Source organism: Pelodiscus sinensis, chromosome 31 (assembly GCF_052426305.1).
Source record: "Pelodiscus sinensis isolate ZL-2025 chromosome 31, ASM5242630v1, whole genome shotgun sequence".
NCBI lineage: Eukaryota > Metazoa > Chordata > Testudines > Trionychidae > Pelodiscus > Pelodiscus sinensis.
In genome coordinates this window covers 15,535,707-15,607,264 of record NC_143082.1, presented here as the reverse complement: position 1 = coordinate 15,607,264, position 71,558 = coordinate 15,535,707, and the positions used below count along the sequence as shown (strand labels likewise).

General features: G+C 48.7%; 1 protein-coding gene across 1 annotated transcript; it reads left to right on the top strand.

Moving 5' to 3' along the window:
- The first annotated feature begins 34,784 nt into the window (after nt 1-34,784).
- On the top strand, nt 34,785-41,602 carry LOC102444628 (homeobox protein Hox-B1a-like). Its single transcript, XM_006129803.5, has 2 exons — nt 34,785-35,405; nt 38,162-41,602. Exons 1-2 carry the CDS (start codon nt 34,913-34,915, stop codon nt 38,521-38,523), a joined length of 855 nt encoding a protein of 284 aa, XP_006129865.2. The 5' UTR covers nt 34,785-34,912; the 3' UTR covers nt 38,524-41,602.
- The last annotated feature ends 29,956 nt before the right edge of the window (nt 41,603-71,558 follow it).

Below are 71,558 nucleotides of genomic sequence, written 5' to 3'. Positions count from 1 at the left end.
GAGTTTCAGCTGAAACACGTAGGAGGCCTTTTCCGTCCACACTGAGAGGCATGGGAGCACATAGGAACCCCCGAACAGCTGCTCTCCTTCTGCCCTTATTGTTCCCACACAATGGGGAGCCAATGCACGTAAGAACATGAGAACGGCCAGACGGGGTCAGACCCAAGGTCCATCCGGCCCAGGGTCCTGGCTGCCCACAGTGGCCAACGCCAGGTGCCCCAGAGGGAGTGAACAGAGCAGGGAATTATCAGGTGATCCCTCCCCAGTCGCCCATTCCCAGTCTGTGACAAACAGAGGCCTGGGACACCCTCGTAGAATCATAGAATCCCAGGGCTGGAAGAGACCTCAGGAGTCATCAAGTCCAGCCCCCTGCCCAAGGCAGGGCCAACCCCAACTCAATCAGCCCAGCCAGGGCTTTGTCAAGTCGAGACTTAAACACCTCTAGGGATGGAGACTCCACCCCCTCCCTAGGGAACCCAGCTCAGGGCTTCCCCACCCGCCTGGGGAAACAGTTTTTCCTAATCTCCAACCTGGACCTCCCCCACTGCAACTTGAGACCATTGCTCCTTGTTCTGCCACCTCTCTCCAGCCTCTTTGGAACCTCCCTTCAAGAAGTTGAAGGCTGCTCCCAAATCCCCCCTCACTCTTCCCTTCTGCAGACTAAACAGACCCAAATCCCTCAGTCTCTCCTCATAGGTCATGTGCTCCAGCCCCCGAATCATTTTGGTTGCCCTCTGCTGGACCATCTCCAATGCATCCACATCCTTTCTGTAGTGGGGGTCCCAGAACTGGACACAATACTTCAGACGTGGCCTCACCAGAGCCGTATAAAGGGGAATAATCACTTCTCTAGATCTGCTGGCAATGCTCCTCTTAATGCAACCTAATATGCCATTAGCCTTCTTGGCTACAAGGGCCCACTGTTGACTCCTATCTAGCTTCTCATCCATTGTAACCCCCAGGTCCTTTTCTGCAGAACTGCTACTTAGCCATTCGGTCCCCAGCCTGTCACAATGCTTGGGATTCTTCCGTCTCAAGTGTAGGACTCTGCACTTGTCCTTGTTGAACCTCATCAGATTTCTTTTGGCCCAATTCTCTAATCTGTCCAGGTCACTCTGGACCCATCCCTGCCCTCCAGAATATCTTCCTCTCCCCCTAGCTTAGTATCATCTGTGAACTTGCTGAGGGTGCAATCCATCCCCTCATCCAGGTCATTAATAAAGATGGTGAACAAAACTAGTCCAAGAACCGATCCTTGGGACACCCTGCTAGAAACCGACTGCCAACCTGACATTGAGCCCCTCAGTCTAGCCAGCTTTCTATCCATCTTACAGTCTATTTATCCAATCCATACTCCCTTAACTTGCTGGCAAGAATATTGTGGGAGACCATATAAAAATCTTTGCTAAAGTCAAGGTATATCACATCCACTGACTTTCCCATATCCACAGAGCCAGTTATCTCATCATAGAAGCTAATCAGGTTGGTCAGGCACGACTTGCCCTTCGTGAATCCATGTGGACTATTCCTGATCACTTTCCCCTCTTCCAAGTGCTTCAAAATGGATTCCCTGAGGATCCCCTCCATGATTTTTCCAGGGACTGCGGCAAGGCTGACTGGTCTGTAGTTCCCTGGATTGTCCTTCCCTTTTTTAAAGATGGGCATTTGCCTTTTTCCAATCATCCGGGATCTCTCCCAATCTCCATGACTTTTCAAAGATAAAGGCCAAAGGCTCCGCAATGACATTTAGCAACTCCCTCAGTACCCTCGGATGCGTGAAATCCAGGCCCATGGATTTGTGTATGTTTAGCTTTTCTAAATAGTTCCTAACTTGTTCTTTCCCCTCAAGGACTGTCCACCTCCTTCCCATACTGCGTTGCCCAGTGCATTTGTCTGGGAGTTGACCTTGTCCGTGAAGACAGAGGCAAAGAAAGCATTGAGTACTTCAGCTTTTCCCACATCATCTGTCACTAGGTTACCTCCCTCTCTACCCATCCTGGCTAATAGTCATTGATGGACCTAACCTGCATGAATTTAAGGGATGAAAGGAGGACTTTACACTCCCTTGTTGTACCGGATGGCACGTGAGAAGAACCACAAGCCAGACATGTGGGTTTTTTTTTTAAAAGATCAATTTATTATTTATTTCTTCAAATTCGTAAAATACAATAAAGCACTATGAGAATGTGACTCTCTCTCAGAAGTTCTCAGGTATCTTATAGTTCCATTGCTAAGCCGTTCATAAAGGGTTAACCGCTGGCTCCTAGATTTCTCTCCCCTTCGCTATAGTGCCCAGATGGTTTATAATTTGACTTGACAACATTTTATTGTTGGTTTTCCAGCCTTCAGACAGATAATGCTGAGGTTTATTTTTAAGCCTTTTTTTGTCCCGCTTTTAAACCGTCCCAGTGGCAGGATATTGTGTGGAGGGGTTAGAAAATGATGGCAGGTATCAGGCAATACTGAATGGTCGCTCAGATGCCGAGATTCACAAAGTTAAAGCTTTATGCTCACTATCACGCAAAGGCTATATCTACACTGGTGGGTTGTTGCGCCAGAAATATGCAAATGAGGCTAAGCATGGAATATTGCTGAGCCTCATTTGCATACCTAATGAGCTGCCATTTTTGCGGAAGAGGCTCTTGCGCCAGAAGGAGTGTCTACATTGCCCCTTCTTGCGCAAGAAAAACCCTCTTGTGCAATGTCGCTACGCTGATTATTTTCAGGAATAATCTCTCGCTGGGCCTCAACCAGGGGCTATTCCAGTTGGGGCTCCCCTGACTCACCCTGCCTTTCCCCAGCACTGCTCTGTCCATGGCACCCTGGCTAGTAGGCCAGCTAGGTCCTTCTCCCTCCAAGGCTGGAGTGAGAGTGAGCTCAGCCTGGCCAGCCATCTCTTTTATACCGCCCTCCTGGGCTCTGATTGGCTGCTGCAAGGCTTCTCATGATTGGCTGCCGCAAGGCCTCTCATGATTGGCTGCCGCAAGGCCTCTCATGATTGGCTGCCGCAAGGCCTCTCATGATTGGCCCCTTGCTACAGCCCTCTCCCAGGGCTGTTTTAACCCTTTTTACACCTGGAGCGGGATGATCATCCTGCTACACATGTACACTAACTATTTCTATTGCACACCCTCCTTTTTTTACAGTGCATAATAGGCACCCTTTTCAAACGTAGAAGCCCACTCCAGTGAGGCCTGGTCTGTATGGAAAGCGTAGGTCGACTTAGCTCCATTGCTCAGGACGGAGAAAAATGTCAGGCAGCTAGTTTGGCAGAAGAATTTTGATAACAGGGCACTTTTCAATCTGGCAGAGAAAGGTTTAACACAAGCCAATGGCTAGAAGTTGAAGCGAGGCAAAATTCAGCCTGGAAATAGAATGTACACTTTTATCAATGAGAGTAATTCATCTCATGGTCTTCTCTGGCTTTGTCATCTATGAAAAAATCTAATTCAGTAACAAAACATACATGCAGTCATACACACGCACACCTTTTAAAGGGTCCCTCCTTATAGCAACCTTCTTCAGATGGTTCACAGCTGCTTTGTGTTATTTTTCTGTTGTATCTATTGATACATGCAGGGCCTATGCAGTGCAAAAACATTCAAATTGCTGTATTATGTGAGCACAAACCCATTCACTCATATCCTAGACTTCCCAGATCCCTCCCAAAATGTGATCTCTCTAGCCCTTCATTCATGGTGCCATGTGGAAAAACTTGACTGTTGGGACACGTCTACACAGCAGGATTAAAGCCAAACTGAGCTATGCAACTTCAGCTACGTCAATTGCGTCGCTTAGGTTGAAATAGCTCATTTTGGTGTTTGGCGCTGTCTACACAGCAGGAAATTTGAGGAAGAGCACTTTTCCTTTGACTTCCCTTCCTCCTCGTAAAATGAGGGTTCCAGGAGTCGGAGTAAGGAGTCCTCCAACTTGACCTTATGTTGAAATAACTGCTTGTAGTGTAGACGCTCACTCTGTTAATCTGAAATAACACTGCTGTGTAGACTTGACCTTTAGTGTGCACCAAACTTGACTGTCCAGGGGACAAAGGACTGTGTGAGGCTTTTGGCCAACTCCCAGAGCACAGGGGTGGCCCTTGAGCCTAGGCAGACTAGGCGGTCGCCTAGGGTGCCACCGGCCTGGGGCTCCCAATGATGTTGTCACGGGGCACCCGGGTGCCCGATGATTACGTCACGGCCATTGACAGCCTTGCAGGCGGGGGCGCTGATCGCGCGTTCTGCCTAGGGTGTCAGCTGCCGCAGCCGGCTTTCGGCCACTCCTGCCAGAGCACAAGTGAAGTGTCTACACTACAAAGAAACAGGATTCGAACCCTGGGTCCCGGGCATGACTTAAGCTCAGACCCTCCACCCTTCGGGGTGGTTGAGACCCTGGTTCTGAGCCCTGGTTAGCACAATTTATGTGTGGATGGAAGTGGGGAGTAGGTGTGCGTCAGAGTTTGAGCTCTGGAGGGGTTATATTACAATATAGACACACCCTAAGAATCAGAGGCTGGCTAAACCCCCAAAGCATGAGGTTCAACATTCCTTCCCAAACATTCATTATAATTTATTCCGATAACACCAAAAAGGAGGCTGCAACACAACACGTCTCTGTTGGTAACCCGCCCCTATTTTGCGTAAGGTTTCGCAGCAAGCTGAACACAATCTGCTGTTGCCGCCCTTTAATCGTGCAGAAAAGGAACGAAACAGCCGCGTTATTTAAAACCGGGAAAGGCCCAGAGCCAAAGAGAAAGGCCGGAGGCAGCCACGGCCCCCGGTGTGAGCGCTGTCCAAATCTTTCATTATATCAGCAAAATTAAAACGCATGGCGCACACATCTAAAATTGGCTGGCTTAATAACAGAAGTAAAAAGTTGTTAATCAGACACGTGACCCTATAAAATAAAGGGAATAATTGGAAAAGATATCTAATTTATCTATTGAATGCCTCCAACTCGCTCTTTATCACTTAGATGGACAGAATATAATTGGTACAGTGAAAGCCATCAATCTTCAGAACCGGGCTTCCTGTACAGGGTACAACTATTACTGTCATATTATGACACCATAATATCAAGATCAATGACATTTTAAATGCACTCCAGTTATGGGCAATTGGTGACAATAAAAACAGTGACAAATTGATGAAACAAGCACCAAATGATCTGGTGTCTAAAATAAACCATAAATAATCTTCTTAAAAATATATTCACCGAATTCCCAGTCACTGAGGGTAGAGGGGATCTGACTTCCCCTGATGATCAGTTTCCTCCAAGTGTATTTTCAAGTGCTGAATTATCCAATGGACTGCAATTTTCTTGAAGGGGGAATATTCTGATTTGATTTAAGGGTCGTTCCCATGCCATTTAATAATGCTCCCATTAGCATAATTGTGGCCATCAGAAGGAATAGTATCATTTACAAATGAAAGCCTCCAAGTTATTCTCTGGCTGAAAAATCAACACAAGTGGATGGTGCACATAATGCATTTCAGAAAAAAATGTAACACCAGGGCAGCATTTTTCCCGACTGTATTATGTCCCTTAAATAGTAATAATGATTCTTAGCTGTGGTATGGCACCGTTCAGCTGCAGATCTCAAAACACTTTGCCAAGAAGGATGGTGTCATGATGGTAATTTTTACTAGAGGGGAAAGCGAGGCAAGAGAGATGACTTGACTTGCCCAGGGTCACTGAGTAGGCAAGTGGTAGAGCCGGGAATAGAACTTAAGCCCCCTGGGTCCCAGTTTTCTGCCCAAATCATTGGCCCCAAAAGGCTAGCATTTTTCAAAACCACCTACAGGAACCTGATAGTCACAGCTTTGAGGCATTCAGTCCAAGTGATGTGTGCAGGAGGAAGCATTGTCTAGCAGTTAGAGTAGGTGACTGACTCATGAATTCTGGGTTCTGCCCTGGTCTCGCTCTAGAGCAAATCAATTCCCCACTCTAGGTCTCCCCAGCTGTATCTTTAGAAGAGATCAAGAGCTTCTTCCTCACAATTACCCACCCTCTCTTTTCATGAGCAATGGGGAAAAGATTGACCTTGCAGCTCACCCCAAAGGCTAGCAAACAGAGACCAGCATGGGTTCATTTCTAGCCATGAGCTCTTAGAATCTGAACCCCTTTGGAACACTGGAGCAGTTTGGCTGTTTGCATTAGCAGCGGGGAGAGGAGAGAAAACCATTCGTTAAAGATGGCACTTAAGCCCCACACCCTTTCTGAACTTCCGCGAATTACTAATATTTTACATTCTTCAAGGCCATTTACAGACTGCCTTATTGAACTGGGCTCGGAATAGCTCCCTCTGAAGCACTTCCGAGACCCCCTCTTATTCCATCTTCTTGATAAATATGAAATGGGAGTGAAAGTTGGGCTGTTCCTTTATGATCCTGGAGTCATTTTCTCCGAGGTGCTAATAGATTTTCTTTGGTACACATATCATGGCAGTATAAAAAGTAGGGATGCTGAATCAAATTTCAGTTGACAGTAACCAAAATTTACAGATGGGCAAAGTAGGAAAATTGTGGTTTGAGAACTTATTAGAGGTTAATTTAAGGCTAAAATCATAGAATCCTAGAATCCTAGGGCAGGAAGAGAACTCAGGAGTCATCGAGTCCAGCCCCCTGCCCAAAGCAGGACCAACCCCAACTCAATCAGCCCAGCCAGGGCTGTGTCAAGCCGGGACTTAAACACCTCTACGGATGGAGATTCCACCCCCTCCCTAGGGAACCCAGCCCAGCGCTTCCCCACCCTCCTAGGGAAAGAGTTTTTCCTAAGATCCAACCTAGACCTCTCCCACCACAACTTGAGCCCATTGCTCCTTGTTCTGCCCCCACTGGGAACAGCCTCCTCCAGCCTCTTTGGAACCCCCCTGCAGGGAGTTGCAGGCTGCTCTCAAATCCCCCCTCCCTCTTCTCTTCTGCAGACTAAATAAGCCCAAATCCCTCAGCCTCTCCTCATAGGTCACGCGCTCCAGCCCCCTCATCAGTTTGGTTGCCTCCGCTGGACTCTCTCCAATGCATCCACATCCTTTCTGTAGTGGGGGCCCCAGAACTAGCCGCAATACTCCATGTTGACATATGAGGTTGGCCGTTTGTGTTTTTAATGTTATAAAACTTTTACTTTGTGCATCTCAACATGTATTGTTAGCAAATATTTATTGTGGGGCTTCCCATAATTTCCTATGTCTCTGACAATTTAAAATAATACAAATGTGTAAAAGCATAAAACCTATGATTTTTCACAATAGAAAAAATGCTTAAAAATAAACATGGATATTATCCATAAAATCTTTCCAGGCCTATTAATTTAACAGTAAATTTTTCTTTCTTTCTTTCTTTCTTTCTTTCTTTCTTTCAATTCACAGGGGATGCCTCACAACAAAGATTCTGCACTTTCTTTCTCTCCAGTATGCTCAGATGTTCTTCATTATGGGTCAAAGTCTTAAAGTCATGCCTAAGCCATTCAGGAAAAAACTTGGACTCACTTTCCATTTCCAGCAGGAATGGGTTATGAGACACGGGGACCTTAAACCTGTCACTGGTCCAGGATTAAATGCTGGTTATCCTGGGCCTGGAGCCAGTGCTATGTTGTGGGAGGATTCCACATGTTGGGGAAGGCAGGAAACATTTCCCTGACAGGTTGGGGGTGGGAGGTATTAAAAATGGCAGCTGTTTTAGACTGCTCAGAGGTTTGGAATTTTCCAAGTAGCTCCATTGGAGAGGGATTAGCGGGGAGAACACAAGAGAGCAAAGCCGTTAGGCCTGATCCTACAATCGCTAGAACTGTCTGAATTGACTGAGAGGGGGTGGCTGTGTTAGTCTGTAACTTTAAAACCAGTTAGCTGTCCTGTGGCACCTTGGGGCATAGCTACAGTGGGGAGCTATTTCGAAATACCAAGGCGAGCATCCACACGACCAAGCCCGTTATTTCAAAATCATAACTCCTGCTTGTGAAGAGGAATAAGCTTATTTGGAAATAGTTATTTTGGGAGTTATTGTTTCAAAATAAAAGATTAGCCTTAGAGACTAACAAAATATATATATGGCACCATGAGCTTTCGTGGGCAAAACCCACGGCCTCCGATCAGCTGGAAGGCCATCTGAAGAAGTGGGTTTTGCCTGTGAAAGCTCATGATATTGTATCTCTCTGTCTATATATACTGTTAATCTCTAAGGGTATGTCTACACTACCCTCCTATTTCGAAGTAGGAGGGTAATGTAGGCATACCGCACTTGCAAATGAAGCCCGGGATTTGAATTTCCCGGGCTTCATTTGCATAAACCGGGAGCCGCCATTTTTAAATCCCGGCTAGTTCGAACCCCGTGCCGCGCGGCTACACGCGGCACGGAGTAATTAGTTCGGATTAGGCTTCCTAATCTGAACTAGCTGTACTCCTCGTGGAATTGATTGATTGATTCCTGCACCTTCCCACCCCAGACCTTTCCCCTAAGTTAATGCACTGAGTTACCCCAGGCCCTGTCTATAATATGTTTTTTGCTGCTACCATGAGGCTCCCCAAAGTGCAGATCCTGGGGTGGCCGCCCCGAACTGTCCTATGAGCCAAAGCGTAACAGCAGCTGCTTTAAAATGCAAGCACAGTCCGCCCTGTAGGGCTAACCCAAGCCAAGCGGCTTAGAAATCTTGTCCTTTCTGAATTTCAGGCAGGCCAGTGATATCAACGCCTTCTTTGCTAGGATTTTAATGCCCTGCCCTCAGCATTCAAGCCAGGATGGGACAAGGGCTTCAGCTGGAGTTCGCTTCCTGGGTGGGTAGGAAGCAATCAACGTCTTTTGTCCACGGATGTCCCATGGGGGGGAGGGGTCTGTAGACCTTCTTTAGCTGGGGAGAAGAGGGCAGGTCCGTGGCAAAGGAACATTTCACACTTAATAGTGTTTTCCTGACTGTGGGGTTTGACAATTGTAGCAAACACTTTTATAGTGAAGGCACAAACACGTGAAAATTATCTTATAATATGGGACACAGATATTATACGTAAGAGTAATACACATGGCACCTCATAAGCATTTCATAAAGTCCAAACACGAATCACGTGCTTTAATGCCAATCCCTGTTTTAACCAAACTAGCACACAGGTGAGGCACAAGTACGTCTTCACTGCACGGCTCTTCTGGAATAGTTATTCCAAAAGAGCTTATTTCAAAATAGCACGTCTACACTGCAGGGAAGCCTCAAAAGGATTCCAAGGCAGGCTTCCCTAATGTAGACATGCTATCTCGATTTAGAGCCTCAGGAAGAATAACTTAGAATGGCCCTGGTATTTCAAAATAGACACAGTGGAGCATCTACGCAAGCCTTATTGGGAAATAGCTATTTCGGAAGAAGCATTATTCCTTGTAGAATGAGGTTTACAGATTTTGGAATAAGCCGTCCATCATTTCTAAATTTTTTCGAAATAACGGAATGGCTGTGTAGATGCTCGCATTGTTATTTTTAAATAACACTAGTGATCTTGAAATAACGGTGAGGTGTAGACGCATCCGCTGGCTGCTTTCCAGCTTGACACTTGTCAGTATCCAATTGACGACCCAAGATCGTGGCATGAGCTGGTACCTGCTCACCAGTGTCACACGTGACTCAGCCCCACTTTCCCATAATTTTGCCAGTCAACACTTGGGACTTGTCTCCACTTACCAGGCAATCAATGCTGCGGAGATCGATCTCCCAGGGTTTGATTTAGCAGGTCTAGTAAGGACCTGCTAAATCAACTGCTGATTGCACCAGTCGACTCTGGTAACCCAGTGGGAGGTAAGGAGTAAGAGGGTTTCTCCTGCAGTTGGGATGCTGCGATAAATTGAGCTAAGATATGTCGACTCCAGAATCTGGAGTTGCGTAACTTTCTCCTAAAGTGAAGACCTGCCATAAGCATACTGCACGGGGTATAGGGCTGGTGAAGGGTACTTCCTCCCAACACCTACTTAAGGGGCTTGTCTGCATGGGGACATCCAGGAAAAGTAATCTGAATTAACTAAAGGTGTGAAATTGAAGTGGGTAAATTCACCCCCATGAAGGCCCTCTGTAAACACCTTCATTCAGAAATAAAGTGACTTGAATTTCCTTTAATTCCCTTCCCAAGTGAATTAAATTAAACTAAGGCCACGTCTTCGCTATGCAGAAGGATTGACCTTCCAGAGTTCGATTTAGCGAGTCTAGTGAAGACTCCAGCTGAAAATCACACCTCCAGTGTAGACACACCAGAGTCCCAAACTGGTTCCCAGCCTTCTCCGAGGGTAGTACAGCCACAAGGCTGGCAGAACCACAGTTTGGGCCTAAGATAAGAGGCATTCATGGAGTGCTAGAAATGTCCCTTTCAAAAGGGGCAGTGGGTTCTGGTTGGCAGAGACCTTTTTGTCAGCTTGATTTGGATGGCATCTCTCTGGAAAGTCCTCGCTGACATCTGGGATGACCGCTGGGAATGTACAGCGCACAGCGAGAGAGAACACCCACTTAATTAAAACACAGGAGATATACTGCCAGGGGATGCAGACACTAACAACTTCCCGTGCCGCCGCATCTTATTTGAGGCATCTTTCATGCTCGTGATGATAGTAAACGGCTTTAATATTGAAATATGGCGCCATTTACTAAACACAACCCATCCCCGTACAAAAAAATAAAACAGCCCGGCGCTTGATGAAAGAGGCACAGGGTAAATACATTAATAGGCGGTAATTGAAAACTCATGGGCAATCTTTAAGCAATCACACTCTCGCAATGCATCTGTAGGTCTGGAAGCGTCTCCGACGCGGCATGACAGAAGGCGGCCTGGTGCGATTTTACAAATCGCGGGCCCGGTGGTTTACGGCGCGAGGTGTCCCACTGCAGCCACAGTGCTGCAGCTAAAGTCTTGTTAGGTGCCGAGATGCGCCCGTGCTTCTCCGGCCTTGCAGCCGCCACCAGGATCTGTCCTCACCGAACAAAGGGGGAAATTGTGCAGAGGATCACACCAATCTCAATGCACAAAGGAAGAGATTCATGGATTCCAAGGCCAGCAAGGAGGCCACGGAATAACTCCAAGAGGAGAGCCTTTCGAGAAGACGCGAATGCTTAAAGGGGCAAAGACGTTTGTCCGACGGACATGGCAGAGGGGCGTTGCTGGCACATGATGGCAGATATTGCATTAGTAGATACACATGTGAAAGAAACTGTGATCTTGTCACTAGGGTAGATGCATAGACAGAGCTGGCAACAGAGTTCGTTGCAGGGGATTTGTTGCCAGCTCCATCCATGTATTTACCTTCATGACACCATCACAAGACCTAACCACACCAGCTAGACCTGGGGTTCCCAACCTTTTCCGGTCCCTGTATCCCCTTGGCTTTTAGTAAACCTTCCTGAACCCCCTATTCAATATGAAAGGAAATAAATTCTAGACTCTAGAATCCACAACTTTTTTTACTAACACGACTACTTTGGGAATATTTCAGTTAGGATAATCTAGTTATTTACCAAATATTTCCTGTACCCCCTTGAAAAGCTTCTCATACCCCTTGGGGGTATGCGTACCCCAGGTTGGGAACCCCTGAGCTAGACGCTCTCTCTCTCTCTCAGCTTCCTACTGCAGTCTGCTCAGTGTTTTCTGTTATTCACCTCCCAGTAGAGACCCGCGCGGATATAACATTTGTATCCGCATCTGTATGAGCAAAAATGGGCTGCCGATATCCGCATCCACACCCGCGACTGCGGACACCCCCCGGATATAAAGTGGATATCTGCAGATATGCAGGGCTTGCCCTACAGAAGCAGCGAGTGAACTCCGAAATCACCAGCACCAATTTCCAGGAGTGATTGTTTTCACCTGGCTTTTGAAAGCCGGAGGGCAGATTCTGCACCTCATTCAGTCATTGGTATCAAAGTGAGCAGGGAAGGATTTCCACTGTTCTGCTTTGCCCAACGCTGTTCCTTGTAATCTGAAGCCTGCCTGAAGATTCCGTCACCGATCTGGAATTTTAAACCGCCGGTTCACTTCTCAAAGCCCTGGCCGTAAATTTCATCCCCCAATAAATTAGCACGTTCATAAATTGTTATGTGGAAGCAGGACATTTTTAGGTGTTATGGTCTCCGTGCTGCGTGCTCGTATTTCATTTGGAGGGAATAATTGATGGAAACAGGGAAAGAAACAGGTGAGAAATGTCAACCCACCTAGGGTCAAAGGGCAAGTGAAAGCTTACAAATTCAACTTTCACTGGCACATCCATCTCTGGAACAGAACACGATGGAGTATGAGGAAAAGAATGAGAGGAAAGATATTATATTCCTTGACAGGTCCTACAACTGACAGGTACCTTCCTCCCCCTTTCTTTTTCTGTTATAAATTCCGGGTTCCTGTGATTCCACTCGAACTCATCTGAGGAAGTGGGCTTTGCCCACAAAAGCGCATGACACTATGGGTGTGTCTAGACTACATGCCTCCGTCGACGGAGGCATGTAGATTAGCCAGATCGGCAGAGGGAAATGAAGACGCGATTAAAATAATCACGGCTTCATTTAAATTTAAATGTCTGCCCCGCTCTGCCGATCAGCTGTTTGTCGGCAGATCAGGGCAGTCTGGACGCGCCGCGTCGACAAAGAAGCCTTTCTTGATGGGCACAGGTAAACCTGGTTTCACGAGGCATACCTGTGCCGATCAAGAAAGGCTTCTTTGTCGGCGCGGCGCGTCCAGACTGCCCCGATCTGCCGACAAACAACTGATCGGCAGAGCGGGGCAGCCATTTAAATTTCAATGAAGCCGCGATTATTTTAATCGCGTCTTCATTTCCCTCTGCCGATCTGGCTAATCTACATGCCTCCGTCGACGGAGGCATGTAGTCTAGACACACCCTATCTGTATTTTTGTCAGGCTATGTCTAGACTGCATTGCTTTTCTGGGATACCAGAGGTGTCCCGGAAAAGCAATGCCTTGTCCAAGGGATGTGTTGGCTTTTCTGAAAAAAATTTCGGAAAAGTTATTTCGCCATTCCTGTAAACCTTGTTTTACGAGGCATAAGGGAGGTATCAAAAGAGCACTTTTTCCCAAAATTTGGTGCCGTGTAGATGCGCCCAATTTCAGAAAAGCCTCTTTCGAAAGTGAATCAGAAAAAGATATGCAATTTGCATACCGTGGACTGGGTACCGTTTCCCGATTTAACACTGCAGTCTAGAGGTAGCCTTTGTCTTGAAGGTGCCACAGGACGACTCATTTTTAAAGTTACAGACTGACACGGCCCCTCTCCCACTCCCCACCCCAAGACTTTCCTTTATAGGGCACGTTTTACCACACACAATTAACAAGCTACCCGACCCACTAGATTACGGGGTGCTCTGGGGTGGGGCTTTCTCGATCTCGTTTGCTGGAGCTGAGCCACTTTGGATTGAACATGCCAGAGTGCTACTGTGATCTAGTGAGCTGGACACTCTTTTGTGAGGTGGGACACCTCTTTCCCTCCCTGACAGAGAAAGGGGGTCTACTTTCTGGTTAAGAGCCCTATGGAGGCTCAAAGTTATGAGGTGTGTGGGGCGGGAGGGGCTTTCTCCATCTATCCAGTGTGTGCAGAGCTCCACACAGCTTTCCGATGGAGGCCCACAAGTGAGATGGGAGGTGGAGGGGCTATACCACCGTCTCCTGCTGTGACTCCGTCCGGGGTCTAGGCGTGAGATAGCTGCCGGGGCACCGTCCTGAGCCACACGGCTCCAAGGCAGAAATGTACGTGCGGGGGGAGGGGAGGGAGGGAGCTTTTGCAGCAAAATTGTCAGCGTCTTGTGAGCGGAGGGGCCTGCAGGGTTAGGTCTCAGCGCTTGGAAAATCGCACCTGCAGCTCCGCCACCCAGGCCAGCACGTTCGTCCCTGGACCATACTGCCCACCCAGACCGACCGCCACCATCAGTTGGGTTTGAACTAGTGACCTGGAACGGAAAGGTTTTATACACCACTAGCAGACTTGGGGGGGGCACCGTGCAGGCCTCCCGCTGGCACAGCCTGGGGTCGAGGGGGCTGCCCAGGGATATGGAGGGCAGTCTGGGATTTGAGGGGGGCCTGTCTGGGGCCAGGGATTGGGACGCATAGGCCTCCCCTGCCAGTGCTCTCCAGGGGTCTGGGGGATCCATGCAGGTCTCCCCTGCTGGTACTCCTGGGGCCCAAGGTGCGTGGGAGAGGGGGGGCGGGGCAGTTCAGGCCTCCCTGCTCACATTCCCTTGCTGGAGAGTGGGGGGGGGGATGTGCAGACTGGGCCACAGCGGCCTTGCAGTGTGGCCTAGTGGGTGCAGGCAGTGCTCGGGGGAGGGGCTCTGCTGGTGGTTCTGGGGGGAGGGTGGGGGTGGCCAGGGCTGGGCTGGCTGTCCCCAGTGGTGCTCCCGGGGGAGGCCACGGTGGTGGAGTGGGGCAGAGGGGTTTTAGCCAAGGATGCCACTTGCCAGGCAGCCAAGACAGCAGAGCCCCATCCCCACCTGCCCACTCCATCAGTGGTGCAGCTGCCCTCAGTGGTCACGATGCAGGATAGCTCTCCCTTGCGCTCGCTGCCCCCAGTGGTGAGTCTGAAGGTTGCGTCCCTCCTCTCTCTCCCCCCTCCCTTTCCATGGTATGGAAAACAATTGAATGCCAGGCACATCCCATTGTCCTAGCACAACAAAACCTTGACCTTGCTTAAAGTTAGGAGAAGAGGAAGCTGCCTGCTGATTTGGCAGTACTTGCGCTTACCATTTAGGAAGAGTTTTTGAACAAACAGACTCACAGACAGACATAAACCTCTAAATAGATAGATAGATAGAGAGAGAGATAGAGTGGGGATAGAGAGAGAGAGAGAGAGAGATAGTGTGGGGATAGATAGAGGGAGAGATAGAGAGATAGTATGGGGATAGAGAGAGAGATAGAGAAAGAGAGAGAGAGAGAGAGAGATAGACAGACTCACTCCGTGGCCAGTCAGTCCACAATGCATATTAAATTAGCAAAGGGATACTTAAATAAATCTCTATAACCAAGGAAAATGCTTTTTCCTTTATTTTGCATGTCCTGAATTTGCTTGGCGTGGAATGATGGCCTTCACTTTATTTAAAAGCACTCTTACATTTCATTTCTCGGTGGATTCTTTTTCCGTCTCTTGCCGTAACGTTTGACTAGCTATTGTAATAGGAAAACGTTGCCGTGTTGTTTCTTCCAGTAGACCATAGAATGCTGTGTGTATTATGAACATCCAAGAATTTCTGCACTGAGGATTTCTTGTGCTTTATTCGAATGGCTTAAAAAATAAATTATGGATAAGTCAGGGTCTCTTAGCTAGACATCTGTGTATACAAGGCCACCTCATCCTGGAAAGAAAAAGAGATATGCCTTGCTTTCTTCCCTTTCCTAATTTCCCTGTTTAAAGTCCTGATCTAGCAAAGCACTTAATTTTAAGCACACGAGCCGGGCCACTGACTTCAGCAGAGTGAATCCTGTCAAAATTAAACCCAAGTTTACGTTCTTTTTGATCAACATTTGTCAACACAAATATCCTCTCCTGACTGCTTCACATTATGTCTGGCGTTTATTTTGGCCTCCAGCCTACCTACCTTCCATATAACCATGTTATGATCTTAGCCGGGGGCTATCACAGGACCTCTGGATTCTCTCTCTGGTCTATCACCAAGGTGTTGCGTGACCCAGCCACCCTCGCTGCATTGTTATTTAGCCAGCTGTAAAATGGGCCGTAATTCTGCTTCATTCGGGGAGGCCAATGCTGAGGCCGGGCCGGATTAATTGCTCTTTGGAAAGGGCTTTGAAATCGCAACTCTCCCTCTGCTTAGTGTCATGGTTCCAGCTCCTGAAGCCTTTCCTCTCGGGACCAACTCAAGCACATTCAAATGGAAATTTGCCAGAGTAAGCAGTGAAGTAACCCTGGAGTCCGGCCCGAAGGAGGCACTTTACGATGATCACAACCGCTATTTAAAAGGAAGTGTGGCTGAGTAGCTTTCTCTTCCTCCTTCCCTTGCCCCCCAAGCAGGGAACTGAAAAAACTCTGGGTTCTATTCGCGGATGAGCGATATTTGGCAAGTCCTTTCCTTTCCTCTCAGCCTTCTCTCTTTAGACTGTCCGGGGCGCAGAAGGTCTATGCAGCCCCCAGCACACGTGGGCTCTGCTTTCAACAGAGACCCGTGGGCGCTACCTCTCTTCGCATTCATCTACTATCTGTTTGAGAGAGTGAGTCTGTCTGGGTTGAACCACATGTGAGTCTGTACATGCAGGTGGGATGTACCCACAAAAGCGTACGCCCGAATAAATACTTCTGGTATCCCAAAAGAGCCATTCCGCGTCTTTGAAGCAAGCCTGTTGTTTCAAAGTATAACGGGCACGCTATTCCGCTGGCCCTGTAAACCTAGTGCCACAAGGATTAAGGGGTGTTGCGGAATAGCGCTTTATTTCGAAATCTGGCGTTATGTGGACAGCGCCAAATGGCCAAACAAGCTATTTCAAAATGCACCTGAAATAAGTGAGGCAGTTTGCGTAGGTCGAATTGCGTAGCTTATTTCAAGTGAAGGGTGCAGTGGAGATGCACACTGTGTCTGTTCAAGGATACTACCTAAATGGGAAGAGCTAGGCAGGTTCCTTTGATCCTAACGTAAAGCAAGGGCCAGGGCTTGGCTGGGCCAGGACAGTGGGATGTGCCTGGAAGGGGATGGCTGCTCATAAAACCATGCAGAAAAGAGACGCAATCACCAGGCAGGCGAAAGGGGCTGGCTGGGGGTGCTTCCCGTCTAGGACTGCCCCACCCCGACCTTCCCACCCCACAGGCACCTGTTAGGGAGGGTGGGGCTGAAGTCCCCCCTTTTGTGCAGAAAAATTGCTGGCTGTCTCCATCAGGGAGCGAGGGGAAAGTGCCCTGTTTGCTGCATTCCTCACTCCGGCCAGGGGGCGCGGGGAGCAGATGAATGTGGACCTGCCCCAGCTGGGGGACATGCACCTCTCCCCCAGCTGAGTCCGCTGGAGCAGTAGCCGATATGGAGAGGTGCCTCTCACCTGGCCCCAAGCTGGTGCACTGAGCGAGCCAGGGCTGTCCTCTCTCCCCAGAGTGGTCTGCAGACTAAACTAAGGATGTTAAGTTGCGTGTAATTGACTAATCGAATAGCTGGTGCATTTTTGCATCGACTATTCAATTAGTCAGTAGGGTGGCACTGCCCCTTTGAAACGCCGCCATGGCATTTCAAAGGGGCAGCTCCACATGGAGTCGGAGTCCCCAGGTGACCCCAGGCTCTGTGCGGTGCTACCCCGCTCTTCTCCCCCCTTTTAGTTACCCCCCTCTTGCTGCCTCTATCTGGGCCTATGTCTACACTGCCGTTTGGGGTTGGGTTTTTTTTTTTTGGAAAAAGATACACAAATTGCACTTTGCAATTTCCATATTTTTTTCAGCATTTGGCCCATCTACACAGCCTGATAGAGGCAGCAAGGGGGGAGGGGGGGAGAAGTGACTAGTTGACTATCCTGTCAACTAGTCCTTTACATACCTAGACTAAAGTCCTACCCTCCCTACCCCACACCAGAGCAATGATTCAAATGAAGCTTGGACATTTTCCTTTTATTTTCCAGAAACAAACAAACAAACAAACAAACAAACCAAAAATGAATTGAGTTCAGGGCACAAGCAATGTTGGGTAAATCAAGTAATAACCATTTGAATTGAGTGTCTCAACATGCATGGCTTTCTACAGAGAGAATATCAGTTCCTACCAACCCTCAGGTGCTGTTTCTGTTGCTGTCCCCCTCATTTTTGGCCCTCCTAGGTTGCAGTGCTATGTACATTTCAGTGTGACCAGTGCCAAATGTTCACATCATGGCTTTAAAAATCACAATACAGTCACACACACACACGCACGCACTCTGGGGTCTTTTTGTTCCTGCTTTTGGAGCCTTTCAGGCATGGTTGTGTTGTATTTTTCAAGCTTTTCTCCGCAGCTAGCCATGTCTTTTTAAATACAAAATCAGTTTGCAAAAGGAATAGCCACGTGACTCCAGAAGTTGAGTCGGAGAGGAATAAAAACACCCACCCAACGTTTACAAGACTCACAACCAAGCCCAGAAGGTAGGCAACATCAATTTTATTATTTTAACACAGCATCCCATAGGGAAGGACGCTTATGCTTTCCCAACACGCATTCCTCGGAGCTGCTCTTGAACAATGCAGTGCAGAAGGAGAGGAACCCCCTTTCGCCCTCCCGCCCTGGTCCCCAGATCTCAGACATCTGATGGATCTGAGAGTATTTCATATTTTGTCATTCTAACTTTCAAGCCCAAAATAAATAAATAAAACAGGCAAATTGACGAAGTGCTCCAAAGGGAGGGCAGATTGCAATGGATAGCTGTTCGAAACACAAAGGGGATATTATGGCACTATGTAAAACGCATTACTGTGCGCCTTTCGGCCAGCCATACGCTCCATCTTCTTGTATAAATAATGGAAATTTATGGCAATTTCTTCCCCCTCCCCCCAGTGCGGTATTCTGTTGGAGGAGGCAGTCGTAAGGCCAAATCTTTGTATATCCTGAACGCAAGGAACAGATACAGAAGATGATTCACTCTGTATTGACCTTCCAATACAAGAGAACGGGGTTTTCCTTTGCAATGTGCCGAGTCATTAGCACTGGCTGTTTCTTCATCGGCATCCTTTCTATTTTCAATGGTCAAAGAAATGAATAAGAATTTTTTTTTTTTTAGTCCTGGACTTGGAAAATAACCCCTGATTCACCAAGGTCTGTTTCTGGACTTGTTCCCTCGGTGACTCTGTGACAAGCTGCCCCCCTCTAAAGCAAACAGAGACCCCATTTTCGAAAGCCTGGGAGAAGGCGTGCAATTCGGCGCCTGCTTTTGCCTCCCTCGTTCGCTGTGGAATTCTCCTCCTGTCTCGAAGAGCTTTTGAAAAGGACAATGCATTTGCCTCCACACCAGAAAAAAAAAAACCCACAGGCATTCCTAGGAGTGACTGCTGGGATGGGTTTCCAACGTTTAATAAATAATAACAACGATAATAAATGTCCCTGTGGAAACGGATCTAGGGGTCATAGCGGAGCACAAGCGAAATATGAGCCAACAGCGTGACGCTGTTGCAAAAAAAAGCAAGACGCAAGAAGTCTTTCTTCTGCTCTACTCTGTAGAGGCTGATTAGGCCTCAGCTGGAGTAGTGTGTCCAGTGCTGGCACCACATTTCAGGAAAGATATGGAGAAATTGGAGAAGGTCCAGAGAAGAGCAACAAAAATGGTTCAAGGTCTAGAGAACATGAGCTATGAGGGAAGGCTGAAGGAATTGGCCTTGTTTAGTTTGTAAAAGAGAAGACTGAGAGGGGACATGATAGAGGTTTTCAGCTACCTAAAAGGGTGTCAGAGGGAGGAGGGGGGGAAATTGTTCTCCTTGGCCTCTCGTGATAGGACAAGGAGCAATGGGCTTAAACTGCAGCAAGGGAGGTTTAGGTTGGACATTAGGAAAAACTTCATGTCAGGGTGGTTAGGCACTGGAATAAATTGCCTAGGAAGATTGTGAGATCTCCATCACCTGAGAAATGTAAGAGCAGGTTGGATGTCTGTCAGGGATGATCTTGATGGGGCTTGTTCCTGCCCTGAGGGTAAGGGACTGGACTTGATGACCTTTCGAGGTCCCTTCCAGTTCTATGACTATGATTCTAGGATTGCTCTCCATGACCACAGAAGGTAGGACAAGAAGCAACTGCAACAAAGAGCTTTAGATTAACTATTGGGAAAAACGATGAGGGTGGTTAAGCTCTGGAATAGACGACCAAGGGAGGCTGTAGGATCCCCATCATTGGTGATGTTAAAGAACAGGTTGGGCAAACACTGGTCAGGTATGGTCCAAGTTTACCTGGCACTCTCTCTCAATTGAGGGATGTGGACTTGATGATGTCTCAAGGGCCCTCCCAGTCATACATAGGAGTCAACAGTGGGACACTGTTGCAAAAAAAGCAAACATGATTCTGGGCTGCATGAACAGGAGTGTTGTGAGCAAGACACGAGACGTCGTTTTTCCGCTCTACTCTGCACTGATCAGGACTCAGTTCAGGGCACCACATTTCAAGACAGATGTGGACAAATTGGAAATGGTGCAGAGAAGAGCAATAAAAATGATGAAAGGTCTGGAGAACATGAGCTAGGAGGGAAGACTGAAAGAATTGGGCTCGTTTAGTTTGGAAAAGAGAAGACGGAGAGGGGACATGAGAGCAGTTTTCAAGTACCTAAAAGGACGTTACAAGGAGGAGGGAGTAAAATGGTTCTCCTGGACCTCTGAGGACAGGACAAGAAGCAATGGGCTTAAATTGCAGCAAGGGAGGTTTACGTTGGACATTAAGAAAATACTTCCTAACTGTCAGGGCAATTAAACACTGGAATAAATTGCCTAGGGAGGTTGTGGAATCTCCATCTCTGGAGATATTTAAGAGCAGATTGGACAGACACCTGTCAGGGATGATCTAGATGGTGCTTGGTCTTGCTGTGAGAGCAAGGGACTGGATTTGATGACCTCTCGAGGTCTCTTCCAGTTCTAGAGTTCTATGATTCTATGATTTCTATGATTATTCTGCAGGATTGATTTATTAGCAGGTTAGAGCAGGTTAGAACAGGTTGAGGTAAATGCTTGGGCAAATATTTCAAGTATTTTTATCTCATGCAATGTTATCCAAGTTGGAGGGTTGTTTTTTGTTTGTGTTTTTGTAATGTGGCCCAACAGATAAGGCAGTGGGTTAGGACCCAGAAGTCCCAGTTCCTGTCTAATACAACCTTGGACAAGCCGCCTTATTTATCCAAGGTGTCATTTCCTCACCTGTAAAATCAGGGTGGTGCTACTTATCTCTCCTTTGAGATCTACAGGCAAAGAACTCATTAAAAGGACCCTGTTATTGCTGCTGTTGTTTCTATTCTTGCACAAAATCTAGAATTTGGACTAGTGGGAAATTCTGAGATTAAAATTGGGTTTAGTCCCAAACTGGGACGAAAAATTTGTCAAGAAATGAAATATCCTGGAACGTTCCAGTCTGGTAAGGCTAAAATATGTCTTGCTCACTTCTACCATTTCCAGCATTATATTAATAGCGATATAGGCAGAAACATCAAAATGGTGATGTCAAAATGAAATGATCTGATAATTTTCCATCAAAAGGTTCATCAAAATTGATGCATTTCGGTTCACACTCCCCACCGCCCCCGCAGCGGGGCGCATTGGTGAATAGTGAAACCGTTGTAAACAAACAGCGCAAAACAAATCTGAGCTGTCTACACTGGCCCTTTTGCGCAAAAGCTTTGAGCAAAAGGACTTTTGCCCGCACGGGAGCAGCATAGAATTTCCGCAAGAAGCACTGATGTCTTACATGAGATCGTCAGTGTTCTTGCGGAAATTCAAGCGGCCGGTGTAGACAGCTGGCAAGTTTTTCCATAAAAGCAGTTGCTTTTGCGGAAAAACTTGCCAGTCTAGACACAGCCATTCAGTTTAAAAGTGGCTGATTTCAGTTTATATTAACTTCACTGGAAATCAGTTCAAGTGGAATTGCTTTTAAACCAGAACAGCAGCGTTCATACAAGAGTCTGCACTAATTTAACACAATCAGTTTTTACACTAGTGAGACTTTCTCATGTAGACAAGGCTGAAAGGAATTAGGTGCTGAACTCTCATGCAAAAGTACAGCCTAAATATTTTAGCCCGTAATTAAGATCTAGTTTCTCTGTCACTACTAACTCTTGGTTTTTTGTTTTTGTTTTTTAAGATGTAGCTCCACTGACACTGATTTCTGACAGATCTGGGGTAAATTTTCAAACTCACCTACATGACTTAGGAGCCTAAATCCTATTTTCAGAAGTGACTGAGGCATGAAGCCTAGGTTTTATTAATAATCAGTGAAATGTAGGTTGCTCCTAAATCACTTACGTGCTTAAAAAGTAGATCCTGAATTCCTTAGGCACTAGGGGCAAATTTTACAGAGGTGCCTAAGTTCCATTTTCAAAAGAGATATAGGCGCCTCAGTCATGTAGGGCCAGATTTGTAAAGGTACTTAAATGTGCAGCGAGGTACCTAACTAACTTTAATAAGTGCCTTAACTTTTTCTAAAGTTTTACTCCTGGCCTATTTACTCTGCAGAGTTTTGTCTGTATATGTTATGCAAGACTGGCTCTCAGTTCCACCCTCCCTACAAGTTACACACATCCTGGAAGGCCTTCAAAGAGGAGGAACAAAAGTTGATGAAAGGTCTGGCAAACAGAGCCTTGCTCAGAGAGAAGGTTGAACCAGAAAGAGGGGCATGTTCAGGCTGGAGCGGAGATAACAGAGCGGAGGCAAGATTGCTGACGGCAACCATGCGAAAGGTTGCTAAAAGAGGACAGCGGCCAATTATTCTCATTAGTAAATGGGAAGAGAGCAAGAAGCGGGGCTGATGAGGCAGCAGGGAAAAATTAAGCCCAACATTAGGAGAAAGTTTATCGCTATAAGAACAGTTAGGACCCTGGAACATGCTGCCAGGAGTGGCTGGGGGGGTTGTTTTTACTGAAGATGCTCGCGGCTGGAGACCCATTTGTTGAGGATGGCTTAGGAGTAATGAGGTGATGCTTGTCGTGATGGGAGAATCCAGTCGCTAAGGGGGCTTTTTCAACCCCCAAATGGCACCACGAGTTCCCCATTCATGACTAAGAACTCCTGGCACGACTTACCGCTACCGGGCAGACAGAGTGGCCTCTGGGAGAGGGGCACTGGCCTTGGGGATGGAGGTTTGATTCCTAGCCCTGCCGCTTGCATGAGCAACCAATTCCTGTCTGCCTTCCCTGAATTTAACCTAACCTCTTCAGAGCTGGGACTGCCTCTTTTTAGGTACCCGACGGTCTCTCTGTTCTGTTTGTGCATGAGCGAACATGCCGGCCAACATTGCCTCTAATCTTTTCCACCCGTGTGAGGAATAAATGTTACGTGCACCAAACATTGTGTGAATGTGCACCACCAGTAGAAGCATGAAACCTAGATGAGGACATTCTGCTAACCAGCTGGGGAGCATTTGAATTGCTCCTGAGTGGTTACACAAGTGCAGGGCTCTGCAGAGAAAACAGGCCAGGAGTAAAACTTTTTAGAGTGAAGGCATTTATTAAAGGTATTTAGGTACCTCGCTGCACCTTTAAGTACCTAGATACCTGTGACTCCAGGGTGTTAACGTGATGCATCTAAAAAAACCTCCTAGGCCGCGAGGCTATTTACCGATGTCTCGTACGGTGTGGCCCTGATTCATGACCTGGACTCCAGGCATTACTGCAGTACAAATCAATAATTGTAGATGGGCCTTGATCTCAGCAGGAGAGTCTAGCCGTTCCTATAAACTGGAACTCTCTGATCCCGCAACATCGCTGGCCCTATCCGACAATGGATGTTCCAGGATCGGAAAGTCCCAGTGCATTGTGGGGGGGGCAGGGCGGGAGCCTAACACGATGCAGAAGGGAACAGGAGCATGGCGCTATGGGGGCAGGGGTCAGAGCCTGGCACGTGGCCCATGTGGGCTGCAGAGTGTTGGGGAGGGAGAAAATCCAGCATGCGACCCAGCTGGGCAGCAGGGGGAGCCGGGAAGTCTGGTGGGGCACCAGGGCAGGGGGTGGGACCAGCAGCAGGGGGGCCAGAAATGAGCTCCTCAGTCTGGCAAATTCCCTCATCCGGAACCACACCGGTCCCGAGGGTGCCGGACCAGGGAGGTCCAGCCTGTACCTACCAAACAAGCGCCTATGACTTTCCCTGCTGAAGAACTGCAGCTTGTCATGCTGGGATCTATGGTTGTCCAGCATGGCAGGGACCAGGGCTGGGTTACCCAATGGGCAGAGTAAGCATGTGCTTAGGGCACCAGCAAAGCAGGGGCACCAAAAAAAATGAGATTTTTTTTGGAAAAAATTTGATATTTGATACTTCAAAAAAAAGCATCGAAGTCGTCACCGTGGGAAAAATCAGAACTCTGCAGAATGCTCTTTTTCTCAGCTGGAAAGAATAAAAAACCCGCAGAGAACAACGATGTGTCAGGACAGACTTGATTCACTTTCCCTATTGTGCATGGAAGCGGACGTGCTTCATCGAGTCAGCTTCGATGAATGTATCCAGAATTTTGCAATCAGAAAATCTAGAAGGACGCTATTTTAATTTCAGCAGACACGTCAGTTTTGTGTCATTTCGAAAAATAAAATTTAATTTTACCGTGTAATATTGTTTTTATTTTGAATTACATATGGGGGGGAGCACCATAATCTTTTCAGTGCTTATGGCCTCTAAGGGTATGTCTAGACTACATGCTTCTTCTGACAGAGGCATGTAAAATAGGCCACCCAACATAGTCAATGAAGCCTGGATTTAAATATCATTGAAATAAACTTGGCCGCCGCGCTGTACCGGCTCAGCTGATCGTCGGCACAGCGCGGCAGTCAAGACGTGGATCGGTCGACAAGGGAAGCCTTTGGTGACCACTCACAAGGCATAAGGAAGCGGTCGACAAAGGGTTTCCCTGTCGACCGATCTGCGTCTTGACTGCCGCGCTGTGCCGACCATCAGCTGAGCCGCCACAGTGCGACGGTCATTTTTATTTTAATGAAGACAGGGATATTTAAATCCCAGCTTCATTGATTATGGCAGGTAGTCTAGTTTACATGCCTCTGCTGGTGACAGAGGCATGTAGTCTAGACACACCTTAAAGGTCACAATTTGGCTCTGGTAGGGACAGAAATCAGACCCAGATGCAAGTCACAACGTTCAGATACAGATTCAAGCGTCTCCAAGGAGGGCTTCTGCAGTTTTGTTCCAGGCCGATCTCCGCGGAGAGAAAGTGCCAGGAAGGGTGGGGACTTTCTCGGACCAGTAGGGCCGGTCAAAATGTTTTCATTAAAACAGTTTTTTAATAAAAATAACCAGAGTCTTAACTAAATCCAATGTTTGCTTTCTGCAGGAAGCTTTGGATTTTTGTCCCCAAAATGAATGCCCTGAAGCTGAACTAATTCTTCTGAAAATCAAAATATTTCCATTTGAAAGTGCTTCATGGGAGTGGTCACCTTAGGAACCCATTTTCTTTCTGCTCCTGAATCACCATGACCAAGGACTCCCATGATGCACTGCTCCCCCTTTGCCAGAGGGGAGATGTAGCAGTCAGGGGAAAGGGAGATATAATCTGACAAGGAAGCCTGACCCCGAGGGAAAAACTGAGGCACCATTTCAGAACTGAACTATTTCAGTTTTCAGCCTAAATATTTCGGTATTTAATTTTCTGCTAAAAATGGAAACTTTCGGCAGAAAACTAAAAGGTGATCACTAGGTCTATCCAGAATACTCTGAGCTTAGACTTTCCTGATGGAGGCAGTGTTTCCTAGTAGGCAGAGTGCGCTGCTAGGGCTCAGAAAAGATGGATTCTGTTCTGGTCTCTGCCACTGGCCTAGTAGGTGACCTTGGGCAAGTCACTTCCCCTCTCCGTGACTCAGTTTCCCTGTCTGTGAAATGGGTTGTTCTTTTCAGCAGAAAGACTATTGTGTTACATAATCCTGGAGCCCAGAAATTACTGAGCAACTACCCTCAAACTTCCATTATAATTCACCTTGGGGCTGTGCTAATGTAACTCACACACCTGCTGGGGATGGGGCACTTCCCCACGTCCTGGCACTGAGAGCACTCACAGAGAGAGAGAATGAGTTTGCTACAGCCTTCGCTGGGAGCCAGCTGGCTTTTAGCTCAAGCATTAATGGGGGGAAGCCTTTTTGGGGGTCGGGGGCCTCTGACTTACTGAAAAATCAGTCAGGGGCTGCACACAAGTGAGGAGCAAAAAAAAAAAAGCCAAAAACAAACCCTGAGTGCTGCTGACGTGGCCCCCCGACTGAGAAGCAGAAAGACCCCCCCACATTCTCCTCGCACCCCAGACTCTAGGGGGGCTCAGCCTTGCAGATTTTGTGTGTGCTTCAGCTCTGTGGTGGGATGGCGGGGGGCTGGCGTACCAGCACAGGCTGCCCAATTCTGGGGGAGACCCCTGAACCTCAGGGGCTGCATCCAGACAAGCTGGGGGGTGCATCCGGCCCTCAGGATGGATGGAGGTTCTTCATCCCTACATTAGAGCTCTTGCACCAGGCTCCAGAGATCCTAGGCTCAACACTAACATGTGTTTGAATATGACCACACATAAAGGACTATATCAGGGAACAAAGACTATCAGCTGCATTCATACCACGGAGGACGCTATGCTGGGAAGCAGCAGCTCTGAAAAAGATTTGGAGAGCCGTGGCAGATTAGCAGCTGACCGTGAGCTCCCGGGGTGAAGCCGTGGCCAATAAGGTTAGTGCAATCTGTGGTCTGTCCACGGGGGAGTGTCAAGGAGGAGTGGAGAGGGTTTTTGGCACGGGCATAACCGCTGCTGGAAGACTGCGCCCACTTCTGGGGCCCACAGTCCTAAAGAGGATGTCGATACAGGGAGAGGGTTCAGAGAAGAGCTACAAGAACGACTAAAGGGCTAGAAATCCTCCCTCGCCGCGAGAGACTCAAGGAGCCCGACCTATTTTGCTGAGCAAAGAGAAAGTTAAGAGGTGGCTTGATTGTAGCCCCTACGCAGCTATGCAGGGAGCAATTATTTAATAACGGTCTTGTCTGTCTAGCAGAGGAAGATTTTAACGCTGTCTAGTGGTGGGAAGGCTGAGGAGAGAAAAATTCCCACTGGAAATAAAGCATACATTTCAAACAGGGAGCGTACTTCATCACCAGCTCAAGATCAAGAGGGGGTGTTTTCCTGAAAGATCTGCACTAGGAATTTGGCTTGTGCACCTCCCACTGGTCCTCCGGGAATTAGCTCTCCTGCCTCAGGGTGCCCTCTGCTGGTCGGTGTCCCAGCCTCTGGTGCAGGTCTTCTGCTGGCTCAGCTCCGCCCTTCCTGGCCTCGGGGGCACTAATTATAGGGAGCTCACAAGTTTGAACACCTAGATTTCATGCTGACTCCAGAAGCAGTTCTTAAATGCAACAGAGTTTGAGCGGCTTGCAGCTTTACCTTGGGGGCAGGGAGTTTGTTATAAAAAGGGGGAGGCAAGGTGATTAAGAACAACAAATGGATGGTTAGTAAGGTAATTGAAGGCTCCTTAGATCATCATGAAAACATGGCCGGATACTCCACTTAAAGTATAGGAGGAAAAAGTGTAGGAATGAGTGTTGTGCTGCAGGGATCTGCATTTGGACCACTGCTGTCAAACTTCTCATAAATGTTCTTGGAAAAGGGGTAAACAATGACTCATCCACAGTCATTAAAGTGCTACATTGTCCTGCATTTTGCTTCAGCCACAGCTGATTGCAAAGAGTTCCACAAGGAGCTCACAAAACTGGATGACTGGGCAACAGAAGGGCAGATGGAATTCAGTGTTGATAAGTGCAAAGTAACACACATGAGAAAATAGAATTCCAACTATAGATACAAAAATGATGGGTCTAAAATAGCTGTTGCCACTCAAGATTGAGATCTTGGAGTCACAGTGGATAGTTCTCTGAAAAAAATTGCTCAATGTGCAGAGGCAGTCAAAAAACTAAAAAGCCAACAGAATACTGGAAAACATTAGGAAAGGAATAAATCACAAGACAAAATACCATATTGCCTCTATATAAAGTCATTGTACATTCACATCTTGAATACTGTAGGCAGATCTGGTCGCCACATTTAAAAAAAGATCGATTCGATTTGGAAAAGGTACAGATAGGGCAACAGAAGTGATTAGGGTGAGGAACAGCTTCCATATGAGGAGAGATTAACAGGCTGGGATTTTTCAGCATGGAAAAGAAATTACTAAAGGAGGGGGGAGGCTAGAGGGCTAGAAAATCGTGACTGGTGTGGGAACATAGACTAAGGAAATGTTATTCATTCCTTCGCTAACATAACACAAGAAGCTGACCCAATTACATGGGTAGGTAGCAGATGTAAAACAAACAAAATTAATTTTTTTTCACAGTCAACTTGTGGAACTCTTTGCCAGGAGATGGTGGAAAGGCCTGAACTATAACAGGGTTCAAAAAGGAGCTAGATCAATTCATGGTCCATCAAAGGCTAGTAGTCCGGATGGGCAGGACAAACTAAGAACAGACATTACAGTGTGGAGGCGAACCAGTGTTCCTTAAGCAACTTGCCACAAGATGTCAGAATGTGAGAGTGTGAGAGCCGAGTGGGTCTAATGTTCATTTACTTTTCTTTCTGTTATCTAGGAATTGGATACAGTGCTCCTGCCAGCTGACCGCTAAGCTCTCCGCCAAAAGAGTTTTCCATTGTCTTGGTCGCCCCAGGATAGAGATGATGTGTGTGTGGAGGGGAGGGGGGGGAAGAGTGGAAGGAATTGCCCCCCCACACACACACACACACCACACTGGGCTTGTACTGAGCATGCTCAGTAGCGCTGCTGATGCCGTTGTCCTCAATCTGCCTCCCGTACTCTCACTCCCGCCCCCCCATCACAGCATGCACAGGTCGCCCCTCCCCCACCAAAATCTGAAATGGTGCCCCTGCCTGGCCATGGTGCCCTTTCCTCCCAAACTGTCCTAGGCCAGTGCCCTTGTGCTCTGGGGTCCTCCGTTCCCAGGGAGCTCCCAATTCCCGTGCCCACCTCAGTGACCCCCTGCCAGGCACCCTCTAGCCCATGCCTCGGGGGCCAATTGCAGCTGACGTGGCCACTCGGCCTTGGCAAGGGACCTGCTGCCTTTTCCTAGCCGGGCTGTTCCCCTGCAGCCCCAGTGGGGCACATCAGAGCCCCCCAGCCCTGCACTGTCTAAGGAAGCCCCCAGCTTCTCTGGCAGCCAGGTCCCTCCTGCTCCCCTCCCTAGAGCCAGAGAATGTCCTCCCTCCAGGAGCCTCATTTATACAGCCCCAGCTGGGCCCTCATTGGCTGTCTCTGCCTCAGCTGTAAGCTCATTGGCTCAGCCTTCTCCCAGGGCTGGGTTTGAACCCTTAAAGGGCCAGGGTGGGGCAGAGGCCCCGTCACAGTGCCCATATGGGAAATCAGACTGGGTGATTCTTCCGGCCTGGGAATCTATGAATCCGGGGCTCCTTACACCACGCTCCCCAGTGTCTGCGACTTCGTGGCCCTCGTGTAAACAGGAGGCAATTTTCACAAATATTTTGCACTGGTGTAAATGGTGAGAGACAGTGCAGGGCAACGTCAAATCAGGGTCCATTTCTCCATCCCCCCAGGTTCTCCTGTCGGCCTCCTTCGCTGTTGCAGCTGTGAATCCTTCCCCCATGTATTCATCCTCTACTGAGGCCTCTATGTCCCCAGCGCAATATGCATCACACAGAAGGCCATAAATAACCTAAGCAAAATGCAGGACAATGTAGCACTTTAAAGACTAACAAGATGGTTTATTAGGTGATGAGCTTTCGTGGGCCAGACCCACTTCCTCAGATCAAATAGTGGAAGAAAATAGTCACAACCATATATACCAAAGGATACAATTTAAAAAAATGAACACATATGAAAAGGACAAATCACATTTCAGAACAGGAGGGGGATGCGGGGGGGGGGGGGGAGAGGAAGGAAGGTAAGTGTCTGTGAATTGATGATATTAGAGATGGGGAGAGTGGGATGTTTGTGAGTTAATGGTATTAGAGGTGATAATTGGGGAAGCTATCTTGGTAATGGGTGAGATAGTTCGAGTGTTTGTTCATTCCTTTTTGGAGAGTGTCGAATTTTAACATGAATGACAGTATGTACATTGGACAAACATCTCAGACACTTCGCCAAAGGATTAATGCCCACAAAACAGATATCAGACAAGATCACCAAGAAAAAACAGTTTCTTGCCATTTTAACCAGAAAGGACACTCTCTCAATGACTTAACCACCTGCATTCTGCTACAAAGACCTTTTACATCTGCACTTGAAAGGGAATCCTCTGAACTGTCATTCATGTTAAAATTCGACACTCTCCAAAAAGGAATGAACAAACACTCGAACTATCTTACCCATTACCAAGATAGCTTCCCCAATTATCACCTCTAATACCATTAACTCACAAACATCCCACTCTCCCCACCTCTAATATCATCAATTCACAGACACTTACCTTCCTTCCTTTCCCCCCCCCCCCCGCATTCCCCTCCTGTTCTGAAATGTGATTTGTCCTTTTCATATGTGTTCATTTTTTTTAATTGTACCCTTTGACCCCCACTACGTCACAGGTTGTGACTATTTTCTTCCACTATTTGATCTGAGGAAGTGGGTCTGGCCCACGAAAGCTCATCATCTAATAAACCATCTTGTTAGTCTTTAAAGTGCTACATTGTCCTGCATTTTGCTTCAGCTACCCCAGACTAACACGGCTACATTTCTATCACTATAAATAACCTAGATTGTGTGTCTTTACACCCACGTTTTGTCCCTGCTCTGCCTGTAAGTCAGGTCCCTGCTGCCCTAGCTAGGTTGCCTCTTACGCTGAAGTGAGAAGCTGAATGTACAGCAAAAATTGCATCTAGAGGAAATGACAGAAATCCTGAGGGATAATAAAAATCTCCAAACAGACCGATTGTTTTTCAGTGCAGACCCATTCACCCAGTGAGAGGGGGAAAGCTGAAGAGAACCTTGTCAGTTCCTCATTGAATTTTCCACCAGCCTCCTCCAACGCGTCCACGCACCCACTAGACAATCAGAACATCGTGCTGGACACAGGGCATCTTCCTTCGTCCAACGCCCCAAAGGACTGAAGCCTTCTTCCTATTCCTCATTCTTCAGGCCAGCAAACCTCAAATCGGTCTGTGCTAGATACTGGTGGAACCACCTGGTTGAAAATGGAAGATGACATAAAAAATGATGTTGGGGGCACAAAGCGTGTCCGGGAAGTGTCACAAATTATACCGGGCGATGCTCTTTTGGGGGTTGTGGCTTTTAAAGTTCCTCGCCCTGTAGTGTTGACCTTGCCTGACACTTAGGGTCTTGATTTTCTTACCATGGGCAGTTCTCATGGAAAGAGCCACTCACATTGGTCGAGTGAAGGACGTGCGTGTAGGTTTGGGATCTCAGACTGCAAGCAATTTGGGAGGGAGGGAGAGAGGGGCCATCTTTTTGTCAGATATTTGTACAGCATCTAGCACAAAACAAACACCTGCTTTTTAAAATGACTAACTTAAAAAACCAGGAAAGTTCATTGGAAACAGGAACGGAGGCGAAAAACCCAACCCCTCAAGCATTTTTTTTACTTTAAAAACAAAGCCGGAGTAATTTGTTTTGACTTCTAAACATTATCTTATATTGCAAAACATCCGTAGCCCATGTTAATCCCCGGTGGCGTCTTCCTTTCTCCCTCAGTCACCATCCAACCAGGCCACATTTCGTGGGCCCTAGGCACTTTTGCCTTCGTGGGCCCCTCCCACCATAATAATATCCAGGGCTCGACAAATAATGCAATCTACTTGCCTGTGGCGAGTAGATTGCAACACGGAAGAGCTGGGTTCAGGCAATCTGTGCATGTGCAGATCGCCGGACAGCAGGGCTGGCGAGCGGGACTCACCGCGGTTCGGCGAGCCCTGATATATCAATATTAAAAATTATTTTGGATATAACTTTAAATACTTCACCATTTTATTTTTTTTCCTGTTTTAGGCAAAATTTAATAGATTTTCGTGGGCCCTAAAAGTTTCTTTTTTTTTCCTGATGTGAGAAAAAAATTAAAAAATTTTCTTCGGCCCTAAAAGTTCTTTTTTTTTTCTTCTGATCTGAAAAGAAATTAAAACATTTTCGTGGGCCCCTAAAAGTATGGTGGGCCCTAGGCACTGTGCCTACTGTGCCTAATGGTTAAGTCGGCCCTGCATCCACCCCCTCCTAAAATATTGCGCTTAATTATTAAAAAGTGTGGCGGAGCAGTATAGAAAACATGGGTCAACGCTCTCCGTATTCCCCATGGGAAGGCTCGGTTCCTCGACACGTCTCAGGAGAGAAGGGAGCCTCGCGAGATTTGAACGCTTCTGTTAATTTGTTGTCCGGTTGCTATTTCTTTGCACAACTCCCCTTGTTTCTGTGGAAGGCCAAGGACATTAGAGAACACACCCACGCTTCATAACAGCGGACATCTTCCATGCGTGATTGGCCAGGGATTAAGGTGGCAGGAGTAGGTTCCAGTGAAAGTATTTGATGCAGAGTTTGCTCCCGTCATGCATTTCTCCCCTGCCCCCACCCGCTGCCCTCCATGGCTTTATTTAGAGTCAAACACAGGTCTGGAATGTGGCCACTCTTGGGATTATTAGCCGTTTAAATATTTTGAATTCTCCTAGGAGAATATGTTAATTGTGGATTTGCCAATCCACTTTGCATGCGCGCACACACACACAGACACACACAGACACACACACACACACACACACACCATGCCTTGTGTAGCCGCATTCACAGAATTCAGCTTTCACTGAGCTTCCCAAACCCACAGTGGCCCTGAAATCTGCCCCATCGCAGGTAGCTGGTGGAGGAGGCCTGTCTCCTAAGGTAAAGCCCCACTCCTTGGAGAACTGACAGTGGCTGCCTGTTTGGATTGGCTGCCTCCGGACGAGCTGGGGGGACCATTTGAAGTCGAGCAGGTGCATTGGCCTGGAGTAGGCCTGGCTGAGTCCCTCCTCGGATTCAGTGAACACAGCCCTGGCGTGCTCCAGGCAGATGCGTCTCTAGACTCTTGTTTTATTCACATATCCCCCCTTTCCTTTGCTAGCGCACGCTTTCCCAGGTGCCATCTGCATCCAGATTTCAGTTGACAAACAAGGGGAGGGTGCTGCTGAATGAATTAAAGAGACAGGACCTTGTAAATATTAATCAAGATGCTTTTTTTCCCCCCTCTGTTTGGCTCCACAGGACGTAAGCAGATGGAGTGTGGGACGGCCCTTTTACCCATCTGAAGAGTGGGGAATCATTTCAGCCTAATGAATTCCACCAGCAGAACGTGCTTGCATAAAAATCAATGGCTGGCTACAAGGTTTAAATATTTTATTCGACCTTCAAGTGGTCCTAACACATGTAAAAGTGGGGGAAATTCACCTAAGTCTTTGCTAGTTTTGTGCAAATCTGCCAGACCATAGGTGAAGAAAGGGGGTAGCTTTAAAGCTGGGGCAAGGGACCTGAGAGCTTGGGAATGAAGCATGAATGGAAGGATTCTATTCCATAATTAACCATTTGGAAATAAATTGGCTCACTTAAATTCTACTCAAGTTTCTAGTCATTCGGGTGTTTCACTAATTCACTGATGTCTTGTGTGGGTTTTTCCAATAGAGGGGTTCATAATCAATCAATACACACAGATCTTTCCATGGGTGGAAGCAGGGTGTTACATTTTGCTTGCCACCTTGGGTTTAAAAAAGAAACAACCAACCACGCACCCGTCCTTTTTTAGGGAATGGTTTCTTCAGACAATTTTAATCCCCATAACTAATAAGGAAGACTGAACATTTTAAGCAAGTCTTATCTGTTAATTTAATATTTAACAAATTGAAATGAATTATTTTAACGCCAATTAACTTGTAGCTGTCCCTTATTAATAGTAATTTAGATTAATATTTCTTGGAAGCAGGAGCTTTTGAGCTCAGTGGTACGTGCTTGGAATATCAACTGGAAAAGAAACCAGCACTTTGAATCAAGAGAAGTTAAGCTCTGTCCTTTTTTCCCTTCAACTGAGTCCTTCCCCCTCACCCTTTTTTTTTACTCACAGCTCAAAAGTACATCGTTTTAACAGGTGACTATTCCTACAGGCTGCTAGCTTAAAAAGACAACAGGACCATATTAAAAGGTTTAAAAACTATCTGATAAAAATTGGATTTCATGATTTCTTAAAAGCCTCCACATTCAGGGTCATTATATTGATAGATAGCCAGATAACCACCTTTAGAAGATGGCTAACAATCAAGAAGTTTAACATATTCGCTACATTCCTAGTATCTTCTTATTTCAATTAAAACAGGCCAATAGATCAAAACACAATTACATTAAAACTATTCTACAGGATCCACCTTCCTCGAAGGTATGGGTGATGAAACTGGAGTATAATTAATAATAAATTTTCTTACCCATTGATTCTTCCAAAAGAGACTTAGTTTGGGAGGGAAGAAAGAAAACCCAGACATCTGAAATTAAATTTTATTGCTGGACAGGGAGGGGGAGGGAATTGACCGTGGCTTTAAGAGGGAGAAAGAAAAGTCATTTTCCCGCTAGTGTAATAGGATATTTTAGTTTGAAAAGTTGCCTTATAGGTTATCAATAAAGCCACTTTGGGATTTCTATTAACTAGTGTCCACTTGATCCACACCGAAAGTTTGTTGCCTTTCATTACTGAACTCAGAGACTCTCTCTCTCTCTCTCTCTCTCACACACACACACACACACACGTACACAAACAAGCACCTCCATCCATTTTCATTGCAAAAATCATTTCAAACTTCATGGGCGAAATGAAGATGAAACGGCAGATGATGGTTGGATGCAGCAGAAAGGGGAAGGGGAGGGAGGGAGGGAGGGAGGGATGCTCTATTTAAAACACACACCTCCCCCCCCCCCGAAGATGCAAGCGAAGTGGGGAGCGGGGGACTCAAAAGAGACGTACCTCTAGCGTCCCAGGAGCGGTTCCAGGCGGGTGTGGTGGGGTAGGATGGGGCAGGGGAGGGAGGGATGAAAACACGTCCATGTCTCGCAGCCCGGGGAGAGATCTGGGTTCCTATCCCCCCTCTTGTGTGTTTGCCCAGAGAGAGACTGAAAGTTACAAATTGCTGCCATTAACTCATCAAAGAGGTCCCCCCCTCCCAGTGAACCTTGGCCATTGGCCAAGCACCGGCCACGTGATCCCCCCCCCCCCCGTTGCCCCCGGGATCGGATTTCAGCTGGCGGTGCCTCGCACTCCTGGCCCCGGGAGCGCCCCATTTGACATGGTGCAAGCCGAGCCGGGCCGGGCTGGGTGGGGGCCCGCGGGCCCAGGAGCGGAGGATGGAGCCGCTGGGCTGGCGGGGCGGGAGCAGGGCTGGGGGGCAGCGGAGCTGGGCTAGCGGGGAGCGCTGCGTAATGGGAAGGCAGCGCCCCCTTTGCGCGCCCCACCCGGCGCCGCCCGTCCCCTCCCTAGTCCTGCAGCCCCATTCTCTGCACCGCCCCGCTAGTTACCCCGCGGCTGGGCCCGGGCCCCCTTACCCCACCGCTTTCGCCTCCCCAGACTGCCACCCCCCCTGCCTCCGTCCCTCCCCAGCCTGCGCTCACCACCCTGACTTTCCTGGGGGCAACCTGCCCCCCTCCGCGTACCCCGCTTGCCTTGCCGGACCCTGCGTCGGGGCTCGGGGGCTGGATCGGTACCCCCCCTGTAACCAGGGCCCCCCCAGCGGTAACTCTCTGGGGGGGGCAGAAGACAGAGGGGACCTCTCTCCGGACGGACGCGGTGACGCCAAAACTTTTGAGTGGATGAGAATCAAAAGGAATCTTCCCAGAACAGGTGAGTCTGCGGGACAGGCCCGGGGGGGGGGGGGGGGGAAGGGGGGGGAGTCCAAGGAACTTCGGCAGGGAATACCAGACCAAGGGGCGCTTTGCGGGGAATCAAGTCTGCTTGTCTCTCTAGCGTGCCGTGGGGGTGATTTCTTTTAAATCTCCAAACTGCCTTTCCTCTCCCCTCTGGTCCGGACCTTTCCGAACTTGCCTCGCTCCATTCGCATCCTCTTGGGTCTAGAACGATTTTCTTTCTGCAACTCAAGAAGAAAATGGATTTTCCAAACTCAAGAGGAAAATACATGTTGTAGGTATTCTATATCTAAAACCACCAATGGAAAGGAAACTGAATTGGCTGTCTACCCTTGGCCGCAAGGTTCCCAAAATAAGGGTTCGATCTTGTGATCTTAAAGATGCGTTGGGTCGGTAATAGAATAGATGTAGCCCGAAATACACATTGAAGAAGGGGCGTTGGAATCTGTGGTTTTGAACTGAGATTTTCCCCCTGGAACAAGGAAACGGGGTGTTTTTCTGGGGGCGGGAGGGTTGTTCAATATTTCAAAAGGAAATTTACAGGCATCTGATTTCTCTCGTTGGAATAGAGGCTCGACCACCTGCAAAAGTAACGTCGCCCAAAATAAGAGAGACGCCCCGGCGCCCTACTTTTGCATATTTGCAGCAGGTTGCTAATGAATAAGTCCCAGATTTAGTTGTGCGCGCGGGCAGGTTAGCTTGGGAGTGATTCTGCACAGCGTGTTTACCGGGCCGGCGCTCGGAGTTTCCCGCATCTAAAGGGCCGCAGTTCCAGCCCTGTCGATTCCTCCCCAGAGGAAAGTCCATTTATTGCCTTTTCCGGGCAGACACACGGACAAACTTTCTCCAGATATTAACCCTTGTGAAGAAACCGTTTTCTGAACTCCTCGATTAAATCCGCGCCTTAATCGATCATTAAAAGTTGTTTCCTTCCCACCGTATCTGACTCCCTGCATCGTAATATCTTCAAGGCGATTTATCCCTGGCATCTTGCTAAATATTGAGGGATCTTAAAAAAAAAACCCTTTCTTTAAAATTCCCATAGTAGAACCATCGATGCAAACAGAGTTAGCCTTTGCTTCAGACGTTTTCCTGGAAAGTTTATCCCAAGCTTTTCAAATGTCTGGGGGAGGTTGTGTTTTTAAGGACAACTGTTAACAAAGGATCTCTCACTGGATGTGAAATAAGATTGTATTTTCTCAAGAGGGAGGGGTGGGAAATGCAAATCCCCCCCTCCCCTAGCCTTCAGGAGGTCGTTGGGGGCTTAGGAAGGAAGCGATGCTTTTAAAGGAAAATCCGTGGGAAAAAACGGAGTTTTAATTTTTTTTTTAAATCGAACCCACTCCACTGCGCACGAAGGTTTTCCTCTGCTGCTTGGGTGGAAAGTGGTTTCGACGGCAGGAGACAGGATCGAGTCCCGCTTCCTTCCCGCTTTGCAAACAGTTTCCCGATTGCTGTTTCACCTCTTGTTCCTAACTTCGCTGGGGTGGGCCGGCGGCTGTCCCCTTCCGTTCAGTTTTCTCTTGTGTGGCTCTCCACCGCCTCCAGCTCCTCCCAGCCAAGGGGAAACAGTTCTTCAAATACCCAGAAAGCAGCCGCGCGAAGGGGATATCTTTTCAAAGTCCAACTACAAGTTTTTTCTTTGCCCCCTGCCTTATCTCGCTGGCTCGCCCCCAAGAAGCTAAGGAGGCGAGTCGGTCCCTGCCACTCAGCGAGAGCAAAACTAGACCCACACGGGAAAAGTTCTTTGTATTTCGCTGATACCGGGCAGGTCTCTCAATCGGAGCGCAGGGGCGGACTGGACCCTTTGGCGAGCGAAGGGGGGAAGCAAAGAAGAATCTATTGGTGTCCGACGGGTTCAGAGGGTTTCCCGTGCGTGGGAAAAGATTTTTAAAACTACGCACGTGTTGGAGCCAGCTCCAAAGGCAGGTGGATGTAAGAAGGGGACCGTGGGGCAGACAGAAGGAGACACGCGGGAATGGACCGAGATAGACAAGAGAGGCAGGGAAGTTTGATGTGTGATGTAAACATTCAGAGTCTGCTGGCATTTAATCGCAAGACGTAGACAGACTGAACTGTGGGGGGGGGGAAGAGGGGGAATAAAATATGTAGATTTTCTTTCTTTCTTTCTACAAAGCTAAGGGGGAAAGAAAGAAAGAAAGAAAGAAAGAAAGAAAGAAAGAAAGAAAGAAAGAAAGAAAGAAAGAAAGAAAGAAAGAAAGAAAGAAAGAAAGAAAGAAAGAAAGAAAGAAAGACTAAGGGGAAAGCAAGCAAGCTGCTGTAGGAAATGTGGACTTCTCTTGGCCTGGGTCACATGACTTCAGGGGGGTCCACGCCAGCGGGCTCTGGACTCTAAGGGAAGAGGAGCTGGAAGTGAAGCTACCTGGGGGATGAGTTATGGCCTGAGAGAAGCTAATGGCTTTGAGGGCAGCGACTCAGGCGTGTAGGGACCGAGGCCGAGAGCGAGTTGCTGCACTTTTCCGCCTGGCTTTTCCACCCCGCTCTGCCCTGAGGGTCTGTGGACCCCCATGAGCAGTCACCAGTGTCATTCCAAAAGGGAAAAAGGAGCTGGAAAGGGTTTTTCACTTCCTCCCACCAGGCTCTGCCCCCTGTCTGAATGTCTGGGGGGGGGGGGGGGGGATGAAGAAAGAAAGTTTACTTGCTTGCTTGCTTGCCTCCTAGTTACTAACCTCCTGTGTTCTAACAACGACCCCCCCCCTCCTTTGTCTCCAGTCAAACCAGCAGACTGTGACTTTGCTGGGGAGACAAGCACGGGGTCTCCCAGGACCAGCTTCAGCACGAAGCAGCTGACAGAGCTGGAGAAAGAATTCCACTTCAACAAGTACCTGCCCCGGGCCCGGCGGGTGGAGATCGCCTGCGCCTTGCAGCTCAGCGAAACCCAGGTGAAGATCTGGTTCCAGAACCGCAGGATGAAGCAGAAGAGGAGGGTGAGGGAGAGTTTCCTCGAGGGAGCCGCTGGCTGCAAGGTCCCGGGGTCTTCCTCTGACAAGTCAGACCTGGCCTGCCCAGCAACCTCTCCTGGCAGACAGAAGGAGGCTCCCAGGCCTTCGCTCCGACAGGCCCTTGGTTGTTAGAACTTCTGCCCTGATCTTTGAGAGCCACCTTCTCCATGAGAGCCACCCAGCTTCCTAGGGGGAGAGGGTGCAGGGCTCTGAAAACAATGCAATGGACTTGGGAATGAAAGCACACGCCAAAAACCTCTGCAGGGCCTTCCAGACTCACCGCCTGTTAAATCGGTGTCCTTCCAACACAAGCAGATGGTAGATTCATGAATGACTAGCTTAAAAAAAGGCCCTTTCCCCTCGACATTCTTACAGAAAGGTGACTAGAGAGGGCCAATTTTTTTTTCAAAACCACGTTTTTACAAAACAAAAAATGGAGAGAAGAAAAAGTTCTCGGGCCCTCAAAAAGTGTCTTGATTCTTTCTGAGTGGTTCTGACTTTTTTTTCCCCACTAAAAGTTTCCGTTTCGTTTTTATGCATGATACCGTTACACTTTTTCCACGCACAAAACATTCTCCAAACTCTTTAGTCACCAAATCTGTAGCTTAATATTTTTTTTTTCCACAAAAAGTCTCATTTTGTGATGGAAGGTTTTGATGAGCTAGCAGTTTGGACAAAGTCTAGTTTCACAAAGGATTTTCCTCCAAAAGTTGCGAGGTCAGCTTTATTCACAATGAGTTTTCACAATTTTTTGTTTCTGAAAGAACATTGTTTGGTGGGGGTCTTTGCATGGCTTTTTTTTTTCCACAGAAAATGTCACAATTTTTTCACCAAATGTTTCAATTCCCTGTTTTTCAAAACAGCTTTTGACAAGAATTTCGGGGAGGATTTCCAATGTTCTTATTTCATTGAGCTCTTTTAGAAAGAGCTGGGGTTATCGTCTCCTGGGAGTAGGTTTTTGAAAGATATGTAATGATGCCACAGTGGTGAAATGTCTAGGGAGAAGAAAGCACCTCAAAAATGTTTTGAAGACCAAGACATTTTTGCTGAACTTGGCATTCTAGCCTCAGACGGCCATTCTGGGCCAAGGTACCTGCCCACTCACATGACTGATATTCTAATGCTGTGGTGTCCAGCTAGTTCTGAAGCTACTGCTACAGCGAACTAGCCACACTCAACCGGCCAAATAGCCACATGTGGCTAGCGGTCAACGTGTGGACACCACGGCTCTCGTGGCTGAGTTAACCTGCTCTCTGCTGCGATACCAAAGGGACAGAAAGAAAGGTTTCAAACTCACCAAAGCCAATGGAAAAAGTCTTTAAAGGACTTCGGATCTGAGCTACATGAAACAAGTTCTGTGCCGCGTGATCAGTGGGCTGACACAGAGATTGGATCAAGTAAATATGATATTTTCCCCTGGCTTTTAAATGTGCTCTCCTAGGCCACATGCACTCCCAGCATAAATGGATAAGGCAGGAAAAATGTGAGTTCAAAATCAGGATTAGAAATACAAGAAGCATGATCATTATCCCATAAATAACCCCTCAGCCAAAGCTTAGAAGTGTTTTATTTATTTGCACATTTCCAAGGTTCTTCATTAACATTTAAATCTTCTACAGCTGGAAAGAAACACACTCTTCCTACTGAATGTGGATTTAATATATAGCAAGGAGTAGTGGAGTGAAAGCAACACACAAAATTCAGATGTCAGGGGTGTTGTCACAACTTTAATAGGACAGTGGGGGTGAGCTGGAGAGAAGTGAATAGTTGCTTTTAAAAATCTTAATAAAAGATTAAATGGAGGCCCACGTTTTATCAAGGACAAACTATAATAATGGTTGTAATAACCCTTGGTAATACTAGAGCCACTTATGCTGAGAAAAAGTTTGCACACAGTGCCTGACTTTGGAGAAATCATCTGTTCTTTTTCATCACCGTACTTTATTTTGATTATTACTGATATTTGACTTTTAAATCTGCATTTGAGGAATGCCTTTTTGTGCATGGTTTATTTTCACTGGGCTCATGCATTACAAGAGGTTAACCCAGCGAAAGGACTTAGGTGGCTTAAAAGTACATTTGATTTAAAAAAATATATATGGCTATATTCTTCAACAGCCACTGAATTCATAGCAAATGTTATGCAAACCAAACTTTCCCGCAGTCTTCCTTTTTAGGATTAATGGGGCAGTTCTAGAGTTCCAACTCCCCTAAATAATATGCACATCAGTGGAATCTGAAGCAGGACAATCTCTAGAAACAGTTGCCTTTTTAATTTGATCTTTAAATTTGCAGTTCGGTCTAATTATGCTGGGAAAAAAAGACAAATACACGTAAAACAATCGCTAGGTACCAAATATGCTAATTCGCTAGCAACACTATTATTTTGTCTTTCCCCGCTGCAAAATTCTAATCACATTTCTGAAATGAGCTGTGAATTGTTCACTACAGCCCTCCTGTGGAATGAGCATTGCTGCTGAGATTTGCGTGTTTAAAATGAATTTTCCTTGCACTGCTCTGTAACAATGTTTTTATCGTCTGGCCTGGTTTTAAAAAGTCTCCTAAAATGTGTTATTTTACGTGACTCCATGAGGAAAGCAAAGGTAAGTTCAGCCATCTTGGTGACGCCGCAAAATGTCCAGAATTGGTACAACAGAGAAAGAAAAAGTGAAATTTAAAATCTTGGGGGATTGCAGAGGGTAGTTATGAGTGCAATGTAAAACTGGCGGATCTTCCTTTATACCAAAGATGTATAGCGACTCCAGTCCTGGAGCAGGAGACTTCTTTTGACACTGGAGAATATTGGAAAGGCATGTGAAAAGGAAGGGAACTATTGCAAGATGTCTACCTCTTATTTGTCAGGACTATCAAAATGTATGCAGTGTAGCTGTAGCAGTGTCAGTCCTAGGGAGCACCAAGGTGAGGGAGCTGATATCTTTTAGTGGACTCACTTGCGTTAGTGAACAATACAACCTTGTGAGCTACAGAGTGGTCCTGAAGAAGAGCTTTGTGTAGCTTAAAATCTAATCTTAGACGCTGGTCCAATAAAAGACAATAGCTCACCCACCTGGTCCCCCAGGACTATCGGACACAAGATGTGGATTTATTTATTGATTTATTTATTGTCTTTCAATGTGACACGGGCGGTGTGTTGTGGTGGGAAATGCACATTTGAAGGGACAACATTAAAAACGGTCTTGGTTTGATTCGATTTGGGTTCTTTCTTTTATTTACCATTTATGCTAAGATGGCACCTCAGCTCCAGCGAACTGGTATGTCCACCTTGCAACGCGACACGGAACATCACCCCCACATCGTCCCAGACGGTTCCTGCCCCTGCGCCCTTGCAATATTGCATGCTGAATTGAATGCTCTCCCCCTCCTTAAGAGGGGATTGCTCTCCCGCCAAGTTGCTCAAAAGAAGCAAAACTTGCAGCATTTTGAGGGGGAAGGGGGGGGGGGGGAATAAGGCAGGAATCTGTAAAGGCATCATTCACGTTGCAATAGAAACCTTCAAGGAAATGTCAAAATTCAAAGTGGACACACTCATCAGCTTGAAATAAAACCCCAACCTCTTTTTGCTGTGAGTAAATAGGTTGCAAGAGGGAGATATTTTGAGGCATGAACTACGGCTCCAAAACGTGTGCTGGTTCCCACAGAATTACGGCAACGTTACGCTTATCTGGCCCGTGTACGACAGCTGGGGAACCGGCACGGACCATTATGACCATCTCATCTGACTTCCCGCTCGACACAGGCCGGAAAGGGTCACCCAGTGATTCCTTCAGTAGGCCCCGTGCCGTACCGTTGAAACAACAGGTTGTGCTCGATTGTCCACTATGCACGATCCAATGGTTGCAGAGGAGGTCGTTAGGTGCACGTGACCTCCAACCCGTGTTCCCTGTAAGCGGAGCACTTGGACGGCCACCGTGGAGTGATTCAGGTGCCACTCAGGTGATTGATAGAGCGCCCACTGCCGGCAACATGTCTTTCTTTGGTGGTGCACATCTGTACATGCCATGGTGCACATAATAAAATTTATTCTGCACATGCATGGAAAAAATTAGAGGGCACCTTGCCTCCAGCTTGCAGAATCTTAAGGGTACTGCTCCACTGTACCTGGAGGTGTGATTTCCATCATGGGGAAACTCACATGCACTTGTTTTAATGGAGCTAGCATGTTAAAACTCCAGTGTGGCCAAGGGTGGCAAGAGCACTGACATAAGCTACCCCCCAGTACTATCCCCCCTCAGCATCCGTCACCCGGTAATGTGGGTTGGGGAGGATCGGAGAAGAGCACGGGGACCCCTGGTTGGGGATGGGATGGGGTGGAGTCACATGGAAGGTCATGTGGGGAGGTCACACGCCTCTCCCCCTTCCATGGTCTGCTCCCACCCTGTGCCACGGCTGCCTAAAGCAACCAGGTACTGGCAACCTCGCGGGTTCAAAAATCACACGCCTGCCCACCCCTTCGCTGAGCTGGCCTCGAGTGGCTCCGCGGGGCCCGGAGCAGTGGGGTGGCCCTCTGCGGGAGGATGCTGGGGGCAGTGGCCCATGATCATTAGGGGCAGACTTTTCAGCAAGGCCCAGGCAGTTCCAGAGAGAACCGCCGCTGGAAAACGTAGCTGGCCCCCAACTGCACGAAGCTGATCTGTCTGACTGACATGAAAAGCAGCGTGTCTACTACAAAGAGGCTGTTCAGCTCTTCATGCCCAACAGTGGGTTCCAAAGAGATGGAAAAATTCCCACTGTTGGCTCATAGGCGGTGGGATGAAGGAGGAGAATATTCTGTCCTGCGTGCTCTGAAAGACATTAGAGGGCCATTTATTAGAGATACTCTATTGAGCAGGAGTGATCACCAGTCGGGAAGCCCTCTCCCCGGCGTAGAGTCAAGATGTTGGCTGTGGTGGTGTTGGATTGTTAAGTGAACCTCTAGGTCAGTGTTTCTTAAACCGTATTCCGAGGCACACCGGTGTGCTGCAAGGCAGTCGGAGGTGTGCCGCAGAGAACAACAGAATTCAAAATGGCCACTCTTAAAGGGACAGGCAACTTTTTTGTTTTGTTTTTTTGCTCAATAACTTTCCCCTCCCGACCCTTTTTTTTTTTTCCCTCAACAAAAAATCCTTGCTGTTCCTCAAAAAAAAAAAATTGTTTGGTGTTCCTCAGTCTTAAAAAGTTTAAGAAACATTGCTCTAGGAAGACGGGGTGCTTCAGTTACTGAGATTGATCCTCTGGAGGACAATTTTAAATATTACAACACTGGTTCAAAATAAATGAGATTTAATGCAATAACAACACACGGGGGGCGGGGGGGCCGAGGGGCCTTTTAGTTCCCTTCTTGTTTCTGGGCCTTTCAGCATCCCGTTTTCGGGCTTTTCCCTGTAACCACAAGGCCAGAAACATGCTCTTTCATAAACAGGAAATCTGAGAGGCTCACGCAAATCCCATGATTCCGGGAGCTGGGTCTGTCAGCCAGACACCAAACTCAGGATGGTGCAGGACATGAGGAATTCCTTAATAAGAAGCTCTAGGGCCGAATCCGTTTCTTTTGTCTCCAGCTGGTACACCCCAGATTGCATCAACTGTGTTTGGGCCTGTCGGAACATTTCATATTTTCTCTGGGTGGCAGAGGGTTTATTCTGAAATTACAACTGTCTTACAGAAAATCCATGCAGGTCTACTCTTCCTTTCACCTCTGACCCTTTGACCTCTTCCTTGCCTGAGGACAGAGTTGACCCGGTCATTGACTAACCCTGAGTCAATAAGTCTGCCTTCATTAGCATAAAACATGAATCTCGTGGCAGCTTGACAAATTATAACTTGGAGCTAAAGATCTGCCAACTAGCAAGCTCCTGTACCGACGATTCATCATTGGAAATGGTAAATCATAGGAATCCAGATGACTCGATTTCTTGTGTATAAGAAAGACAGAAAGACAGAAAGAATTCTGCATGGCCACAGGGATGGTTAAAGACAAAGCCTCACCCCACAGCATGAAAATGACCAAGCTCTCTCATGATTCTTCTCTTTCTTCCCAAACAGCCATCTCTTTCCTTCTGTCAGTTTCATTCTCTCTTTCCTCGGGTCTGTCTCTCTTTTGACTCATTCCCTCTGTCCCTCCATCTCATTTTTTTCTTTGTCCCCCTCTCTCCGCACAATCTCCGTTTCTCTTTGTTTCTTTCGCCCTTTGCCACTTCCTCTTTGTCTCCATTTCTCTTTCTATTGGCCTCATCCTTCAGTTCTATGCACTGTTCTCTCCGCTCCTTTCTCTCCGTTTCCCTTCCTCAGACATTCCCGCTTCTCCAGCTTTCTCCTTGCCAAATCGCTCCTTTTCCCCGGTGTGCTGTGTCGCGGATTCCCGGCCCGAGCTGAGGCATCAGCACAGAAGCGTCATCCAGCAAAATCAGGGCCCACGGAGGGCCCAATCCAGTCCTCTAGGTACAAGCCAAGCTGCCTTCACGGCTACTGCACCGGAGAAATTGATGTCAGCCACGCTCACTGATGGGGAGACCTGCAGATCTGCCACGGTGCTTGCAACCCTTGCTCACTGAGCTGGGGATAAAGCATCATCACCCGCCGCGCACTCCACAACATAGGAGTCGGCTTTGCTTTGCGGATGGTCCCAGGCCTGTTCTCCCTGGCAGGATGGGGCGTGGACAATAGGTCCCCGTTCTGGCCTAGTTCTTTGCCATGCTACTGACTTCAAGGGGGTGGTGGAAGATGAAAAAGCAGACGGGGAAGACATGCTCACCCAGAGACGAGAAGGACCACAAAGAGCAAGAGAAAGCCAGACAGAAAAAGATTCAAGAGGAAAAGAGAAATCAAGGGTCAGCTCTTGTGCGAATAGAATCAGGCTCCATTTCCTGCTCTGTCGGGATCGATTCGACCATCCCCTGCATGGGTGTAAATGCAGAGTCGCCCCGATTGACTCCACTGCTGTTATTCCAGTTTGACACCAGTACTATCCAGAGCGGAGGGTTGCTGTTACTCTCCGAGGCTGATTGCAGCTGTGTCAGCTGCCCGATACTTCTCTCCCTGCTGCCGTTTCAATAAATGCCTCCTGGCAACCAGACCTGAAATAAACACCAGCCCTTAAAATTACCCCTTAGCCCGGGCCAAACGGCTTGTCCTGACCCCAGAGATACTATTTTCCAGTGGCGCAAATTTGTTCACCATAAATCTCAATCGGGGGCCAGATTCTCCGTCAAGGGGGCCCGCTCTCCAGATGGTGTAAATCAATGAAGCTGCCTTGGAAACAGATCCCCCACTGGCATAAACGGGGGGCAACTCCATTGGCGTCGGGGGAGGAGAGGGACAGAATCCCAAGTGGTGAAAATCATCAGTGGCTCTATTGCAGATAATGGAACCACATCAATTTGCAAAGGATACGGCCCTTTCCCTCTCAGGCAATTGTGCTGGCAGACAAGATCCCCTCCCGAATTCCCAAGCAAGAACCTTTCGCACGCTAATTACATTTTATTGTTTCAAATAAAAAGAAAGGAAGGAAGGAAGGGAGGAAGGAAGAAAAAAAAGACAAAGTTAACAAGAACCACCACACTTGCACTCATTTGAAAATACACACCGCACCGAGATTTATGACTGAGGATGCGTCTTATAAATCAAGCCAGACCTTTTTTCCTCTGCACCATGCAGAAATGTAAACACCTGCATCTGATTATTTTTATGTTAGCCGGAAAAACAGGTGCCGGCACCTCTGTTTTGAAAACAGAGAGACTAAGGAATTTAAATATTCACCTTGGTAAGAATATACTGCTGTGTAGGTGTGTGCGCACATTAGCCATGGACTGGAATATTAGTAGTGCCTATTACCATAAATACTCATATAAAATCAAAAGAAAAATTCACAGGTATGTTTCCATTATATATTATTATTTGTATTACCCATAGTGCCTAGGAATCAATATATCTATCTATATCTATCCTCACACACCCCATCTAGCTATCTATCTAAACTAATCATTAGAAAATATATAAGCTCAAATTTATGTCTAGTGTAATTCCATGAAAGTGAATTAAGTCTGAAGGATTTGTGCATAGATAGATAGATAGATAGATAGATAGATAGATAGATAGATAGATAGAGGGAGTGTGTGGGGATAGATAGTTATAGATAGAGGGGGTGCGTGGGGATAGATAGTTATAGATAGAGGGGGTGCGTGGGGATAAATAGTTATAGATAGAGGGGGTGCGTGGGGATAAATAGTTATAGAAAGAGGGGGTGCGTGGGGATAGATAGATAGATAGATAGATAGATAGATAGATAGATAGATAGATAGATAGATAGATAGATAGATAGATAGATAGATAGATAGATAGATAGATAGAGGGAGTGTGTGGGGATAGATAGTTATAGATAGAGGGGGTGTGTGGGGATAGATAGTTATAGAAAGAGGGGGTGCGTGGGGATAAATAGTTATAGAAAGAGGGGGTGCGTGGGGATAGATAGTTATAGAAAGAGGGGGTGTGTGGGGATAGATAGTTATAGAAAGAGGGGATGTGTGGGGATAGATAGATAGATAGAGGGAGTGTGTGGGGATAGATAGTTATAGAAAGAGGGGGTGTGTGGGGATAGATAGATAGATAGAGGGAGTGTGTGGGGATAGATAGCTATAGAAAGAGGGGGTGTGTGGGGATAGATAGATAGATAGAGGGGGTGCGTGGGGATAGATAGTTATAGAAAGAGGGGGTGTGTGGGGATAGATAGATAGATAGATAGATAGATAGATAGATAGATAGATAGATAGAGGGAGTGCATGGGGATAGATAGTTATAGAAAGAGGGGGTGCGTGGGGATAGATAGATAGATAGATAGATAGATAGATAGATAGATAGATAGATAGATAGATAGATAGATAGATAGAGGGAGTGTGTGGGGATAGATAGTTATAGAAAGAGGGGGTGCGTGGGGATAGATAGTTATAGAAAGAGGGGGTGCGTGGGGATAGATAGTTATAGAAAGAGGGGGTGTGTGGGGATAGATAGATAGATAGAGGGGGTGTGTGGGGATAGATAGATAGATAGAGGGAGTGTGTGGGGATAGATAGCTATAGAAAGAGGGGGTGTGTGGGGATAGATAGATAGATAGAGGGAGTATGTGGGGATAGATAGCTATAGAAAGAGGGGGTGTGTGGGGATAGATAGATAGATAGATAGATAGATAGATAGATAGATAGATAGATAGATAGATAGAGGGAGTGCATGGGGATAGATAGTTATAGAAAGAGGGCCCCCTTCATCCCAAGCCCTGTGCTTCCAGCATGGCCTGCCCCCCTGCCCTCCAGGCCAATACCCTCCACCCGCTCTGCCCAGTTGCCCCTTGCCCTCTGGCTACAGCGCCCTGGGCCTTTGGCCCAGCCCTAGGACTGGTGTGACCTCTGTGGCTGAATCTGTCGCCAGCACCGGAGCCGCCAGCCGCCCCTACACGTCCGGCCGTCACCGGCTTCCACGAGACGCCCGGCGATTTCCACCTGCCCCAGGGAGGCGAGGGCCAGGCCGGACGGGCCCTCACTTCCCGAGGACCCCCCCTTCCCGTGCATGGGCTGGCCGCGTTGTGTCTGGGGTGAGCAGGGCGCTCCCAAGGCCCCGGCTGCTGCGGATTGCGAGGAGGAGGAGATCAATAGAGAGAGGCAGACGGAGACACATTTCTATCACTTTGCGCTGCTGGCTCAGCAGGCTGTCCATTCCCTGCCAGGCCCAGGGCAGGCAGGTGCAGCCAAGAGGTCCCTGCCGTTCCAATTCAAACAGGTTCCTAATCCCTGCACTGGAGGGTAAACAGCAGCGAGTCACGCCTGGGATTAACCACACAAATATCTCTAATGTATTCAAATGCACTTCCCCAAAGCACATGATAAACAGAGGTTACTAATGAGGAACAGGGAAGGCTTAGGGGAATCATAATGACTTGATCTTGTGCTAGAAAGCAAGAGGCCTTTTCCCTTACAGGATCTTTCTTTCTTTTTCTTTCCCAAGATAAGGAAATGGGAACATCTCATGCGAACAAAGTAGCTGGGCGGGGAGGGGGAAGGAGAGGAGGCCGCGAGGTTTTGTATTGCAAAAGATGACATCTTTATTGTCTCTCGTATCATGCTATTTTCTTTTTTATATTGTTATTATAACCCAGCTCCAGCTTCATTTTTGCGGGTAACAGAAGTGAAATTATTTTCCAAAGAGATGAATTTTTTTTTGGCATCGCGACATTGCCTTTTTAAACACTCTATTAGAAAAATATTGCTTAGCAGCTGGAATGCAGGCGCGGAGATGGGGCTAGGCATGAATATGGGATGGGGTGGGAGGCAAGCAATAAAAAAATAAAAGGAACCCATAAAGATTAATTATCTAATTAACAAAGACATAAAAAAATACAGAGAGGGCTAAATAAATGCCTCGCCAAAATTTGGTTGGAAAATTTCACACTCCTAAGTCTGTAGAAAAATGCAGACGAGATTCTCCCTTCATTTGCCCTGGTGTAAATCAGGATTAAAAAGGCTGTTGGCCCTGGGCCTGATTCTGGAGTAAATGTGGACTAATTTCCCAATGGAAATCAGAAGTGATCCAAGTGGCGTCTGTGCAGCTGGCTCTGATTTCACACCAGCATAAATCAGGGTCACCTCATTGCTACTTCCCATAAAATTTACACCAGTGTAAATCAAAAGTAACACTAATTCTGACACCACTTACACCCTGTGTAAATCAGCAGTAGCTCCGCCACAGCCAGTAGAACTAATCCCCATTTTATGCCGATGTAAATCAGGGCTAACTATTAAGATTTGTGGTGCTACCTGGGTTTTAGTCTCATTTTGCACTATTTTGGCAAGAGCAACAGGAATTTTGAAGCCAGCAAACGTAACTCACACTCGCTCACAAACGGTTTGCAGAGATGGGGTAGCCGGGTGGGTCCCAGCGTATTAGGGAAACAATTCTTTCAGCCTTTCCCTCCTAGCTCATGGTTTCTAGACTTTGAATCATTTTTGTTGCTCTTCTCTGGACCCTCTCCAATTTCTCCACATCTTTCCTGCCACGCGATGCCCAGAACTGGACACAAGACTCCTGCGGAGGCCTGATCCGTGCAGAGTAGAGTAGAAGAATGGCTTCTCGTGTCTTGCTCACAACAGTCCTGTTCATGCAGCCCGGAATCAGGTTTGCTTTTTTTGCAACAGCGTCACACTGTTGGCTCCTATTTAGCTTGACCCCTGGATCTCTTTCTGCAGGGCTCGTTAAAGTTTTCCGTTAAAAGCATTTTTGGAAAAGCACATCTAGATCGGCAGGATGCTTTTCGGTAAAAGCACTTTTTGCAGAAAAGCATCCATGCCAATCTAGACGCGGTTTTCCGCAAAAAAGCCCCGATCGCCATTTTCGCAATCGGGGCTTTTTTGCGGAAAACAAATCTCAGCTGTCTACACTGGCCCTTTTGCACAAAAGTCAGAAAAAGACTTTTGCCCGAACAGGAGCAGCATCGTATTTCCGGAAAAGCACTGACGATCTTACATGAGATTGTCAGTGTTCTTGCGGAAATTCAAGCGGCCAGTGTAGACAGCTGGTAAGTTCTTCTGCAAAAGCAGATGATTTTGCGGAAAAACTTGCCAGTCTAGACACAGCCAGTGAGTTTATAGTAAAAGTAAAACATGGTTATTAGCAAAGGCACCGAGGCAGAAGTGACCCCAAATAGTAGGAACAGGGGGAGAAATGGTTACAGGATCCAATCAAGGAGCACAAAGCATTTGGTTTGCTTTGTCTCAGCAGCGGAAGGGTAACTTAAGGATTCACTGTGCGGCCATTCTTACGTCTTAACTGAATCGGGAGAATTTTTGCTTCCGCGTTTCCAAGTTCAAGCCCTCTATATACCCTTCTCCAGGGTAAGGCTGCCGTGAGGAGCGGGGACAGAAATGGCTTGAGTGAAAGACGGTGGAACAAACAGTCTTTGCTCAGGCCTGAAAACTGGTTGGAGTGTCCTCCTGATTAGACCCAGGCAAAACTTCTTTTTTTTTTTTTTTAAAGTGAAAAATACAAATTCAGCAACACTGAAACATCCCCCACCTTTATGGTGGTTTTGCTACGTGGGCTGGGTTTTGTGGGGGAGGGGGAGACTTTCCCAAAATTACAATGTTTCGCCGTGTTCAAAATGAAACTTTTGCATTTGGGGGTTGAAACAACTTCATTTCAAAACTTCCTTTAGTGTCATTGAAAGAAAATACAAAGAAAAAAAAAGAAAAAACCGTCCCAATCAAAATAAAACATTCTGTTTGATCTGATTACCTGATTTTTTTGAGAGCTGGGTAGTGAGGGGGTAGGAGGAGAGGCATCTTTTCATTGCCCCTAAAATTTCAATTTTCAAAAAAATGTTTGGTCCAACTTTTGAGGCGGCAGAATTGACAATGAAACCCAAATGCTCAATCCCTGACTTCTATCCCCAGCTCACGAACGGACCTCCTCTGTGAGTAGGTCAAGTCACTTAACCTTCCTGCCTTAGCTCCTCATTTTGAAAGGGAGGGTAGTAACGCTTTCCTTGCATGGGTGTTCTGCTCCATCCATGGCAGTGGGCCTGCAGCAGGTGGGGATTCGGGGCACATAAAGGCCTTGGAAGGGGGCAAATACTATATAGGCCCAGTCCTGTGAAGTCCTCCTCCTCCATGGTGCTGAATTTTGTTACTGATGCCAAATGGTGCTGGTTTTAGCACTGGCCTGGATATCCCCAGAGCTGCACTAAATCCGTATGTACAATGGGCCGGCATTTTCAACAGGACCAAAGGCACCCAGCTGCTACTGACAGTCATAAGAAGTGTTCCCTGTAAGCTGTGCACTTGAGCAGTCACCCAGGATAGATGTCAATGCTGCCCAGATGCTTAGCAGAGCACCCACAGCTGGCAGCATGTGTTTCTACTGATGGTGCACATCCGCACACACCTCGGCGCACAGAACAAAATTATCCCGCACATGGACAGAAAAAGATAGAAGCAACATTGGTCATAGGGTGAAATCACTATTTAAATCAGGGGGAGTTCTACAGCTGAATTCAGTGGGGTTGGAATTTCACCCGTAGATTTTAACACCAGAAGGGAGCATAGGATCCCCGATGGAACACAGGCTAGAGAATTTTGCCCAGCGACTCCTGCATCGAACCCATAACGGGAGCTGAGCACGAAGTGATTTTCCCATCCCATGGAAGCATTCGAGATTTTGAAAAATGTCCAGTTCTGCTTGGGGACAAATTTTGCATGAAAAACAGGCGAGAAAAAAGCAGCCCACCCTGAAGAGCCAGACGCCGGGTAGGTAAGGGAACTTCTCCAGCCGGCAGAAGCCCCAGGGTCCTTTTCTGCTCTGCCTGATTCATAGCAAGGCCTTGAATATGGGGCACCTGCATCTTAGCTGCATGTTGGGAAGGCCAGGACTTCAACAGGGTTCATAAAAGAGAGAGAGAAATCCATGGGGGTTAGGTCCATCGATGGCTGCCATCTGGGCTGGGTAGGGAGGGTGTCCCTCGCCTCTGCATGTCAGAGGCTGGGAATGGGCGACAGGGGAGGAATCCCGTGATGATTCCCTGTTCCCTCCCTCTGGGGCACCTGGGCTGGATGGCCTGTGCCAGGTGCCCCAGAGGGAGGGAACAGAGCAAGGAATCATCAAGGGATCCCTCCCCTGTCGCCCATCCCTATGCAGAGGCGAGGGACACCTTCCCTACTCATCCTGGCTAAGAGCCAGTGATGGATCTAACCTCCATGAATTTATCTAGCTCTTTTTTAACCCTGTGCAAGTCGTGCTCTTCACAACATCCTCTGGCGAGGAGTTCCACAGGCTTCCCAAAACTCCCTACGTGCCCAGCCACTGGGGAGGGAGGACTGGAGCCTCAGCACAGCAGCTTTGGCCTGGTGGCCAGGAAGGATCAGGCTGGGGGTGGGGCTTGGCTCCAGGGGTGGGGCCTCTGGCTCCAGGGGCGGAGCTGAGGCAAGGACTTGCCTTCCCCAGCTGGGCCTTCCCCCACTGCCCATGGTGCTAGCCACTGGGCAACTGGCTATATGTTGCCTTCAGCTTGGAGCAGAAATCCCAGCCAGGACCTGAGGAAGTTGCAACAAAACTGCCTCTTTCCTTTGCAAAATGTCAGTTTAGACCCAACATCATTTGGGTGGACACGCCCCACCTGAGAACTCCCTGCTCAAGTCAAGTGTCTGTTGGAGCGAGCCCCCGCCGGGATGGAAAGACTCAGGGTGGAGAATGCGCCCTGTCCCCTGGCCGTTTAATGCCGTCTCCCCAGAGCGTTCTCCCAGGACGGGCAACATTCCTGACGCTGGAAATGTAGCCATGAGCGGTTCCTCACCCGGGATCTGCACATCAGGCTCCTCACAGCCTCCAGCGCTCAGAGGGCAGTTTCTCATGTCAGCGTGTTTGACTTCTACGTGCAAATATGCGCCCACTAAATCCCTGCTCCCACGGCTGTGTGCAACCCTGCCATTTTTCTTTGGGAAACAGAAATACATTATGCAGCTCACCTGTCATGGCCCAAATCACCAGATCCTGCCCCCCACCAGCCCCGCCTGCCTCAAATTTGTGCGTGTGTTTTGTTTTAAAAATTCGCCCCTAAATCACTCCCGAAAAGTGTTCCTCCCCACCAGCTAATCAATCCCACCCCTTAAAGGGACATCTGGCAGCCCCCCTCCGGAGCCCACAACTTTATAGCGTACATTGGAGGCGGGTTTCGCTCGTATGAAAGCAATGGGCTCTTTTTAATCTGTTGCTTCTATATGGAAATGGGATAATTAAAAGCACTTGTGCGGTGTATATCTTCCCCGCATACTTCTCCAGCCAGATGTTTCGCAGTTGTGCATTTCCTAAAGATGCCATTCCGCCCTGTTTGACTCGGTGTTATTAAATCATCTACACATTTTCAAGCAGCCGCCTCAGCTTAAAGTCTTTGCAAATTTCCACACATGGGGTTCCCGACTCTCACGGCCAAAGTCTCGATTCACTTAGCAATTTATTTATCACGGCGCCATAAAAGCGCCCTCCACATTCCCGCCTGCATGAAAGGGAGAGACAGGGCCTTGAGAAAGTCGCTCTCAGCAACTGGTGGAAAGGAAGAGCGAAGCATTTTGTATCTCCCTGGGCTGGGTCCTTTGCAGACAACAGGAATTTTGAGGGTGGTGGTGGAAGGAGCAATGGGCTTAAACTGCAGCAAGGAAGGTTGAGGTTGGACATTAGGAAAAACTTCCTGCTTGTCGGGGTGGTTAAGCTCTGGAATAAGTTGCCTGGGGAGGTTGTGGAATCTCCATCTCTGGAGATATTTAAGAGCGGGTTGGATAGACACCTGTCAGGGATAATCTAGACAGTGCTTGGTCCTGCCGTGAGGGCAGGGGACTGGATTCGATGACCTCTCGAGATCCCTTCCAGCTCTGGTGTGCTATGATTCGATGAATTGGCATCCAGGAGTCTTGGGGTGACATTTGGGTGCACAAGAGACCCCGCAGTTGGGTGTCTAAGGGCAGGGCCGCATTATGACTTTCGTGGGCCTTAGGCACTTTTGCCTTCCTGGGCCCCTCCCAATATCAATATTAAAAATTATTTTTGATATAACTTTAAATACTTCAACATCTTATTTTTTTCTGTTTTAGGCAAAACTGAATAGATTTTCGTGGGCCTTAAAAGTTTCATTTTTTTCTGATGTGAGAAAAAAAAAAATTTTCTTCGACCCTAAAAGTTCTTTTTTTTTTCTTCTGATTTTAAAAGAAATGAAAACATTTTCGTGGGCCCCTAAAAGTATCACGGGCCCTGTCTAAGGGATTCGTTTGGGGAACAAAACAGCTGCTCATGTGATCTGGGAGCTGCCGGATCCTTGGCACATTTGAAAATCTGATGGGCCCAGGTGCCTGCATAAGGATCTTGGGTTGAGATTCCCAAGCATGCTTATGGGAGTTAGACGCTCCCATCTTTCTGAATTTCAGTGGAATTGTGGGATGCTGAAGGGAGTTAGGCACCTAATCCCTTGGCAATCCCACCGGCTACCTATGTGCATCTTTAGGAACTTAAAAACATGTCATTAAATAATTGAGAAGGATAAATCCCTCAACTTTTGATCCATGGCCCCCCATGACCATCGTATCAGATTGCCTTACAATCTGTTGACCATCCCAGGGAGGTAGGGAAGTTATTCTCAGTGGACAGAGGGAAACTGAGGCACACGGAGACAAAGTAATTTGCCCAACCACACACCAGATGATTAGAGCAGGGAAGGCAGCGTAATCCCCCCAAATTCTAGGGGCCCCTGGGCTATATTTCCACTTTGCCAACGTTTTTACTGGCCATGTGAGCCTACCTGGGTGACTTAAGCATTTTTGAACATTTCACCCTGGGAATGCCTTCAATAATTCAGACCAGGGTGCTACATGTATGCCACCTCTTTTGACACTCTTGGGCCTGGATTCCAGCTAAAATAAAACGTAGATGGGTCTTCATTATAAAAAACCGAAAGGGAGCAGGGAATAGCTTGGACATGTTGATTTCTCTTAGGCCCTGACAAGATGGGTGCGAACTGCAATTCCAGCTCCTGTATGTTAGTGAAATGCCCCTTCCCCCCCCACTTCCTAGCTCTCCTACTGCTGCTGGTGTCAAGAACCGTCCGGTCCCTGGAAGCAGCAAGTAAGGACTGCACGGTTCGGCCCGTTCCTGTGATTCATTCCCCGGCCAATGCCCGGGGCTGTCGGAGTCTAACGCGGAACAAAGTCTCCCACCCTAGAGAGTTTCCAGTTTGCTCATGTCATTCCTCCTGGAAACAGCCCCCTGAAATCTGGAAACACTCCAAAAAAGAAAAGCCCCCCTCCAACAGCAGCCTGCTTTTAACCCCGTTGCCAGAGTCCCTGGCCAGGGCCCACAAAGCAGGCGGCGGCGGGGGCAGAGAGCGAGGGAGAACATCTGGGCTACGGAAGGAACCTGAGAAGCAGCTGGGTCTCTTTACTCCTTCGTGTCGGACAAAGCCCACGTTTTCCAGATCGGCTTTCCGCCCCTCCGCCCTGAGCGTGCCATCTGCAGGACCCCTCCCCAACGGGACGAGAGGGGAGAGCGAAAGCTCGTTAAGCCCACCAGGCACAGATGTGCAGCGCCCGAGAGCTCTGAGAAGAAGCACGTGGATATTGTTTTACTGTCTCTATGGTGAGAAAAATCACCTCCTGCGTTCCAGTGCGCTCTTCGATTTCCCTGGGTCTTACCCATTACAGGGAGGGTGCCCCCCATAAATACAAGGATGCCATGCAAGTTCTGCATGGCACTATTTCTCCAGGGATTTTGCATCAATTCCCTTCTGCCAAGCCCGCCAAGGGGGGAAAATGATGGAACTGAATCCAAGGGCTGCTAACCCCAGTGTGCTGGCCAATTTCTAATCCCAGTAATTACACTATTATGGCAAATGGCTATTTTACAGACAGGGTAACTGAGGCACAGTGTCATCCAACAAGCCAGTGGCCTTGGTCACCTCAGAGCCACAGCCACTAGGCAACACTGCTCTTCAAAGCACCTGGCCTGCATAGCACTTTCCTCCCTCCCTGGGGCTGGTGTGAGTCTGACTTTGATAAACGTGATCAGACCCTGTAGCAAGGGGAGGCGGATCAGTGCCTTGCAACCCCCCCCCCCTCCATTGGTACGTACCGTTGGGATTACGTTTTCCACTGTGCATTACTTTGCATTACCTCTCCGTGACCACTCAAGAAAGAGATCTTGGAAATATCACGGATCGTTCTCTGAAAACATCTGTTCAATGTGCCTCAGGAATCCAGGAAAGTGGCTGACAGCTTGGAACCATTAGGAAAGGAGCAGATAATACAGTAAATACCGTAATGCCATTCTATACATTCATGCTACCCCCACACCTGGAATACTTCCTCAGTTCTGATCGGTCCCGCTGAAAAAAAAAATTCAAATGGGAAAAGGTTCAGAAAAGGGCAACAAAAATGCTGAGGGGTTGGGAACAGCTGCTTTCTGAAGAGAGATTAAAAAGACGGGAGCTTTTCAGCTTGGAAAAGAGGAGACGAAGGGAGGATCTGATAGAGGTCTATAAAATCATGAGTGTGAAGGGAGTGAAAAAGGAAGCCTTATTTACCTCTCCACACAACACAAGAGCCAGGGGTCATGCAATGCCATTATTAGGCAGCAGGCTTAAAACTAACGTAAGGAAGTGCTTCTTCGCGCAAAGTGCACTGTTAACCTGTGGAACTCCTCGCCAGGGGATGTTGTGAAGGACAAAAGTTCAAAAAAAGAGTGAGGTAAGTTGCTGGAGGACAGCAGGCAGAATTTATATGGACATATTTTGCTTTCACCCTCCCCGGGTAAATATGGAGTGAATTAAATCAAATGAAGGCAATTCATGTCAGCCCCTTATAGTCAGCACTAGAAGATTTAACCAGTGTTGCTCAGGTCCTTAACCCAAATACATTTTATTTTTCTTCATTTGAATCAGTGCTCTGGGGTGGGGCTGGGAAGGAGGAGTGCAGGGTGCAGGCTATCCAGGGGGGAGAGGACAGCCCCAGCCCTCTCTCACCGCAGCAGCTTGGGGCTGGGAGAGAAGCATTTCTCCATGGCTGCTGCAGCTCCAGTGGGCACAGCCAAAGGGGGGGGGGGAGGGCCTTGCTGAGGAACAGACAGGAACACAGACAGACACACAAACTCTCTGAAATATATAGGAGATAGCTGTCCTCATCTCTACCTTTGCCCCCTGCTGGCCCAATGGGGTTATAGCCATCCCAGTCCCCATCTCTGCCCCCTGTCTGCCCCCTCGTGGTCATTCTGCAGTGTAACTGTCCCTCCTACCAGACCCCTCCCTTTCCATTCCATGAGAAACAATTCCATTCCAGGCACATCCCACTGTCCTGGCACAACCTCACCCTGACCAGGCTTTAAATTAGGAGAAGTGGACGGCCCTAGCTCTGACCGGGTAGGAGAACTCCTTGAATAAACAAACTCACGGACGGACAGACAGACAGATGCACATCCTAAAATATATAGTAGGATACCCGTCCTGCCACTTGAACAAGCACTGCACCCACGTGCAATGGGCCGCTCCGTTACCGGTTCCACGGAGAGCCAGCAGGTGAACTCAGCCATGGAGCTGCCTTCCCCGTCGGCTTCAGGGTGGTTCACCCCTGGGTGCCCTTTGTTTCTGCTGACCTCATGGGACTGGGAAATCTCATTGCTCTTTGGACAGAGACACCCCGTGAGACACTTACAAGTGACTTGCGGTGGGGACGGGCCCTCTGTGGGGCTGAGTAGAGTCCTGCAGGGGGCTGAGTAGAGTCGGGAGACATTCTCCAACCAAATCTTCTTTTCCAGTAGAAAAGGCAGGTTTGGTGAGGCTGAATTTGCAGCGATTTCACTGAATTATTTCTGCCGGGGGAGAGAGGAGGGGAGTACCGAAAAAGAAAAAAAAAAGGAAGAAGAAATGGGAACATTTCAGCTTTTCAACTGGAAATGTTTGGTTGGGTTTTTTGGTGGAGAACGTTTCCCCGGGTGGGCTCGTGAAGGACACGGTACAACCTTTTAAAAATCCACAACAGCCGAACACCCCCCAAAATCAAATCTCTTCCCCCGCAACTTTTTCGAGTTGCTGAAAATTCCATTGGAACTCAGCTGACACCCCAGGTTTTCAGAACGGCCGAAAAAGCCACGATTGGCCCCCGCCCTTGTGTGCGGAGCCCTCGGGGCCCCCTCCCGTCAGGCGGCCCCCTCCCGGAACGGGGTGTAAAGCAGCACAGCTGTGCACACCAAGCTAAGCAGCCCCACCCCAGAGCCAGAAGAGTAACCGACCCGCACAACCCGGCACAGAGGCGACGTGCAACATCCGTGTGGCCCAGTGGGTGATACCAGGTGCCACCTCCCATGCGCTGTCCGTGCAGCCCACCGGTGAGTGGGCGTCACGTCCAGGCCTGCTCTGGGCCAATCCACCGAGGGTAGGTGTGCCAGTATCAGTCCTGCCATCCCCGCTGCGTCTTGGCTCCAGCCTTTCTGCACCCCACCCGGTCGAGTGGGACCTGGGAGCAGTGGCAAAATCGCCCCTCCAAGGTGTCCACATGCTCCGTGCAGCTCTGACCCAGCCAGAAGGCGTGGAGGGCAGTGCACAGCGTAAAACCAGCCCCATCCCATCTCCCTAATTGCTTGGAAGGTGCTCTTCACTTTACTGGCGAGCTGCCTAAGAGAGGTTGTTATGGGGGCACTAGAGATTTCCTGAATGTCCCTCTCCAAAGGCCGAACACCGCTTTCAATAGCAATTTATTTGCATGACTTCCTCTCCAGCAGAGATAAGGAGCTGGGGGAGAGGAAGAGGAGGAGGGGGAGGTGATGGTGCATTTATGATCTGGTGGGAGGCAGATAAGAAACCTCTTGAGTGGCTGGGATGAAAGAAAGAGCAATTGATTTCCCCATCAAGTGTCTTCTTACATTGAATTCAAGTGGACCCCGCTGCAGGTAATAGAGAAAATTTGCTGAGCCTCCCAGAGCAACTAATCACGGAGAAAATGGAATAAAATTCAGGGCAGCAGCATTTATCCTCTTAGCTGCACCCAGGGGATTTGTGGGGTCGAGATGAGAGCTGGGTAAAAATTTTCGCACTAAACTTTTGGTGGCAAAAAAAAAATGCCGATTCAGTAACTCCGTCGTGTCTGGAGAATTTATGTCAGTTTCACCACATTGTTTGTTTGGGGGGGAAAAAACTAAACTAGTCCCAATGAGTGTCGATGCCCAGGTTGGGACATTGTCAAAAGGACAAGTTTCAAGTTTTCCATTTGGAAATGATTTGGGGTTTCAAAAGTTCGCTTCTGACAAGTCAAACTTTTTTTTAAAAAAAGCCTCCAAATCAAATGTTGTTATTTTAGCAGAGCAACCCATTTTGTTCAATGCAAAGCGACTTTTTTGTGAATTCGGTGAAAATTTCAAAAATGCTTGGTTGCTGTCCCAACTGGACGAAAGCTTTCGTGATATTTCGAAATTGCCAACAAATACAAAAAAATCCATTTTCACCCTAGTCTCATCATGAACCTTCTCCCCCTAGCAGGCCGCAAGCACCTTTATTTTCCTATATAACTAATTAGGTGGAGGTTTGACTAAAGAGGAGAGGGATTACAGTATGGAAAAGCAACTCTAGTATAGGCAAGACTGTGATTTGAACCACTGCCCTGGGCAATTTATACCAACTTTTTTTTTTCTCCCCCACTTCCTATGGTTCAGTCAAGATTGGCCTCTCCAAACAGAAAACTCAATCTCTCAGCTGAATTGGGACTTGCTGCCTATGAACTGCTGTCTATGTCTCCTTCAACACAGAACAGGTCATTGCTGAAAGCAATGAAAACCCAACTTTCCAAAGCTACATAGGCTTCTAATTCCTATTGAGAATTTGAGTCGGAAAGATGTAGAAGCACTTCTGAGCGACTGTGGTGTGTAACCATTGTTTATAGGGAGATGGGATTTCAAAACCTCGACCCCTGATTCCTGACCACTTTATTATTGTTGATAGGAAAGCCTCAAATGAGATTGGTGCCCCATTGTGTCAGGTGCTGTACAAACACAGAAGAAAAACCATCTCTGGCCTGGAAGAATTTACAATCTGATGTTTCATAGATTTTAAGGCCACTTTTATAATTGGTGAGTCTAGCCTCAGTTTCTCCTTCTGCCATTTGTCTTTTTGATTGTAAACTCTTTAGGGCAGGATGCAGGGATTATCTCTCCCTCGTGCCTGTTCTGCGCCTGGCCCTGACCTGTCTTGATGCCTGCAGTCCTGCCACTTGTTGTAAATTTACCACAAGTCTTGTGGCATGCAGGGATTTGCTTAAAGCCCCATCTTCTGGAGACAAGGGAGAACCTCAGCTTTCATTCTCCATGTTTCTAACCCTCCTGCTCTCAGCAACAAGCTTGAAAACAGGCCCCCCTAAGAGCTCCAACCCCTGGGAACAGATTAAAAACCACCCATAGCTCTTTTTTTTTTTTTTTGTCTTGTGATTTTTAAGAGAATCTTTTCATTTTTTTTAACTTGTGGAGTTGGCAATACCACGTAGTAACAATGACAAATATTATCTAGTTCTTTCTATCCTTAGATCTCAAAACACTGCACCAAGGAGGTCAGGACCATTATCCCCATATTACAGATAGAAATACTGAGGCCCGGAGCTTCCAAATTAACTGGCCCAAATCCACTCAGCTGGCCCATGGCAAAGTCAGGACTGGAACCCAGAACTAGAAAGATGCAAACAGCCAAGAGGCTCAGGGTGACCTTTGTCGAGTAGATATTCGATGCAATGTAACTAAAATACTGTTTAAGTCAGCCTAGGAAAAGCAGAAATGTTTCAGAGCTAGGAATCCAGTGACAGTGACCAGATTTTTACTCGCCTCTAACACAAGGAGGGGAGCGTGACAGCGAAAGTGACATTTCCACCAGCCACGTCAGTTCATTTCTTTAGTCATCTGTTTAAATCCCCCGCTGCCTTGGGATTAATCTACCTTTAAAATGTGTGTTGCAGCCCATAACATTAATTGAGGACATTTCAAGGAGCACAAGGACTTCTGAGGCATCCGCCGCCTGGAGCGGCCCTTGCGACGACGCTGCTCTGCGCGTGTTGTTTGTCCTTCCCGCGCGGCTCTGAGAAACGATTCCAGAGCAAACCCCACAAAACCATGCGCTGGATCCTTCTCCAACCCCGCGTACAATTCCCCTGATGATGCACAGAGGTGGCCTGACACGGGCTTGCTTTTTAAAGGGGGTTGGTTTGGCTTTTTTACCTTTTAAAGTCTTATTTTCTCTGGTTTTGCTGGAGGGTGTCTTGAGGAATTGCTGCAGACTCACGGACACCCATCATCAGCTCTCAGGCCTCAGACTAAAGAATGTGCCTTGGGGAAAAGAGGAAACTCATACATTTATAACACAGGCCGAATCTCTTTAGCCCAGCACCCTCAGGACCTGACTGCGGCCGAACCAAAGAATTTGCTGGACCATGGGAGGTCAATATTGTCTATCAGCATCACCAACACTGCTCCGGCTTGCTGGGCTCTGAGAAAACATTGAGGGGTAAATTAGAGTTAAGTAACCTCCCACAACACAGAGCCAGGGGGCTGTAAACAAACTTTATGAGACCGTGGGAAATTTGGCCACACCCATGATAAGTGGACATCCGGCTCATTAACATCGTGCCGGATCACGGAGGTTGCTGGACCAGAGTGTGCCGGACTAGAGAGGTTCAACCTATAGTTAAGCTCAGAGGGGATCACGAGATGTCCTAGAGGGTACGCCTACGCTGCCATGCTATTTCAGGATACCAGAATATCCTGAAATTGCTCTCCTGCATCGTCACAGCAAGCCCGTTATTTCAGGTGCACTATTCCGACGTCCCTGTAAACCTCATGCCTCGAGGAGTAAAGGACGTTCTGGAATAGCGCTTTATTCTGACAGTTGGCGCGGTGTAGACGAAATAAGCTAGATACGCCGTTTGCGTCGCTCAAACTGCGTATCTTATTTTGCGTGACGGCGCGGTGTAGATGCTCCTGGAGCGTCCTGGCTAGAGATTTTCACCCGGCTCTTTCTTTGTCGAGTAATTGTTTAGGCTAAAGCATCTCTTCCCAAAAGGAACCCAGTCTTGGTCTGAATCCGTCCCTTCCTTTGGGAGTTTGCTCTCCATAGTCAGCGGCCCCGAGTGTTAACCCAGCCAGGCCCTTGTTCTACTTGGAATGTGTCCGGCGTTTGTTTCCAGCCCTACGTTCTTGTTAGGGACAGTGCAAGGACAGCGGGGGTGGGGTGTGTGTGTGTGTGTGTGTGTGTGTGTGTGTGTGTGTGTGTGTCCGCTCCCAGCAAGGCCAGGCTAATCCAGGCTCACAGCTGGGGGCCCCTCCACCCTGCAGGAAAGTTGCCCTCCAAAGGGGCCATCAACTCCACTGTTTCCTCCTCCCAAGCCACATGCCACACAGAAGCGGAGTTGGAGACGTGGGGGGGGGGGGGGGCTCACCGCCACCGGCGCCTCCTACTGGTCACTCTGGAAATTCACTCTTCGGCCCCGCAGTGCCCCCTTCTGGCTGGTGCCACGCCTGCTATTAGCTGTTATGCTCCCCCACTTGGTGCTAGGACCCAGGTCCCTCCCAGACCGTGGTGTCCTCCCCTCTGGGTACCGCCCTGCCGCAGGCCCCCCCCCCCGCCACCTTCTCCCAGGCTGGGTTTTAACCCTTAACGGTCCAGCGCGGCGGCAGATGCCCCGCCACAGACACAAATAAAGGCAGCAGGCCAGGCCCAGGCCCTGGAGTTGAGCACTCAGACACTCAGAGTGTGCTCCTCACAATCTCTCGTGAGCAGCTCTCCGGTGCTCAGTTCACTGGAGGAACCAGCTTGTGACCCGCTTGAGGAAAGGCCGAGGTTTGTGGCCGAGGCTGAATAACTTAGGGAGCAAACACTTCATGCTCTGACAAACAGAGTGGGGGGGGGGGGAGTTCGACAGCGACTGAGCAATTCCGGAGCCTCCCAAATGCTCTGGGCTGCTTTAGCTCACGGGCTGCTCCTGTGGCCCCCTGTGCGCCCTGGGGAGTGGAGAATAAGGGACCAACCTGCCCCCCACACCAGAGAGGGGGAGACGGCCCAGTGCAGAGCCCTGACAGAAGCAGGAGAGACCCCGGCGGCATGTTGGAGTCTCAGGGCGGCGGAGGACTTTGAAGCCCGTTTTGAGAGCCCTTTATTGCGTCCACACTGCAGCCGGAAGGAGCCGTTCCATGCTCCAGGGGACAGACCTGCCCCAGCTCGGATCGGCGGTAAGATGCTAAAAATAGAAGCGTCGTCGTGATGGAGGCTAGCGGGATCGCAGACAGGATGGTACCCAAGCCAGCTAGCCCCGCCCACTGCTCCCGTCCGTCACCGCGGCTACGCACCTGGTTTCAGCGGCCTACCTCAATCAGAGCTAGCGTGGGGGCACCTCTCAAGCAGGTACCTGCAGCTCCTGAATCGGACCCATAGCGGGGCCACGGCTGCCCACGAGACACCTGTGGGGAGGGTAGACGGAGGCCTCCAGTCCACAGCGCCATCCACGGCGCCTTGCACGATGCTCCGAACTCACTTTTAAAAGGGGGGGGGGGCCAAGAGCACAGAGCACGGAGCCAGGAGGGAAACAAATCAAAATGACGACCGTGCTCCAAAACCCTAATAAATTACCATTGTATAAGTTTCTCTGGAGACATAAAAAAGACTCAAATACAGATGTATATAAAATACGTATATTTATATATCTAAAATCACCCTCCTACAAGGGCTTCAAGGGAAGACTTGTAAATTACCAGGCACATTTCACAGGGCTGGCAGACACCTAAAAATATAAGAGAAAGAGACACATTTGTTTCTTGCAAATGGATGGAGGGCTGTGTTTCCCCCTCCCCCGCCCCTTTATTTAATAAAAAATGTAATAATAAGTCAATGGCATAAATACTGAAGATGACAGAGCTGTTAGTTTATAGTTACAAATAAAATAAGGAGATGAATGGAGATATATGGGGAGCTCTTTAGAATAAACATCTAGTCAGCTGCCATAAAACACAGGAACACACTGGCTCTGTTTATTGGCCGTGTAGAAAAGACAAATCCATGCATGGAAGGGGAGATTGAGCAACACCATGATCATGGTCAATACATTTGCCATTTGAGTCAATGTGGAAAATCCAATTGGACTGAATGGTGCAGGATCAAGACCTAAGTGTGCCTATATGAGAATGAAAACCCCTAGCCTTAAATCTGCTTTTCATCCGGAAATCTCAAGCACTTTCCAATCCTTATCTCATGTTCACGTTTAAACCTCATAACACTGCTGTAAGGTTAGGGAAGTATTTTCATCCCACTTTTACAGATCCAAAGGCACAGGAAGGTTAAGTGACTTGACCTAGGTCACATAGGAAGTCTGTGGCAGAGCAAAGAATTGCGCCAGGGTCAAATAAATGCTAGGCCAGTGTTCTAACTACTGGGGGATCATTCCTCTCTACAGCCAAAAAAAAGGATGTTGATCATTTAAAAATGGATCAGACAAAAGCTGCAAGGCCATTTCTAAAGAGCTGGTTGAAAAAATTCTGTTTCAATCATTTTTAACAGAACACTATGACTTTCACTTAAACATTTTTTGCAGAAAGTATCTGATTCCCTAGAAACATTTCAGCGTGGGGTTAGAAAACAGAATACGCCCAATCTGAAAAACGTTTGGCTTTCCGTGGGTTTTAGCAAAAATATTTGCAATGTTTTGTCAATATTTGGGGCTTTTCAGCTGAAAATGGTCTGATTTTGGCTGTCAAAAACCAAATAAAATTCATGGGGGAGGGGTTGGCTTTTGATGAAAAGCTTTTGATGAAAAGTTAACATTTTCCATAGAAAGATTTCAATAACAATTTTTTGTTGTTGTTCAGATCCACTCTTGATGCGAGGTCTGGAGGTCAGTGAGAAACGAAAGAAACTCAGCCTATTTTGTTCATTTGAGAGCAGGTTAAGAGGTGACTTCATCCTGGTCGTCTACACTGCAGCACTATTTTGGGACACCACAGGTCTCCTGAAATAGCTATTCCGCATTGTTTGAGCCCACCCGTTATTTCGAAATAGAACGGGCTCGCTATTCCAGTGTCCCTGTAGACCTCATTCCACAAGGAGTAAGGGTTGTTTTGGAATAGCGATTTATTTCAAGATAAATGCTGCATAGACAGTGCCAAATTTCAAAACAAGCTATTTTGAAATTGACTCGAAATAAACGACACAATTTGCACCGCTTACTTGGAGCTACGGGTGCAGTGTAGACGCATTCTAAATGCTTATAAAGGGAAGCAATTTCTCGATAGCTGAAGGCTCGGTTATGTGGCAGCCAATGGGAGGATGAGAGCCAGTAGCTTGATGTTGAAGCTGGACAAATTCAGACCAGAAATAAAGTGGAATTTTTTAAAGAGAAGGTGACTAAGCAGCGGAACAATTTACCCAGGGAGGCGGCAGACTCTCCTTCTCTGGATGTCTTTAAATCTGACTGGTCTCTAAAAGGAGGCTCATGTTCATCCAGAAATGATGGATTGAGGCAGGCCTCACTAGCGCAAACTCTCTGGCCCGCAGGTCAGACGAGATGATCAGAAACGGGCCCTTCCGGCCCGGAATGTCTGTGACCCACAGAAATGGCTAATCGGATCCAACAACGGAAAGTCGACACGAGACAAAACCAGGCTGGCCATAAGGCGCAATTCTTGTAACAGGGGGAAGGATTAACCATTGGGACAACTTACTCCGGGACGTGATGGGTTTTCCATCACGCCAAATCCTTACATCAAGATTGGATGTCGGTCTCCGTGAAACCCCCCAGCTCCACTGGGAATTATGGGCTGGCGGCTGAGCTCAGGGGGTGAAATTCTACGCCCTGCGCGTTGCAGGGGGGGCAGAATGGATGACAATAACGGTCCCTTTTTGGCCGCACAGCCTATGAATCGAAATGGACTTTCCATCTCCAGGAAAACCACCATCAAAGCACCTCTGCTACTCAGCAGCCCGTAATCTAAATCCTGCCTTAATGGCTTATCAAAGCATACCAACGTGCCCCAGATCAACTTACTGAAAGCAGTCGCTAGACGTTGCTCTAATCCCCCGGGGGCTATAAAGTTGTCTGCACATTCCTCTTGGCGTGATTCAAACCCAGCGTGCCCACCGGAGGCAGCACCTGGAATAGGCCATTACTTCGCTAGGAGGGATATTTGTCATTTCAGCTCCCACCCCAGGGGCCCCGTCCTGCAAGGAACGGGCAGATTATGCCCTCAAAGTGGAAGAGAGAACATAAAAGACAGAGCACCCGCCCAGAAAGAGGCCTGTTGTATCGGGCACCGTACGGCCCCAGCACGAGAGCCGGGCCCTGCCCCCGGGAACTGGCCATCGAAATAGACAAGGCAGAAACACACTTTGGAATCACGTGCGTGATTCCGAAATAAAGTCCGCAACTACACACGAGCAGCTATTTTGATATAATGTTACAGCTTACTCCCGCTGCTGTAACCCTCGCCGGACGAGGAGTAAGGAAAGTCGGGGGAAGAGCACTCTCTCCGCGACTTCTTGCTATTTCGACTAAAGTGGCGCAATTCGTGCAGCTCAAGTTGTTTTGCTTATTTCGAGGTTAGCCCTGCTGTGGAGACGTGCCCCAGAGGAAAGGGGACAATTTCCCAAAGGCCAGGGCAGATCCAAAGTCAGCATCCAAGTGTCCTTAGTCTAATGCACCACACTGCAAAACCCAGGCTGCTAAGTGCAGTAACCACTTAAAATAAAGGACAGTTCTTTGCCCTACAGAGTTTACAGTCTTAAGAGTTGCTTCAGCGCCTCTTGGTTTCACTGGGCTCTTGTCTACATCCTGGAGCCAGGGAAATAAAGCTGATGTTCCCTAGTCTCAGTAGGGGCAGGCGCTGCCATGAGTAGCTGTGGGGGTCACTTTGGGATGAAGTGGCTTGGCAGGTTGGGCCCAGATGATGGCCCGGGGGGAGGAGAGGGCTTGGCGGTCACAGGGCTCCCAGCTGGGAATCTCCAGAGCAGAATTCAGGCGCCTCTACATCCAAACCGGTCGGACGCTCATCTGTTGCTAGCTGACTGCCACCGTCAACGGGAGAGAGAGCGTCACACTACATGGGCGTGACTTACAGGTATGGAAGTACCTGGCGGGAAGGAAATCGTGTGCACTGAAGGGCTCTTTAGGAGAGAAAGCCATCACGAGAATCATTAAAGCCAGTCACATTCAGACTAGAGAAAAGGGCATGGGTTTTAGCAGCAACTGACCACCGGAAAAACTCCTCAGGGAAGCAGAGGTTTCTCCATTGCTTTTTGGCTTCAAATCGGGACGAAGATGCATAAGAACAGGCAGACGGGGTCAGACCAAAGGTCCATGTAACCCAGTGTCCTGTCTGCGGACAGTGGCCAATGCCACATGCCCCAGAGGGAGGGAACGCAACAGGGAATCATCCAGCGATCTCTCTCCTGTCATCCATTTCCAGACCAACAGAGGCTCGGGACACCATTCCTACCCATCCTGGCTAAGAGCCATCGATGGACCTAACCTCCATGAAACTATCTAGCTCTTTTTTGAACCCTGGTAAAGTCCTAGCCTTCACCACATCCTCCAGCAAGGAGTTCCACAGGTTGACTGTGCAGTCTGTATGAAGAAAAGCTTCTTTTTGTTTGTTTTAAACCTGCTCCCTATTCATTTCATTTCATGCCCCTTTGTTCTTAAGTTATGGGAAGAAGTGAATAACTTTTCCTTATTCACTTTCTCCACACTAGTTATGATTTTATAGACTTTGATCACATCCCCCCTCCGTCTCCTCTTTTCTGAGCTGCAAAGTCCCCATCTTTTTAAGCAAAATGCAGGACAACGTAGCACTTTAAAGACTAACAAGATGGTTTATTAGATGATGAGCTTTCGTGGGCCAGACCCACTTCCTCAGATCAGGAAGTGGGTCTGGCCCACGAAAGCTCATCATCTAATAAACCATCTTGTTAGTCTTTAAAGTGCTACATTGTCCTGCATTTTGCTTCAACTACCCCAGACTAACACGGCTACATTTCTATCACCCATCTTTTTAATCTCTCTTCATATGGGACCCGTTCCAAACCTCTCATCATTTTTGTTGCCCTTGTCAGAACCTTTTCCAATGCCGATAGATCTTTTTGGAGATGCACACAGTATTCAAGAGGTGGGCATCCCACGGTTTTATAAAGAGGCAATATGATATTTTCTCTCTTATTCTCTCTCCCTGTTTAAATGATTCCTAGCACTGTTGGCTTGTTCGCCTGCCGCTGCACACTCAGTGCGGGGGTATCGGCGTGAGATTGCAGGCCCTGCTGATCCCTCTGGCCCATGCCTCCCCCATGTCTCTGCAGCTTGTGTTAATCACCGGCACAAATGCGGAGCAGGGGGCTGCAGGCTCCCTCGGCGCTGGGGAACGTGCCTGACCAAACACGCCGCAGGAATCCAGGCAGCCGGGCCCTTTCCCCCCGGTGTCGTACGGTTATTTCCGTCGCAGGCCCTGCTCGGCTTGGCGCTGCGCAGACTCGGCCCCCGGCCCTGGGGGCTTCCCAAAGCCATCGTGTGTTTCCACCTGGCCAGCCGGTAAGGAGCCCCGGGGAGTCCCCGCTGTCCGCCCGGAGGAACCGGCCCGTGTTCCAGTCCCCTGCACTGTGACTTAGGATGAGCGGAGCCCCTTCAGGCCGGGATCCGAGCCACTTTCACCGGCTAAGCCGAGCAGGGGCGGGAGCGTTCACAGCATCAGGGCTGGGCCTCCGGTTTCGTTATTCCCAATCAAATAAAGAGCGCTGGCAAAATAGGAGTCTCCCCGGCCCAGGTGTGCTCTGCCGCTTTACAGGGGTCTCCCTGCTCCGCCACCCCTCCCTGTGCTCCACCCCTCTGACTCGGCACCCTCCATCACCCACCTCCTTGTCCCGGCCTCCATCATCACAGGGCGCCACCTCCTCCTCTTTTCTTCTGGACCAGGCCCGGAGGATGGCTGAGAACCCACATCCCTACCCAGACCTCAAGCCGCCTCCAGCACCAGAACCTTGAAAAGCGAGTGGCCGGGCTCTATCGGCACTAGCTCCGGTCCTGTGGAACAGCCTAACCGAGGACCTTTGGGCCGCCTTGCCGGGCGACTGCTCCCGGCATTAGAAGACACCGTCTCCCCCCGGCGGGCGCCCTTCCAAACGGGGCAGGGACGGGCTGGAGCAGCCCCTTGAAGCAGCTGTAAACCCCGCAAAGGATGAAACAGACCCGCTAGCAGCGGGAACCCCCCGTGTGCCCCGCCCCACAGAGTGCGCCAGCTCGTTCTCCCGCACGGCGCTTCCAACAGTCGACACAAGGCGCTGTTCCGCCACGCCCCGACTCCTCGTGGCACATCGGAGTAGCGTGCCCGAAATAACGGGCTTACTGTGAAGAGGCAGGATAGCGACTTCGGGATGCTCCGGCCTCCCGAATCGCGCTGCGGGGTCGCCGTCCCCGGGTTTGCTCTCCAAGGAGAAAGCCGGGTCCCACGTGAACTCAGGACTTGTCTACACTTGAAACTCGGCGGGGTTCCTCTGCTGACACACGGAATCCGCCTCCCGGAGAGGGAGTAGCGACGTTGACAGAAGAATTCTTCCATCGACCTACTGCTGTCTACACAGGAACTTCGATTGGCTTAACCATGCTACTCATGGAGGTCGATTTTTCCCAGTCCTGAGCGACATAGTGATACTGGCCTAATTTTGTACTGTAGACCAGACCTTAAGCTCAGAGGCCATATGCTGGCATAGCTGTTCCTAGATTCCAAAGCCAGCAAGGCCCTTTGTGATCACCGGCAGCCCCGGAGCTGTGACCCAGGCACGCTGGGGGAGCTCATAGAGGGACTCTCCACCTCTGTTTCGAAACGCCAGGCTCTTGGGAGCAGCTGCAGCCTTGTTTGGTTCCAGCACCAGCTGGGAGGAAAAGCAGGAATGTTCTGCCACGGAGGCCAAAGAAGAAATCTGCCAGGGCCGAGGGCGAGAGCTTCCCCAAGGAGGTTAACCACGCAGGCAAAGCCTGGCCAGGGAGGCAGTGGGATCTAGTGGCTAGGGCACCAGGGTAGGACTTAGGACACTGGGTTCCATTCCTACCACTGGCCAGAGCCCTGGGTGACCCATGGGCAAGTGACATCACCTAGCTGTGCCTCAGTGTCCCAGGACAATATTTCTGGCCACTTTTGTCAAGTGCTTTGAGATCTGCCGTTGAAAAGCGTAATACAAGAGGCAGGTATTAGAAGAAGAAGACGACGAATGTTTACTTCTCACCTCTTTATACAACCCCCACCCACCTCATCCCCTGGCCATCAAAAATCAGTATTTAGCCTGGGGGGGGGGGGGGGGGGGACCTATTTCAGTGCAAGGAACTCTCATGGTTTTATCACAAGTCTCAAAGTTTGGGGGGGGGGGGCTTAAATCCGGTGAATACATCAGGATCTCTGCTGCCGTTTCATGACTAAAACCTCTCTCACACCGACGGTTACACAGACCCGCTGGAAAACATGCCCCTGGCGGGTGCAGAAGCTGGAAAGCAACGGGCCCAAGGCTCGGCTGTGGTGGTTTTTACAACCTCGCGACCGTTAAAGCCCCGTAAAGCCGAGAGGACAGACAGTGGTTCGGCCGAGGTCATGCTGGGAGTCTGCGCCAGAGCCAAGGACTGAGCCTGGCAGGCGTGGAGACGAGGGTTTCTGAGCTGCGAGCCGAGGGGTGCGGGAGTGGAGGGGCTGGGCGGTTTCCCCGCCTCCTGGGGGTGCAGCGGGGAGCAGGCAGCGTGCCCCCTCTCCCACTAGGAGCTGATGGGACTCTTCTCGGAGAGCGGGTGGAGCAAAGAGAGCCCAGGATCCCAGGGGAATCTGCTGCCCCATCTCCTCCGCTCCCCCCCACCCCACAATATCGGCTTGGGCTGGGGCAGAGGGAGCTCGTGGCCCGAGAGAGGGGGCTGGCGGTTGGAGTCAGGCTGCGGGGGGCGCAGTGCAGGAGAATTTTGCTCCCCCACCCCTGGGTGCTGGGGATGGCACTGAGCTTTGACGCCCCCTAGTGGAGCAGGTGTCTCTCCTGGGCCGGGAGGGGGGATACGTTTTGAGGGGGGAGGACCATTCCAAGAATTCGGCAAGTGGCCAAGGGCCGGATGCTTCCATGATACTAATGGAGGGGCTGCAGGGTCTGGGGGGGAGGTTGGGTGCAGAGGGGTGCTTGGGGTCAGGGACTGGGGTGCAGGAGGGGGTCAGGGGAGGGGGCTGGGGTGCAGAGGGGGCTAGGATCTGGGAGGGAGTCTGGGTGAAGGAGGGGGAGGGTGACCGGGGGGGGGGGGGGAGGAGGGGATAAGGGGGCTACAGGTGCAGAGGGGGCTAGGATCTGGGAGGGAGTCTGGGTGAAGGAGGGGGAGGGTGACCGGGGGGGGGGCAGGGCGTGGAAGGGGACAAGGGGGCTGCAGAGGGGGCTAGGATCTGGGAGGGAGTCTGGGTGAAGGAGGGGGAGGGTGACCAGAGGGGGGGGGCGTAGGATCTGGGCAGAGGGGGCTGCTGGGAGGGAGTCTGGGTGAAGGAGGGGGAGGGTGACCGGGGGGGGGGGGCAGGGCGTGGAAGGGGACAAGGGGGCTGGCGCAGGGGTGCAGAGGGGGCTAGGATCTGGGAGGGAGTCTGGGTGAAGG

Coding starts and splice junctions, on each gene's coding strand:
- LOC102444628 (XM_006129803.5), top strand. CDS start 34,913: ATGGAGCCGCTGGGCTGGCGGGGCGGGAGCAGGGCTGGGGGGCAGCGG. Junction 35,406..38,161: donor AAGGAATCTTCCCAGAACAG/GTGAGTCTGCGG, acceptor CTTTGTCTCCAG/TCAAACCAGCAGACTGTGAC.